This window comes from Triticum urartu, chromosome 6A (assembly GCF_056163025.1).
Source record: "Triticum urartu cultivar PI428250 chromosome 6A, HENAU_Tu73, whole genome shotgun sequence".
Taxonomy (NCBI): domain Eukaryota; kingdom Viridiplantae; phylum Streptophyta; class Magnoliopsida; order Poales; family Poaceae; genus Triticum; species Triticum urartu.
This window is the reverse complement of record NC_141878.1, coordinates 101,377,339-101,449,427: the sequence shown is the minus strand read 5'-3', so window position 1 is coordinate 101,449,427 and position 72,089 is coordinate 101,377,339. Positions and strand designations below refer to the sequence as shown.

At 45.0% G+C, this 72,089-nt stretch overlaps 1 protein-coding gene and 2 pseudogenes across 1 annotated transcript; all 3 read right to left on the bottom strand.

Moving 5' to 3' along the window:
- Positions 1-21,061: 21,061 nt before the first annotated feature.
- LOC147964237 (uncharacterized) lies at positions 21,062-23,390 on the bottom strand (annotated as a pseudogene).
- A 37-nt stretch (positions 23,391-23,427) lies between these two features.
- On the bottom strand, positions 23,428-25,147 carry LOC147964236 (uncharacterized; annotated as a pseudogene).
- Positions 25,148-27,767: 2,620 nt separating this feature from the next.
- LOC125514925 (uncharacterized) lies at positions 27,768-31,097 on the bottom strand. The gene is made up of 4 exons (XM_048680299.2): positions 30,820-31,097; positions 29,402-29,658; positions 28,874-29,325; positions 27,768-28,196 (listed from the first exon to the last, which is right to left on the bottom strand). Exons 1-4 carry the CDS (start codon positions 31,080-31,082, stop codon positions 27,939-27,941), a joined length of 1,230 nt encoding a protein of 409 aa, XP_048536256.2. The 5' UTR covers positions 31,083-31,097; the 3' UTR covers positions 27,768-27,938.
- Between the last annotated feature and the right edge of the window lie 40,992 nt (positions 31,098-72,089).

Sequence of the window (72,089 nt, the reverse complement as noted above, 5' to 3'; positions counted from 1 at the left end):
GAATATCAAACGGAGTCCAAACGGAATAAAATCTTCGGAAACGTGATTTTCTCACCGAACGTGATCCAGGAGACTTGGACCCTACTGCAAGGGATCAAAGAGGTGGTCACGAGGGTGGGGGCGCCCCCCTAGGGCGTGCCCCCTGCCTCGTGGGCCCCTCGGTGCTCCACCGACGTACTCCTTCCTCCTATATATACACACGTACCCCCAAACGATCAGAACAGGAGCCAAAACCCTAATTCCACCGCCGCAACTTTCTGTATCCACGAGATCCCATCTTGGGGCCTGTTCTGGAGCTTCGCCGGAAGAGGGCCGTCATCGCGGAGGGCTTCTACATCATCCTAGCCCCTCCGATGAAGTGTGAGTAGTTTACCTCAGACCTTCGGGTCCATAGTTAGTAGCTAGATGGCTTCTTCTCTCTCTTTGAATCTCAAAACAAAGTTCTCCCCCTCTCTCGTGGAGATCTATTCGATGTAATCTTCTTTTTGCGATGTGTTTGTTGAGACCGATGAATTGTGGGTTTATGATCAAGTCTATCTATGAATAATATTTGAATCTTCTCTGAATTCTTTTATGCATGATTGGTTATCTTTGCAAGTCTCTTCGAATTATCCGTTTGGTTTGGCCAACTAGATTGGTAGTTCTTGCCATGGGAGAAGTGCTTAGCTTTGGGTTCGATCTTGCGGTGTCCTTACCCGGTGACAGAAGGGGCAGCAAGGCACATATTGTATCGTTGCCATCGAGGATAACAAGATGGGGTTTATTTCATATTGCATAAATTTATCTCTCTACATCATGACATCTTGCTTAAGGCGTTACTCTGTTTTTAACTTAATACTCTAGATGCATGCTGGATAGCAGTCGATGAGTGGAGTAATAGTAGTAGATGCAGAATCGTTTCGATCTACTTGTCACGGACGTGATGCCTATATACATGATCATGCCTAGATATTCTCATAATTATGCACAATTCTATCAATTGCTCGACAGTAATTTGTTCACCCGCGTAGAATACTTATGCTCTTGAGAGAAGCCACTAGTGAAACCTATGGCCCCCGGGTCTATTCTCATCATATCAATCTCCATCATTTTTATATTATTTTGCTATTTACTTTGCTTTTACTTTTTAGTTTGCATCCTTATATCAAAAATACCAAAAATATTCTATCTATCAGATCTCACTCTCGTAAGTGACCGTGAAGGGCTTGACAACCCCTAATCGTGTTGGTTGCGAGTAGCTATCGCTTTGTGCAGGTACGAGGGACTTGAGCGTGGGCTCCTATTGGATTGATACCTTGGTTCTCAAAAACTGAGGGAAATACTTACGCTACTCTGCTGCATCATCCCTTCCTCTTCGGGGAAAATCAACGCAAGCTCAAGACGTAGCAAGAAGGATTTCTGGCGCCGTTGCCGGGGAGTCTACGCAAAAAGTCAATATACCAAGTACCCATCACAATCCCTATCTCTCGCATTACATTATTTTCCATTTGCCTCTCGTTTTCCTCTCCCCCAATTCACCCTTGCCATTTTATTCGTCCTCTCTCTATCCTCCCTCTCTATTTGCCCTTTTTACTTGTGTGTTAGTTTGTTTGCCTGCTTGTCGTTATGTCTGAAACTGGGGAAGTTATCGCCAATTTGGGCGATAACAATATCATGGAAAATTCTGATACTCCTGCTAAAGAACCTACCATCTTTCATACAAAAAAATTCCGTGTTGGTAGTGGTAATATTATTGGAAAAGGAGTTATTCAAGATTTCTTTACTTGTGCCGGTGCTTTACCATCTATGGGTAGTTCCATCCTTCACAGAACTAGTAGTCTTGCAGACGCTATTGCCATACTTGTAGTTGAACTTGAAAGACAATTCATGCACATGCATCCTTCTATACAAAGGATTTTTCTGGAATTTTCTAATATTGAGCATTCTTCTGTTAAGCATGCCGCTACTATCTTTTTGGCTCATGAGTTTAGATTCATAATAAGAGAAGCCAAAGAAATCTTTGCGCATTATAGGGTGGACGCTTGCCGTCCTCCCATAGAGGCTATCCTCTTTGATCAAGAAGAAATAATGCGTTTTCAATCTCTAGATTATGTTGCTTTCAATGAAAATCTTAGAAGAAAGGTTCCTACCAATGTTTTAGTTGATAGAATTTCTGATCTTAATGATGATTTGGCTATTCGAAATAATGAACTAGGATATTCTCTTGAATATACGCTCACAAAATTCTGTCAAAAGAATGCTTATAATGATGAATTGGTGGTGCATTATGAAGGACCAAAGGAGGAACCTAAACCTCCCAAGGTTGATCTTGGGGATTTTTGTCCCGTTAAATTTAATCCTTTTGATTACTTTTGCTTGCCTCAAAGAAAACTTGCTGCCGAACGTAGAGAATATGAAATGAGTTTCACCAATCTATCTTATTACTATAGCAATACTTAGATCTATTCTTACTCGTTATGCCTAGCTAGGGGCGTTAAACGATAGCGCTTGTTGGGAGGCAACCCAATTTTATTTTTATTCCTTGCTTTTTGCTCCTGTTTATTAATAAATAAATTATTTAGCCTCTGTTTTGGTTGTGTTTTTTTGTGTTTAATTAGTGTTTGTGCCAAGTAGAACCGTTGGGAAGACTTGGGGAAAGTCTTGTTGAACTTGCTGTAAAAAACAGAAACTTTAGCGCTCACGAGAACTGCTGTAATTTTTATTTGAAGAGTGCTATTTAGTTAATTATTTTTGAAGATGATTAATAGATAAATTCCTCACGTCCAGCAATTTATTTTAGAATTTTTTAGGTTCCAGATCTTGCGCTAGATACAGATTACTACAGACTGTTCTGTTTTTGACAGATTCTGTTTTTTGTGTGTTGTTTGCTTATTTTAATGAATCTATGGCTAGTAAAATAGTTTATAATACATAGAGAAGTTGGAATACAGTAGGTTTAACACCAATATAAATAAATAATAAGTTCATTACAGTACCTTGAAGTGGTCTTTTGTTTTCTTTCGCTAACGCAGCTCACGAGTTTTTTATCTTGAGTTTTGTGTTGTGAAGTTTTGAAGTTTTGGGTGAATTCTTTTGATGGATCATGGAACAAGGAGTGGAAAGAGCCTAAGCTTGGGGATGCCCATGTCACCCCCAAGATAATCCAAGGACACCAAAAAGTCAAAGCTTGGGGATGCCCCGGAAGGCATCCCCTCTTTTCGTCCACTTTCATCAGTAATTTACTTGAAGCTATATTTTTATTCACCAACATGATATGTGTTTTGCTTGGAGCGTCTTGTATTATTTGTGTCTTTTTTTGCTAGTATGCCACAATCATCCTTGCTGTACACACATTTTGAGAGAGCCATACATGAATTAAAATTTGATAGAATACTCTATGTGCTTCACTTATATTTTTTGAGCTAGATAATTTTGCTCTATGTGCTTCACTTATATCCTTTGAGCTAGATAATTTTGCTCTATGTGCTTCACTTATATCCTTTGAGCTAGATAATTTTGCTCTATGTGCTTCACTTATATCCTTTGAGCGTTATAATTTTGCTCTATGTGCTTCACTTAGATCTTTTAGAGCACAGTGGTGGATTCGTTTTAAAGAAACTATTGATCTCTCATGCTTCACTTAAATTAATTTGAGAGTCTCTTAATAGCATGGTAATTTGCCTAATAATAATATGCTTGGTATTCAAGATTTGTGAAACTTTCTTTTGAGTGTGTTGAATACTAAGAAAAGATTGAAGCATAATAATTGTTTTGAGATATGGAGGTGATAATATTAAAGTCATGCTAGTTGAGTAGTTGTGAATTTAAAGAATACTTGTGTTGAAGTTTGTGATTCCCGTAGCATGCACGTATGGTGAACCGTTATGTGATGAAGTCGGAGCATGATTTATTTATTTATTGTCTTCCTTATGAGTTGCGGTCGGGGATGAGCGATGGTCTTTTCCTACCAATCTATCCCCCTAGGAGCATGCGGGTAATACTTTGCTTTGATAAATTCTAAATTTTTGCAATAAGTATATGAGTTCTTTATGACTAATGTTGAGTCCATGGATTATACGCACTCTCACCCTTCCACCCTTGCTAGCCTCTCTAATACCGCGCAATTTTTGCCGGTATCATACACCTACCATATACCTTCCTCAAAACAGCCACCATACCTACCTATTATAGCATTTCCATAGCCATTCCGAGATATATTAATTGCCATGCAACTTTCCACCATCTAGTTCATCATGACACATCCATCATTGTCATATTGCTTAGCATGATCATGTACTTGACATAGTATTTGTGGCAAAGCCACCGTTCATAATTCTTTCATACTTGTCACTCTTGATTCATTGCATATCCCGGTACACCGCCGGAGGCATTCATATAGTCATACTTTGTTTTAGTATCGAGTTGTAATCATTGAGTTGTAAATAAATAGAAGTGTGATGATCATCATTCAATAGAGCATTGTCCCCAAAAAAGAGAAAGGCCAAAGAAAAAAAAGAAGGCCCAAATAAATAAATAAATAAAGGGGGCAATGCTACTATCCTTTTTCCACACGTGTGCTTCAAAGTAGCACCATGATATAGCAAGTCTCATATATTGTGCTTCAAAGTAGCACCATGTTCTTCATATAGAGAGTCTCATATGTTGTCACTTTCATATACTAGTGGGAATTTTACGTTATAGAACTTGGCTCGTATATTCCAATGATGGGCTTCCTCAAATTGCACTAGGTCTTCGTGAGCAAGCAAGTTGGATGCACACCCACTAGTTTCTTTTGTTGAGCTTTCATACATTTATAGCTCTAGTGCATCCGTTGCATGGCAATCCCTACTCACTCACATTGATATCTATTGATAGGCATCTCCATAGCCCGTTGATACGCCTAGTCGATGTGAGACTATCTTCTCCTTTTTGTCTTCTCCACAACCACCATTCTATTCCACCTATAGTGCTATATCCATGGCTCACGCTCATGTATTGCGTGAAGATTGAAAAGGTTTTGAAAAAGTTAGAGTATGAAACAATTGCTTGGCTTGTCATCGGGGTTGTGCATGATTTAAATACTTTGTGTGGGGAAGATGGAGCATAGCCAGACTATATGATTTTGTAGGGATAACTTTCTTTGGCCATGTTATTTTGAGAAGACATAATTGCTTTGTTAGTATGCTTGAAGTATTATTATTTTCTATGTCAATATAAACTTTTGTCTTGAATCTTTCTAATCTGAATATTCATACCACAATTAAGAAGATTTGTATTGAAATTATGCCAAGTAGCACTTCGCATCAAAAATTCTCTTTTTATCATTTACCTACTCGAGGACGAGCAGGAATTAAGCTTGGGGATGCCTAATACGTCTCCAACGTATCTATAATTTTTGATTGCTCCATGCTATATTATCTACTGTTTTGGACTATATTGGGCTTTATTTTCCACTTTTATATTATTTTTGGGACTAACCTATTAACTGGAGGCCCAGCCCAGAATTGCTGTTTTTTTGCCTATTTCAGTGTTTTGGATAAACAGAATATCAAACGGAGTCCAAACGGAATAAAATCTTCGGAAACGTGATTTTCTCACCGAACGTGATCCAGGAGACTTGGACCCTACTGCAAGGGATCAAAGAGGTGGTCACGAGGGTGGGGGGCACCCCCCTAGGGCGCGCCCCCTACCTCGTGGGCCCCTCAGTGCTCCACCGACGTACTCCTTCCTCCTATATATACACACGTACCTCCAAACGATCAGAACAGGAGCCAAAACCCTAATTCCACCGCCGCAACTTTCTGTACCCACGAGATCCCATCTTGGGGCCTGTTCCGGAGCTCCACCGGAAGAGGGCCGTCGTCACGGAGGGCTTCTACATCATCCTAGCCCCTCCAATAAAGTGTGAGTAGTTTACCTCAGACTTTCGGGTTCATAGTTAGTAGCTAGATGGCTTCTTCTCTCTCTTTGAATCTCAATACAAAGTTCTCCCCCTCTCTCGTGGAGATCTATTCGATGTAATCTTCTTTTTGCGGTGTGTTTGTTGAGACCGATGAATTGTGGGTTTTTGATCAAGTCTATCTATGAATAATATTTGAATCTTCTCTGAATTCTTTTATGCATGATTGGTTATCTTTGCAAGTCTCTTCGAATTATCCGTTTGGTTTGGCCAACTAGATTGGTAGTTCTTGCCATGGGAGAAGTGCTTAGCTTTGGGTTCGATCTTGCGGTGTCCTTACCCAGTGACAGAAGGGGCAGCAAGGCACATATTGTATCGTTGCCATCGAGGATAACAAGATGGGGTTTATTTCATATTGCATGAATTTATCTCTCTACATCATGACATCTTGCTTAAGGCGTTACTCTGTTTTTAACTTAATACTCTAGATGCATGCTGGATAGCGGCCGATGAGTGGAGTAATAGTAGTAGATGCAGAATCGTTTCGATCTACTTGTCACGGACGTGATGCCTATATACATGATCATGCCTAGATATTCTCATAATTATGCACAATTCTATCAATTGCTCAACAGTAATTTCATCACCCACCGTAGAATACTTATGCTCTTGAGAGAAGCCACTAGTGAAACCTATGGCCCCCGGGTCTATTCTCATCATATCAATCTCCATCACTTTTATATTATTTTTCTATTTACTTTACTTTTACTTTTTACTTTGCATCCTTATATTAAAAAAACCAAAAATATTCTATCTATCAGATCTCACTCTCGTAAGTGACCGTGAAGAGCTTGAAAACCCCTAATTGTTGAGGAACGTAGCAGAAATTCAAAATTTTCTATGCATCACCAAGATCAATCTATGGAGTAATCAAGCAACAAGGGGAAGGAGAGTGCATCTACATACCCTTGTAGATCGCTAAGCGGAAGCGTTCAAGTGAACGGGTTGATGGAGTCGTACTCGTCGTGATCCAAATCACCGATGATCCTAGTGCCGAACGGACGGCACCTCCGCGTTCAATACACGTGCAGCCCGGTGACGTCTCCCACGCCTTGATCCAGCAAGGGGAGAAGGAGAGGTTGGGGAAGACTCCATCCAGCAGCAGCACGATGGCGTGGTGGTGGTGGAGGAGCGCGGGACTCCAGCAGGGCTTCGCCAAGCACTACGAGAGACGAGGAGGGAGAGGGGTAGGGCTGCGTCAACAGGGAGATTGAATCGTATGTTGGGCTGCCCCTTTGCATCCACTATATATAGGGGGAGAGGGAGGGCTGCGCCCCCACCTAGGGTTCCCACCCCAAGGGGTGCGGCATCCCTAGATGCCATCTAGGGTGGCGGCCACAAGGGGGAGAGGGGGAGGCACCTGAGGTGGGCCTTAGGGCCCATCTGCCCTAGGGTTTGCCCCCCTCCCCTCTTGGAGGCGCCTTGGGCCTTGGTGGGAGGCGCCCCAGCCCACCTAGGGGCTGGTCCCTTCCCACTATTGGCCCATGTAGGCCTCCGGGGCTGGTGGCCCCACCTGGTGGACCCCCGGACCCCTCCGGTGGTCCCGGTACACTACCGGTGATGCCCGGAACACTTCCGGTGGCCAAAACCATACTTCCTATATATTAATCTTTACCTCCGGACCATTCCGGGACTCCTCGTGACGTCCGGGATCTCATCCGGGACTCCGAACAACATTCGGTAACCGTGTACATACTTTCCCTATAACCCTAGCGTCATCGAACCTTAAGTGTGTAGACCCTACGGGCTCGGGAGTCATGCAGACATGGCCGAGACAACTCTCCGGTCAATAACCAACAGCGGGATCTGGATACCCATGTTGGCTCCCACATTCTCCACGATGATCTCATCGGATGAACCACGATGTCAAGGATTCAATCAACCCCGTATACAATTCCCTTTGTCTAGCGGTACGATACTTGCCCGAGATTCGATCGTTGGTATCCCGATACCTCGTTCAATCTTGTTACCGGCAAGTCTCTTTACTCATTCCGTAACACATCATCCCGTGATCAACTCCTTGATCACATTGTGCACATTATGATGATGTCCTACCGAGTGGGCCCAGAGATACCTCTCCGTTTACACGGAGTGACAAATCCCAGTCTCGATTCATGCCAACCCAAGAGACACTTTCGGAGATACCTGTAGTGTACCTTTATAGCCACCCAGTTACGTTGTGACGTTTGGCACACCCAAAGCACTCCTACGGTATCCGGGAGTTGCACAATCTCATGGTCTAAGGAAATGATACTTGACATTAGAAAAGTTTTAGCAAACGAATTACACGATCTTGTGCTAGGCTTAGGATTGGGTCTTGTCCATCACATCATTCTCCTAATGATGTGATCCCGTTATCAACGACATCCAATGTCCATGGTCAGGAAACCGTAACCATCTATTGATCAACGAGCTAGTCAACTAGAGGCTTACTAGGGACATGGTGTTGTCTATGTATCCACACATGTATCTGAGTTTCCTATCAATACAATTCTAGCATGGGTAATAAACGATTATCATGAACAAGGAAATATAATAATAACCAATTTATTATTGCCTCTAGGGCATATTTCCAACAGTCTCCCACTTGCACTAGAGTCAATAATCTAGTTCACATCGCCATGTGATTAACACTCACAGGTCACATCGCCATGAGACCAACATCCAAGATTCTACTAGACTCAATGATCTAGTTCACATCACTATGTGATAAACACTCAAAGAGTTCTGGGTTTGATCATGTTATGCTTGTGAGAGAGGTTGTAGTCAACGGGTCTTGCCATATTCAGATCCCTATGTATTTCGCAAAACTTTATATCATAGATGCTGCTACCACGTTCCACTTGGAGCTATTCCAAATTATTGCTCCATTATACGTATCCGGTATCTCTACTCAGAGCTATCCGGATAGGTGTTAAGCTTGCATCGACGTAACTCTTTACATCGAACTCTTTATCACCTCCATAACCGAGAAACATTTCCTTATTCCTCTAAGGATAATTTTGACCGCTATCTGGTGATCTACTCCTAGATCACCTTTGTACCCTCTTGCCAGACATGTGGCAAGGCACACATCAGGTGCGGTACTCAGCATGGCATACCGTATAGATCCTATGACAAAAGCATAGGGGACAACCTTCATCCTTCCTCTTTCTTCTGCCGTGGTCAATCTTTGAGTCTTACTCAACTTCACACCTTACAACTCAGGTAAGAACCCCTTCTTTGACTGATCTATTTTGAACTCCTTCAAAAACATGTCAAGGTGTGCGTTCTTTGAAAGTATCATCAGGCGTCTTGAGCTATCTCTATAGATCTTGATGCCCAATATGTAAGCAGCTTTATCCAGGTCTTCCTTTGAAAATCACTCTTCAAAGAACCGTTTATGCTTTCCAGAAATTCTACATCATTTCGGATCAACAATATGTCATCCACATATACTTATCAGAAATGTTGTAGTGCTCCCACTCACTTTCTTGTAAATACAAGTTTCTAGCAAACATTGTATAAACCTAAAAGCTTTGATCACTCCATCAAAGCATATATTCCGATTCCGAGATGCTTGCTCTTGTCCATAGAAGGATTGCTGGAGCCAGCATACCTTTTAGCATCCTTAGGATCGTCAAAACCTTTTATTGTATCACATACAACTTTTCTTACGAAAACTGGTAAGAAAACTTGTTTTGACATCCATCTGTAAGATTTCATAATCGAAAAATACAGCTAATGCTAACATGATTCCGACGGACTTAAGCATCGCTACGGGTGAGAAATTCTCATCGTAGTCAACTCCATGAACTTGTGAAAAGACTCTTTCCCACAAGTCGAGCTTCATAGACGGTAACATTACCGCCCACGTCCGTCTTCTTCTTAAAGACCCATTTATCTCAATGGCTTGCCGATCATCGGGCAAGTCCACCAAAGTCCATACTTTGTTCTGATATATGGATCCTATCTCGGATTTCATGGCTTCTAACCATTTCTCGGAATACGGGCCCACCATCGCTTCTCCATAGATCGTAGGTTCATTGTTGTCTAACAACATGATATCTAAGATAGGATTACCGTACCACTTAGGAGTAGTACATATCCTTGTCGACCTACGAGGTTCGATAGCAACTTGATCCGAAGCTTCATGATCACTATGATTAACTTTCTATTCAACAGACGTAGGCGCCACAGAAAACATCTTTCTATGTTGCGTCACTCTCTGGTTGAAGTAAAGGTTCGACAACCTCATCAAGTTCTATCTTCCTCCCACTCAATTCTTTCGAGAGAAACTCCTTCTCGAGAAAGGACCCGTTCTTAGCGACAAACAATTTGCCCTCAGATCTGAGATAGAAGGTATACCCAACTGTCACCCTTGGGTATCCTATGAAGATGTGTTTGTCCTCTTTGGGTTCGAGCTTCTCCGGCTGAAGCCTTAAGCATCGCAGCCCCAAACATTAAGAAACGACAACTTTGGTTTCTTGCCAAACCATATTCTTACGACGTCGTCTCAACGGACTTAGATGGTGTCCTATCTAAAGTGAATGCAGCTGTCTCTAATGCATAACCTCAAAATGAAAACGGTAGATCGGTAAGAGACATCATAGATCGCACCATATCTCATAAGGTTCGTTTATGACGTCCGGACACACCATTACCCTGTGGTGTTTCAGGTGGCTTCAACTGTGAAACAATTCCACAATGTCTTAAGTGTTTGCCAAACTCATAACTCAGAAATTCTCATTGGTCAGATCGTAGGAATTTGATCTTCTTGTTATGATGATTCTTAACTTCACTCTGAAATCGCTTGAACTTTTCAAACGTTTCAGACTTGTGCTTCATTAAGTAAATATACCTATATCTACTCAAATCGTCAGTGAAGATGAGAAAATAGCGATATCCACCGCACGCTTCAATTCTCATTGGATCACACGCATCAGCATGTATGATTTCCAACAAGTCACTTGACCGTTTCATTGTACCTGAAAGCGGGGTCTCAGTCATCCTGCCCATGAGGCATGGCTCGCATGTGTCAAGCGATTCAAAATCAAGTGACTCCAAACATCCATCGACATGGAGTTTCTTCATGCATCTTACGCCAATATGACCTAAGCGACAGCGCCACGAGAAAGTGGTACTATCATTATTAACTCTACATCTTTTGCCGTGAACATGTGTATTACCACGACCGAGATTCAATGAACCATTCACATAGGGTGCATGACCATGAAAGGTGTCATTCATGTAAACAGAATAACCATTATTCTCTAATTTAAATGAATGACCGTATTGCAATGAACATGATCTAATCATATTCATGCTCAACGTAGACACCTGATAACATTTATCTAGGTTCAATACTAATCCCGAAGGCAGATAGAGCGTGCGATGGTGATATCATCAACTTTGGAAACACTTCCAACACACATCGTCACCTCGCCCTTAGCCAGTCTCCGTTTAGTCCGTAGCTTTTGCTTCAAGTCACCAGTAATAGCAACTGAACCGGTATCCAATACCCAGGTGCTACCAGGAGTACTAGCGAGGTACACATTAATAACACGTATATACTTTGTTGAAGTTGCCAGCCTTCTTATCTACCATGCATTTGGGGTAATTCCGCTACCAGTGACCGTTCCCCTTACAATAGAAGCATTTAGTCTCGGGTTTGGGTTCAACCTTGGGTCCCTTCACTGGAGCGGCAACTGGTTTGCCATCCATGAAGTTTCCCTTCTAGCCCTTGCCCTTCTTGAAACCGGTGGTCTTGTTAAACCATCAACACTTGATGCTCCTTCTTGATTTCTACCTTTTGCGGTCTTAAGCACCGCGAACAGCTCCGGGATCAACTCCATCCCTTGCATGTCATAGTTCATCACGAAGATCTAGTAGCTTAGTGATAGTGGCTAGAGAACTCTATCAATCACTATCTTATCTGGAAGTTTAACTCCCACTTGATTTAAGTGATTATAGTACCCAGACATTCTGAGCACATGCTCACTAGCTGAGCTATTCTCCTCCATCTTGTTGGCAAAAGAACTTGTCAGAGGTCTCACACCTCTCAACACGGGCATGAGCCTGAAATCCCAATTTCAGCTCTTGGAACATCTCATATGTTCTCTGGCGTTCAAAACGTCATTGGAATCCCGATTCTAAGCCGTAAAGTATGGTGTACTAAACTATCAAGTAGTCATCAGGATGTGTCTGTCAGGTGTTCACAACATCCACAGACGATGTTGTAGGGGTTTGCACATCGAGCGGTGCATCAAAGACGTAAGCCTTCTGTGTAGCAGTGAGGACACTCCTCGGACTACGGACCTAGTCTGCATCATTTCTTACAATATCTTTCAACTTAATCTTTCTCTAGGAACGTATTGAAACAGGGAGCTACAACATGAGCTATTCATCTACAACATATTTTCAAAGACAATTTAGACTATGTTCATGATAATTGAGTTCATTTAATGAACTCCCACTCAGATAGACATCCCTCTAGTCATCTAAGTGAAACATGATCCGAGTCAACTAGGCCATGTCCCATCATCACGTGAGACGGACTAGTCAACATCGGTGAACATCTCATGTTGATCGTATCTTCTATACGACTCATGTTCGACCTTTCGGTCTTCTGTGTTCCGAGGCCATGTCTGTACATGCTAGGCTCGTCAAGTCAACCTAAGTGTTTCGCATGTGTCCCGAGGCCATGTCTGTACATGCTAGGCTCATCAACACCCGTTGTATTCGAACGTTAGAATCTATCACACCCGATCATCACGTGGTGCTTCGAAACAACGAACCTTCGCAACGGTGCACAGTTAGGGGGAACACTTTTCTTGAAATTTTAGTGAGGGATCATCTTATTTAAGCTACCGTCATTCTAAGCAAATAAGATGTAAAACATGATAAACATCACATGCAATCAAATAGTGACATGATATGGCCAATATCATTTTGCTCCTTTTGATCTCCATCTTCGGGGCTCCATGATCATCGTTGTCACCGGCATGACACCATGATCTCCATCATCGTGTCTTCTTGAAGTTTTCTCGTCATCTATTACTTCTACTACTATGGCTAACGCTTTAGCAATAAAGTAAAGTAATTACATGACGTTTATGTTGACACGCAGGTCATAAATAAATAAAGACAGCTCCTATGGCTCCTGCCGGTTGTCATACTCATCGACATGCAAGTCGTGATTCCTATTACAAGAACATGATCAATCTCATACATCACATATATCATTCATCACATCCTTTTGGCCATATCACATCACAAGGCATATGCTGCAAAAATAAGTTAGACGTCCTCTAATTGTTGTTGCAAGTTTTTACGTGGCTGCAATAGGTTTCTAGCAAGAACGTTTCTTACCTACGTGAAAACCACAACGTGATATGCCAATTTCTATTTACCCTTCATAAGGACCCTTTTCATCGAATCTGATCCGACTAAAGTGGGAGAGACAGACACCCGCTAGCCACCTTATGCAACTAGTGCATGTCAGTCGGTGGAACCAGTCTCACGTAAGAGTACGTGTAAGGTCGGTCCGGGCCGCTTCATCCCACGATGCCGCCGAATCAAGATAAGACTAGTAACGGCAAGTAAATTGACAATATCGACGCCCACAACTGCTTTGTGTTCTACTCGTGCATAGAAACTACGCATAGACCTAGCTCATGATGCCACTGTTGAGGAACGTAGCAGAAATTCAAAATTTTCTACGCATCACCAAGATCAATCTATGGAGTAATCAAGCAACGAGGGGAAGGAGAGTGCATCTACATACCCTTGTAGATCGCTAAGCGGAAGCGTTCAAGTGAACGGGTTGATGGAGTCGTACTCGCCGTGATCCAAATCACCGATGATCCTACTGCCGAACGGACGACACCTCCGTGTTCAATACACATGCAGCCCGGTGACGTCTCCCACGCCTTGATCCAGCAAGGGGAGAAGGAGAGGTTGGGGAAGACTCCGTCCAACAGCAGCACGACGGCGTGGTGGTGGTGGAGGAGCGCGGGACTCCAGCAGGGCTTCGCCAAGCACTACGAGAGACGAGGAGGGAGAGGGGTAGGGCTGCGCCAACAGGGAGATTGAATCGTATGTTGGGCTGCCCCTTTGCCTCCACTATATATAGGGGGAGAGGGAGGGCTGCGCCCCCACCTAGGGTTCCCACCCCAAGGGGTGCGGCAGCCCTAGATGCCATCTAGGGTGGCGGCCACAAGGGGGAGAGGGGGAGGCGCACCTGAGGTGGGCCTTAGGGCCCATCTGCCCTAGGGTTTGCCCCGTCCCCTCTTGGAGGCGCCTTGGGCCTTGGTGGGAGGCGCCCCAGCCCACCTAGGGGCTGGTCCCTTCCCACTATTGTGAAGGAAATATGCCCTAGAGGCAATAATAAAGTTATTATTTATTTCCTTATATCATGATAAATGTTTATTATTCATGCTAGAATTGTATTAACCGGAAACATAATACATGTGTGAATACATAGACAAACAAAGTGTCACTAGTATGCCTCTACTTGACTAGCTCGTTAATCAAAGATGGTTATGTTTCCTAACCATAAACAAGTAGTTGTTATTTGATTAACGGGATCACATCATTAAGTGAATGATCTGATTGACATGACCCATTCCACTAGCTTAGCACCCGATCGTTTAGTATGTTGCTATTGCTTTCTTCATGACTTATACATGTTCCTATGACTATGAGATTATGCAACTCCCGTTTACCAGAGGAACACTTTGTGTGCTACCAAACGTCACAACGTAACTGGGTGATTATAAAGGAGCTCTACAGGTGTCTCCAAAGGTACATGTTGGGTTGGCGTATTTCGAGATTAGGATTTGTCACTCCGATTGTCGGAGAGGTATGCCTGGGCCCTCTCGGTAATGCACATCACTTAAGCCTTGCAAGCACTGCAACCAATGAGTTAGTTGCGGGATGATGTATTACAGAACGAGTAAAGAGACTTGCCGGTAACGAGATTGAACTAGGTATTTGGAATACCGACGATCGAATCTCGGGCAAGTAACATACCGATGACAAAGGGAACAACGTATGTTGTTATGCGGTCTGACCGATAAAGATCTTCGTAGAATATGTAGGAGCCAATATGAGCATCCAGGTTCCGCTATTGGTTATTGACCGGAGACATGTCTCGGTCATGTCTACATTGTTCTCGAACCCGTAGGGTCCGCACGCTTAAGGTTACGATGACAGTTATATTATGAGTTTATACATTTTGATGTACCGAAGTTTGTTCGGAGTCCCGGATGTGATCATGGACATGCCGAGGAGTCTTGAAATGGTCGAGACATAAAGATTGATATATTGGAAGCCTATGTTTGGATACCAGAAGTGTTCCGAGTGAAATCGGGATTTTACCGGAGTACCGGGAGGTTACCGGAACCCCCCGGGAGCTAAATGTGCCATGATGGGCCTTAGTGGAAAAGAGAAGAGGCAGCCTTTCATGGGCCGCGCGCCCCTCCCCTCCCTTGGTCCGAATAGGACAAGGAGAGGGGGCCGGCCCCTCTCTCTCTTTTCCCCCCTCCGCGAATCCTATTCCAACTAGGATTGGGGGGGGGGGAATCCTACTCCCAGAGGGAGTAGGACTCTCCTGGCGCGCCCTCCTTGGCCGGCCGCCTCCCCCCTTTAGTCCTTTATATACAGAGGCAGGGGCACCCCAGAGACACACAAGTTGATCCACGTGATCTATTCCTTAGCCGTGTGCGGCGCCCCAGCCACCATAGTCCTCGATAATATTGTAGCGGCGCTTAGGTGAAGCCCTGCAGCAGTAGTACGTCAAGATCGTCACCACGCCATCGTGCTGACGAAACTCTTCCCCGACACTTTGCTGGATCGGAGTCCGGGGATCGTCATCGAGTTGAACGTGTGCTAGAACTCGGAGGTGCCGTAGTTTCGGTGCTTGATCGGTCGGATCGTGGAGACGTACGACTACATCAACCAAACGCTTCCGTTGTCGGTCTACTAGGTATGTAGATCATACTCCCCCTCTCGTTGCTATGCATCACCATGATCTTGCGTGTGCGTAGGAAATTTTTTGAAATTACTACGAAACCCTTCATATTGGCCCATGTAGGCCTCCGGGGCTGGTGGCCCCACCTGGTGGACCCCCGGACCCCTCCGGTGGTCCCGGTACACTACCGTGATGCCCGGAACACTTCCGGTGGCCAAAACCATAATTCCTATATATTAATCTTTACCTCCGGACCATTCCGGAACTCCTCGTGACGTCCGGGATCTCATCCGGGACTCCGAACAACATTCGGTAACCGCGTACATACTTTCCCTATAACCCTAGCGTCATCGAACCTTAAGTGTGTAGACCCTACGGGCTCGGGAGTCATGCAGACATGGCCGAGACAACTCTCCGGTCAATAACCAACAGCGGGATCTGGATACCCATGTTGGCTCCCACATGCTCCACGATGATCTCATCGGATGAACCACGATGTCAAGGATTCAATCAATCCCGTATACAATTCCCTTTGTCTAGCGGTACGATACTTGCCCGAGATTCGATCGTCGGTATCCCGATACCTCGTTCAATCTCGTTACCGGCAAGTCTCTTTACTCGTTCCGTAACACATCATCCCGTGATCAACTCCTTGATCACATTGTGCACATTATGATGATGTCCTACTGAGTGGGCCCAGAGATACCTCTCCGTTTACACGGAGTGACAAATCCCAGTCTCGATTCATGCCAACCCAACAGACACTTTCGGAGATACCTGTAGTGTACCTTTATAGCCACCCAGTTACGTTGTGACTTTTGGCACACCCAAAGCACTCCTACGGTATCCGGGAGTTGCACAATCTCATGGTCTAAGGAAATGATACTTGACATTAGAAAAGCTTTAGCAAACGAACTACATGATCTTGTGCTAGGCTTAGGATTGGGTCTTGTCCATCACATCATTCTCCTAATGATGTGATCCCGTTATCAACGACATCCAATGTCCATGGTCAGGAAACCGTAACCATCTATTGATCAACGAGCTAGTCAACTAGAGGCTTACTAGGGACATGGTGTTGTCTATGTATCCACACATGTATCTGAGTTTCCTATCAATACAATTCTAGCATGGGTAATAAACGATTATCATGAACAAGGAAATATAATAATAACCAATTTATTATTGCCTCTAGGGCATATTTCCAACACTAATCGCGTTGGTTGCGAGTAGCTATCGCTTTGTGCGGGTACGAGGGACTTGAGCGTGGGCTCCTACTGGATTGATACCTTGGTTCTCAAAAACTGAGGGAAATACTTACGCTACTCTGCTGCATCATCCCTTCCTCTTCGGGGAAAACCAACGCAAGCTCAAGACGTAGCATTCAACAATGTCATGGAGTCTTGAAACAAAATAAAGGCGAGCTCACATAGAGCCTCGATGCCAAAACAAGAAAAGGCCATAAAGCCACAACCGGCTGGCAAAATAAAGATAGGAAAACTAATTGCCTATCCTATTACATGACCGCCATCCAAACCGGTTGAAGATATCCCGCGCTACCATCTCCCACCGGACAGATCTAGTAACCAAATGCTCCCTGGCCTCCGTCAGAGTGAGTGAGGACCACATACGGATCAGCGCCGTAGCACGGAATACAACCTGCAAAAAATGAATAGTAGTTTTTCTGTTATAAGCCAAATCATTTCTGCAGTTCCAAATTGCCCATAACAATGCACAAACTCCTACACGAATATGTCTAGCTGTGTCGGACTCTATCCCATCCAACCACGTTCCAAATAACGACCCGACCGAACTCGGAGGAGTAATGTTAAAGACAATTTGCACGGTGCGCCACAGAATTCTCGCCAACGGACACTCAAAGAAGAGATGCTTAATGGTCTCGTCCCGATCACAGAAACTACACCTAGTAGATCCTGTCCAATTGCGCTTAACCAAGTTGTCCTTTGTTAAAATAACCTGTTTATGGACAAACCACATAAACACTTTAATTTTCAAAGGAACTTTTACTTTCCAAACATGTTTGGAGCTAGGAATGTCAGTCGAGTTAATAACATCGATGTACATCGACTTAATAGTAAATTGTCCAGACCTAGTAAGTTTCCAACACAACTGATTAGGCTGATTAGCTAGCTGGACTTCCATCAGTCTACGCACCAGATGAAGCCAAGCTTCCCATCTATCACCAACAAGCACCCTACGAAACTGAATATTAAGGGGAATGGACTGCATAATTGTTGCAACTAGCGCATCACGTCGCTGGACAATACGATACATGGTTGGGTACTGTAGTGCCAATGGTGTATCACCCAGCCAAGTATCCTCCCAGAAACGTGTATGATTGCCATCACCGACAATAAACTTTGTTCTATTAAAGAAGGCTGTCTTAACTCTCATAAGCCCCTTCCAAAACAGCGAATCAGTTGGTCTCACTGTCACCTGTGACAAAGTTTTGGAATGCAGATACTTGTTACGGAGAATCTACGGCCAAGTTGCGTCAGTCTGAACTGATAGCTTATACAGCCACTTACTAAGCAGGCATCTGTTCTTGACCTCAAGATTCTCGATACCCAAACCCCCTTGGTCCTTTGGTCGACAAATAACATCCCACTTGGCAAGTCTATACTTTCTCTTAAGTTCATCACTCTGCCAAAAAAATCTTAATCGATAGAAGTCCAGCCTTTTCCTAACCCCAACTGGAACCTCAAAGAAAGAAAGTAGGAACATCGGCATACTCATGAGCACCGAATTAATAAGAATTAACCGGCCTCCATATCACATAAGTTTGCCCTTCCAGCAACTAAGTTTCTTTTCAAACTGATCTTCGATGCATTTTCCACTCTCTGTTCGTTAGCTTACGATGGTGAATGGGTATACCTAAGTAAGTAAAAGGTAAAGCCCCTAATTCACATCCAAACAATTGCCTATAAGCCTCTTGTTCCTCCTTGGCTCTACCAAAGCAGAACAACTCGCTTTTATGAAAGTTAATCTTTAACCCGGTCAATTGTTCAAATAAGCATAACACCAGCTTCATATTTCTTGCTTTTGCCAGGTCATGCTTGATAAAGATTATTGTATCATCAGCGTACTGCAGAATGGACACACCCCCATCAACTAGGTTGGGCACCAAGCCACCCACCTGACCGGCCTCCTTTGCCCTACCTATGAGAATTGCCAACATGCCAACCACAATGTTGAACAAAATAGGGGACATTGGATCTCCTTGCCTCATGCCTTTGTGTGTCTGGAAATAATGCCCTATATCATCATTTACTTTAATTCCAACACTCCCTTTTTGCGTAAAGGATTCTACCTGGCGTCGCCAAGCCTCATCAAAACCCTTCATATGCAAGGCTTGTTGAAGGAATGGCCATTTGACTTTGTTGTACGCTTTTTCGAAATCCACTTTGAAAACAACCCCATCCAGCTTTTTCGTGTGGATTTCATGGAGCATTTCATGAAGGACCACTACCCCCTCAAGGATATTCATGTCCGGCATGAAAGCAGTTTGGGTAGGCTGCACAACAGCATGCGCGATCTGTGTGAGCCTATTGGTCCCGACCTTGGTGAAAATTTTGAAACTAACATTAAGAAGACAGAATGGCCTGAATTGCTCAATTCTCACAGCCTCTGTTTTCTTAGAAAGAAGGGTGATCGTTCCAAAATTGAGCTGAAAAAGATGAAGCTGTCCAGCAAACAGATCATTGAACAAAGGCAACAAATCCCCTTTAATGATATGCCAGCATTTCTTATAAAACTCCGCTGAAAATCCATCGGGGCCCGACGCCTTGTTATTTTTCATTTGCGAAATGGCCTCCAGCACCTCTTTCTCGGAGAAAGGAGCCACAAGAATATCATTCTCCACCGCTGTGAGTTGAGGAACATCCTCAACCCTGGACTCATCCAGAGACACACAGTTCTCTTCTGGAGGGCCAAACAACTGCTTATAGTACTCTGTAATGTACATTTTAGGTTTTCCTGTCCTACAATTGTACCCTCATCTTGCTCAAGCTAAAAGATCATCTTCTTTCAATGCTTACCATTAGCAATCATGTGAAAGAATTGAGTGTTCGCGTCCCCCTGGACTACTCGCCGGACCTTGGCCCGCAACGCCCACTTCAACTCTTCTTCCCTAAGAAGTTCTTTCAGCCTCAATTTCGCATCAAGCTTGGCATGAAGCTCCGCGGCCGGCAGCATCGTGGTTTCTGCTTTTACATCCAGGGACTGAATAAGGGAAAGGAGCCTTTCCTTTTCGACCTTATAAATCCCGCTAATATGTCTAGCCCACCCACGCAGGAAACTCCTCAAATGCCTAATCTTATTCTGCCAGCGCTGAAGCACAGTCTTCCCTCCTGAATCCTTAGTCCACTCTCTGGCCACGAGATCAAGGAAGCCTTCTCGTTCAAACCAAGCCATCTCAAAAGAGAACACATTTTTGTTCCCCAGGTGGGTGGCCTCACCAGAGTCCACAAATAACGGCGTGTGGTCAGAAATACCACGGGACAAGGCCTGGACTGTTACTAAAGGGAACTTCTGTTCCCAATCGACACTGGCCAACACTCGATCCAACTTCTCATACGTCGGATTTGGCAGCGCGTTAGCACAGGTGAATTTTCTACCCGAGAGCTCAATTTCTCTTAGGCCCAAGCTTTCAATGATAGTATTGAACATGAACGACCATCTGCCGTCAAAGTTGTCATTGTTCTTATCCTCACGCCTTCTAATTATATTGAAATCACCCCCACCAGGATAGGCAACTGCTCAGAACCGCAAATTCGAGCGAGATCAGCCAAGAACTCGGGCTTGAGTTCGGGCTGCGTAGCACCATATACCGCAACCAGAGTCCAATTAAACCCATCTTCCTTCGACCGCACCCGAAACTTGACTGCAAAGTCACCCATAACCACACTGCGAACCTCAAGCGCTTCGCACCTAACGCCGAGTAAGATTCCACCCGATCTCCCTCTCGGCGGCAAGCAATGCCAATCAAAATCTATACCCCCCCGACAAAGTATTTAGAAATTGAGGTGCAAAGTTATCTCTACCCATCTCCGATAGAGCGATAAAATCTAAACGATGCTCGACAGACGCCTCAGCAAGAAACCTTCTTTTAGCCAAGTCCTTTAGACCTCTGCTATTCCAAAAGATTCCTTTCATAGTTCATCATGGAATTTTTTTTGCCATACGAATCCTAGCACTCCTACGCACTGCGGACGTCGGGTACACCTTCCGTTTCCACTTGCGCTTGGGGACAGTTTGACTCTGCAACTGGTCCTCACAACCAGTCTCAGAGGGGCTAACCAAAACTATCTCGGTAGAATCATCCTCTACATCCGCCTCAGTAATAGGTGGCATAAGATCCGCACAAAAATTGTCGAGCACCCTGACCCCGAGCGCATCAACCTCAGAATCACTCATTGGTTTAACAGCCGCAATATTACGAATCATCTCTAAGGCCCGCTCAGCCTCTAGATCCAGAAGATCATTAACAGAATTAGAGATTTTAGTGTCATTACTACCGAGCGAAACTCCTAATTGATTTGCATTTTCAACAATCTCATCATTTGAAAAATGCAGAATGGAATTAGAAGTATTAACCAACATACCAGTAGTGACCTCCACGTCACGAAGCTTGGCCGCCCTCATGGCGCACCACAGCTGAATGTCGTCCACATCCGGATGTGCCTGGAGACGGCCACTCACCCGGCGCCCCTCAGACATTGGATCCTGAATCCTTCCAAACGCAATGACCTCCTCCCGTGAGATCGCGGTTGGGGTCCGGCCTCCTGCCTCACCCCAACCAGCTGGCCGATCCATCTGCATGGGCTCACCCACAGCCTCGCCAGAGAGTGGACAGGCACTCACCAAGATCTCAGACTCCTGGTGCGCCCCGCAGGATGGGGCCGGCAGGGAGGGTGGTGGAAGCAGTACAAGGGCTGCCTGCCCTCGCTCCCCACCCAGCATCGGAGAAGCCACCCCCACAGGCGCCGTAGGAGGAGAAAGCTCCGAGGCCACCTGCCCCGAGCCCTCTCCCGAAGGCAGAGCCGCCACCAACCGAAAGGTAGACGCAACGGGAGAGGAGGTATCCGAGGCCCCCTGCCCCAGACCCCCTCCCAACGAAGAAAAGGACACGGGAGCCACCTGCCCTGAATCCCCTTCCTCAGCAGTAGGAGAGCAACCCGAGGCCGCCTGCCCCAGGGCTCCACCCGACAAGCCAGGCACGACAAGCTGCGTCACCTCCCGAGGAGGTACTGTGTGCTGAGCACAAGAGGGAGTGGCCACCTGCCGACTCACCTTCTCCTCCCCCCAGAACGAGATCGATGAAACCCCAAGATCCCCAGAAATGGTATCCACAGCACCCTCAAACCCCAAAGCAGGCAACTCGAGCTCAAAAGCCTCCTCGGACTCGACCTGATCACTCCACAGCCTCGGGGGTGCAGAAGAGGGCTCGAAAGACCCAAATCGCAGAGTCATCGAAGGCACCGAGGAGGGTGGGGCTGCTCCATCCCCGGTCGTCGCGGTCTCAGACCCCGGCCCCTTGGACAGCTGTCTTCCAGAGTCCTCGATCGGCGGCTCCTGTGCTCCCGCGCTGCCATCACCCTCGTGCATATCCACGTCAGACTCATGAGCCGGCGCAACCAGAAGGCTCTCATCCTCAAACTCAATAATCAGATCATAAATCCTGCCTCGATAAGCCCACTTAACCACTTCCGGCACATACTCAATGTTCAAAATACTAACCAGAACCCGAGCAATCCCGTGAGCTCTGGTGAACTCCATGTCCACACACTTAGGCTTCCCCACTAAAATGCCCATGCTGGCCACAACCCGAGCATCCTATAGCGGCTTGGAGGGAGCCCCGAAAAATCGCAACCATGCCTGAGTAAGCGGCTTGCCTTGAGGCTCAACATGCTTCCACTCCTGAAACTCAAGGATGCCATCCGTTCCCGGCACCTTACACATCCTGAAACTCAACAACCTATGCAGATCCTCCATGGAAGGAAACTCAACTCTGAACATCTTATCAGCGAGACTGACAAGGTCCCACTGGAAATCCCCAGGGGCCAACTCTCGGAGCCTCTACACGATCTGTGTCTCAGACACCTCCCCTCTGGTGACCTTGACAATCCCCGTGGTCATACTTGTGGACTCATCAGAAACCTCTCGCTCATTCGGAGATTCGAAAAAAGTTAGCTCAGCACAGTAAACTCCATACATCATGAGTGACGGTGCCTGATCTCACAGTAACGGACACTTCCCAGAGTCGTGTGCCAGTTTACCGCAGGTATCACATAACAGAGCCACACACTTCGCAATGAAGTGGCCCTTGTCTCCGCAATGATAACAAAGCATGTTTTCCTTCCTGCGCGCCCACTTGGACGCCCTATCAGCCTCAGCCCTATCTGTCAACTCCGCAGACACATCGGTCATAACCTCGTTCTCAGGAACCTAAACAGTAGCAAGAGCCGTCACCACCTCCATAGCGTGACCAGCCAGTACAGGCTCCTCGGCAATCCCGTCAACTATCATCTGGTCGACAACGACAGGTGGTGGTGGAGGACGTGGACGGTACCGGCCCCTCGGCCGCCCCGACCACCACGATGGCCTCAGTAACCTCCTCGCTGCCGATGACCCGGATCAGAAGGCCCCTCAACGAAGCCGCCTGAAGGACCCAAGAATGGCCTCTCAACTGACCCATCACTTTGCCAAGCATAACCACGACCGCCAACCGTGGACGAAGAGCCACGGTGCTGGCCAGTCCCATAGGCATTGTAGTCGTCACCCCCCCATAGACCTCGGGGCTCAACCACGGTACCACTGGACTGCGACGGCGCGGGCGGGCGAGCAACGACATGGGGAGGAGGGGGTGGTGGCTTGGTGGCGCAGCTCCCCGGCCTGCAGCTCCTACCGCATCATTGCCCTGGACGACTGGCCGAGGGCCGGAGCCCGGTCCCCCTCGCCCGCCCGACGGCACAGTCGGAGCCGGCGGCCTCCCCACGGCTGCCCCGCCAGCCAAGTGCGCCGCAGCCGGGCCCCCTGATCCGCACCCCGCAGCGGCCTACAGATAAACCCTAGTTCGCGGCGGTGGAGTAGGCGATGACGAATACGACGTGCATGCGCCCCTCCTCTCGGTAGCGTTTGGAGCCACGTCCGGCTGGGCCTCATACCCACCAGACACCGGCCCAAACGTACCCACCGGCCCAACAGGCATCGGCACAGCTCGGCCCAGGAGCTGATTCAAACGCTCCTGGCGAGCGGCACAGATCGGGATTGCCGTGGCCGCCGGCAACGAAGCCGCGGCCACCTCCAGCGCCGATCGGAGCCCTAACCGGCGAGCTTTCTTTCTCCTTGTCACCTTAGTCCATGATTCCGGTGGAATCAGATCAAATAACGTTAAGTTCGGTAGACGTACCTTAGACATGGGACCCTTCCACGGCCGGATCACCGACGCCGCTGTTCTCTGGTGAACCACCCGGCGCAACATCTCCTTGGTCTCCCCCGCATGAAGCCCGACCCTAGCCGGATCATCAACGGGCAGGATCTTGTTGACCGTGAAAGCGACCTCATCTTCATCGTAATCTGCACACAAGAACTCACACAGCACATCGGAAGGGGTCGGCGAAGGTGGAGAAGGTTGCGCCGCATCAGCCTCCTCATCCCCGTCGTCTTCGTCGGCGTCAGCGAGTGCCCAAAACCGCCCCTACCCGGCTTCGATCGCCGGAGGTCACGGTGGTCGCGCACCCAGTCGCCCCCCGCCGACCGTGCTCCCCTCCGTCAGACTCCGAGGACGAATCAAGAAGCTCGATCGGGTTTGCCACATCCGCAACCATCTGCATACGATGATCCACAACCACGTCATAGACATCAATCCGCAAATTAAAACCTACCATCACCTGGTCGCCGATCTCTACATAATCGCCGGCGCGGACGTCGTTGTCCAAATCCAGCAGCGCCGTCCAGCGAGATGCCGGAGAATGATGCAGATGTCCGCTGATCCAATCCCCATGGCCATCTCGGAAACACACAGCCCAACGCACCCCCACCTCCGCACGCACGTCCGCCTCACGCACAGCCTCGATCTGATCCAGCTGGATGGGATCGGGCTGTGCCGAGAAGGGTGCCGAGGCCGACGTGATCCGCATCGGCGGCGGCAGATCAGCGGGATCCGCCGCGCCTAGCCTCCATTCTCCTCTGTTGGACTTGGAACTGTTCCTGGAGATACGAATCTGCTGCCGCATTCGTCTCCCTCCTCGAGGAGAGGAGAGTAAAAGTCTCCCTCACTCAGGTCACTCTCAAAACTCTGGCAATGTTTTTTCGCGAATGTCCACTTCATTTTCCTTTTGTGAAGGCACGCATGCATTGTCGTCGTGACGCACTCACGCCCACTTGCGTCAGCTTTCGTCACTACAAACTAGAGCTGCATCCGTAGTTAGGCTAGTCATGGTGGGAGTAACTTAACTGATAACATAGCGCACTTCGAGAAAATTCTGCTTATGTGACAAGTAATTAATGAGAGATGGTAACATAACGCTTTTCAAGACAAAATGAGTCTACGAGCTAATAATAAAGTCATCTATGATACTACTAGTATGTTATTTTGCATTATAAAGGTAGTAACTTAGACTAGTGTCATATATATGACACTAGTTTAAATTATTCCCCACTATGACCAGCCTTACCCGACGGAATCACATGTCATGGGCACAGACATGATGCGCGTGTCGTGCTGTCCTCCAGATCTTGGCCGCTTAATTAGTTTTAGTTAGTGGCATCTGCCCTTTGCACTCATTAATCACTCCACTTAAGCCGGGACTAGCACGGCACTACCAAAGCAAAGCAGCCGATCGACACAGCCACGCAGAGCCGAGCGCAGGCGATTGATCATCGACCCGAAATGTTTCTTTTATGCGGTGGATCAACCTGAAATGATTCAGGGGATGGGCACACTCCTTTTGTTTAAGAAACCCAACAGCAAAGAATCAAACACGCCTTTTTGTTGTGCGAATGTGTAAAGACAATTGCGCAAGTACGTACGTATGATGAAGGTGAGAGTATGTGACCCAACGAAGGTCCACCTGTATTAATTCCGTGCGAGAAACACGCCCTTGCCGGGGTGGTTGGGTTGGCATGATGACATCGATCAATCTGACGCGACAGGCTTGGCGATTGGGAGATTAGGGACCAGGGGGCGATGATGATACTAAGGCTAGTCATAGTGAAAATAACTTAGCTAGTAACATAGCATATTTCAAGAAATTTTTGTTTATATGGCAAATATTTAATATGAGGTAGTAACATAATATGTTACTGTAACATAGCGCTTTTCAAAACAAGATGAGTCTACAAGCTAATAAATGAAGTCATCTATGACACTACTATTATGTTACTTTGCATTATGAAAGTAATAACTTAGACTAGTGTCATGCATATAATACTAGTCTAAGTTACTCCCCACTATGACCAGCCTAACAAATTTCTTTTTGGTCGATCGACATGCACAAATTAAGCTGCTGCCACCTGGAGTATAAAGAGAGAGAGAGCAGGTTACGTGTTTGCAGATGGCTAGATAGATGTATTCGAATCGGAAGAAAAAAAGACGACTAGATAGATCAGACAGCAATGCGTCATGCCCGGGCCGTGGCCTCCCGAGGACAGGTGGTGGTTGTACCTAGCCACCTCCCGAGGCCAGGTTCATTAATTACTCAGACAAGAACTCGGATGAAATTTAAGGCCTCTTTGGTTTGTAGAAATTTCATAGGAAGATATGATTTGTAAAGGAAAATTTTCTTTGAAACTCTTTGGTTTGTAGGAATGAATTCCTATTTCTATGTAAGATAGGAATCAATCCTTCACGTTTTGGAAGGAAAAAACATTAGCTGAGACTTAATGGAAAAATTCATATCCTATGCATCAAATGACATCTCTTTCTCTATAGGAATTGAAATGCATGTCATCTTACTTCATATGATTTTTCTATTTTTATAACATTTCTATCCTATGAATCAAAGGAGGCCTAAAGAGTACTGCTGAGTTTGCGGTCCTTGTGCATCAATCCGGGAATAGTAGTTTTCTTCGTTGCAGATGCAGTATCCTAGAGCAAGTTTCAGGTCAAATCCTGATTCCTCGTGCATGATCCATCAACAGGAACTGGTACGAGTACAGTAGCTTTTTGGAGGTAAACAACTGAGGACCTACATAATGATACAGCGCTCGGTGCTACTCCGAGCAGTTGATAACAACGTCGTGCTGTCCTCAGTAGTACTCCTTTTTGGTGTAGTACTCCTAGTCACTTTGGTTTGTTCCCCATCAAGTCACCATACCTACCACGAGTACACCAGTGAAGTCCACACGTACGAGCAGTATTCCTGCAAATTACAGTTGATTCCTTCTCTAACCTGTGCGAGTGTATTCACACCCACGCAACGTTGAAGAGACGGGAAGTGCAATGGCTGGACAGTGCCCCGGTACCCCCATGGAACCGGTGCTGTCCATCAGGAAAAGAAAAGAAAAAAGATGACCGGACTGGGTCGTCTGGGTCATCGATCACGGACTCCCAGAAACCAAAATTTCAGAACGACATGACATGTCTCCTCCTGTTGGTGCCTCATGAAAGACGGGACATGGCGAGGCGAGACGGCGGAAAGGGAGGAAGAAACCACCAAATTGTTCCCATCCTCAAGGCAACTACTGTGTGCCTGGCAAAGGTCCTTCAGTCTCAGGATCAGGCTGCTTTCTCTTTTACTTTCCGAGAAAACACCGTCATGTTACATCCTGCCCGCCTGGGGCTTGGGACCATGCAAAACGTCCTCCAACGAAATTACTACCTGTGTACATCACCAGAAACAAAAACACACTCCAGAACACAGGCCAAACAGGCCTTTCCGTACATGTACATTTACACTTTTGTTAAAATGTTCATCACCATTCGCAGCACATCACCAACATTTACTCGCACATACAAAACACAAGACAAGACAATACAACACATATGTGCAGCCACATGTTTATTTGTTCTGTCTGGAGATCGGCTCAAGCATTTAGGCCCATCTGCTTCCTCGTCTTGCCGACAAACAGGTCCTTGGATTTGAGCATCCCTGGTATGCACCCGGTGAGCGTCAGGTACGGTAGCTGAGCCAGCCCTTCCTTCCTTCCGAGGGAGACGATCGCCAGCGGGAAGCCGGTGCTGTAGGTGGCGAGCTTGCTCGGAGGCGCCCCCTTGATCAGCAGCTTCAGGTTCTTGGCTACCAGCAGCGCGTGCTTCTGGGCGAGGTACCCTTGTTTGATTTCCTGGACATCAATGGTAGGTATTTCAGTAATCTCGTAGTGTTTTCAAGATACTGAGTTGCATTAAAAGTTGGCGATGTTGGATGAATTATGCAGAAACTGGAGAAACATGATCACTATATATACACACTGATGAACAAGTTATTTCACATGGAAACAAACACCTTTCAATCAAATAAGATGATAGTATATCTTAAGACCAAGCATTAGAGTGCGTTCACGGTTCAGACTGCTAGATAAAGTGTATTGGATACTATTTTATTGAGTGCATCTATACATAAGACGATTAAGATTTACTTATGCATAATTTTGTTCTACGGATTTGAATTGAACATCCCAACGCACAGAGGATTCTGGGGTATGCTAGAAATGCGTCAGATAAAAACACAGGCTTTTGGACATGGAAGGAAGTCACGATACATACTCATCAGACATCAGAAATGAATTGCTGAGCTAAATCTAACAGACTAAACAGTCTACAAACAAATGCAGCCATGCAGAAATCACTCTGCAAATTTCGGTCGCATCTTGATTCAGGTCAAATGATTGCAAATATGTGCAAGTTAATTAACACTGGTGGGGAAAATGAAAATTGCCAACCTGAAGAAAACAGAACAACATTCTCAAATGAAGGAGAATCTAGAAGCATAACGAGCATGAAGTTTGAAGTGCAGACTTACAGGAATATCAGTGATGTCACCAATTGCAAAAATGTTATTGTAACCCTTCACTCTCAGGTCCTTTTCCACCATTATTCTTCCTTTGGTGTCCAAAGATTCCTTCAGGATGGTATCATGTAGCCACGATGAACTCAGTGGCTTACCGATACACACAAAGTGGCAATCAGCTGTAATTGTTTCTCCAGCTGATGTTTTGTAGAACTTCTCTGTGTCTGATAATGATTTTAGGTCAACTGATTGCTGGAAAAGCACATCCACTTTCTTGGAAGTCAGCCAATCAAGGCACTTCTTCGAAGCCTTTTGATCAATGAAATCAAGTAATCGTGATCCTCTGTGAACAAGTGTCACCTTCTTCTCTGGATAGTCTACTGCGATCTCCGCAGCAAGTTCAACACCAGTTGGACCACCTCCAATTATCAACACAGACTCAGAAGATTTTATCTTCTCGTTATCTGTTACAAGATAAAGGCATAAGTACGAAATATAAGGTCGCAGAGCATGCCATCGTTCAAGTATGAACTTAGTTACCTCTCTGGAATTCCGTAAGCCTCTCTGTTCTGCTTCCAGCAGAAGCAAAAACATGGCCAGTAGCTACAACGAGATAATCATATGCAAGTGATTGACCATCAGCAGTCAGAACAGCATGCTCAGTGATACTGACTGCAGAAGATGTTACAATAGTAGCAGTGGTGAGGTAATCTCTGTGATATATTAATGATCTCTCAGCAAAAGATGGTTCAACCGTTGATCTCAATTCAGCCCAGGTGATCTCCAAGTAGTCCTTCCTGTCATCAGAAATTCAGAAGAAATCATTTTCATGAATGAACCTACCAATTCTGAAGAGGTAGCTAATAATAGTTAAAGGTATGAAGCCTTGTCCATATAAAGGAAATCATATTATTGTGGTTTTAGTTTAACTGAATTTGTACTTAGATGGTTCACACGTTAAGAAAACAGAACACTGAGGGCTTGTCGTATTCAAAAACCTTTAAGAAACGAGGGCATGAGAGACTTTCTTTATGTTACATCTATCTATTTTAAGAAAGGAGATCCTTTGCGATGTTAACTCATTGAGCTATGAAACTGATGAACGACTAATCAACCGAAAACAACAGCTATTGTTGTCAATTCAGAGTTCAGGAAAAAATAGCCCGAGGAATCCTTAGACAGTGGTACAAACAGGCGCATTTTGTTTTCAACTGTCATTTTGTCATCAACAGTGGTACTCCCATTGGCATAATTCACTTTGATCCTCTAAGGCTCCACATCATAAATAAACTCCACTGCATATCACAAAACATAAAACAAGGAAACGACCAAACTTGACATGACTGAATTATATCCTGACGTTGCTGCATTTCTCTCATACCAGAGAAAGGGGAGCAGAGATATCTGCAATCCTGAACCAACAATCATAAGTAAGAACGTCCCTAGGCCCCCCACGAACAGCCCATCCAGTTCCAGCGCTAACCGGAGGATCACTAGTATTCTGACATAATTCATCTTGATCCTCTAAGGCTCTGCATCCTAGATAAGTCCTATTGCATAATATACCAAACATAAAACAAGGAAACGATGGAACATGATATGACTCGATTATATCCTAACGACGCTGCAATCCTGAACAAACAAGCAGAAGTAAGAACATCCCCAAGGCCCCCACGAATAGCACATCCAGCTCCAAGCTTGACCGGGCGATCACTAGGATTCACCAGGGGCAGGCTACTAAACCAAGCCCAAATCTCATCCCTCCCCTCTCGATCCAACAATCGCCGGCTGCAGGCCGGCCACTCCATCACGCCGATTGACAGACTCAAAGATACAGCTAAACCAAGATCCGGTCCCACCCGCACCGCACCGCACCGATACTGGCATGTAGGCATTTCATCAAACAAGCGGCGGGCGTGAAAAGGAACGGGGGCCGCGAGACAGAGAGAGAGGCTTACGGGTCGAGGAGGACGACGTCGGCGTCGGGCTCCATGGTCTTGGCGAGGAGGGCGCCGCCGATGCCGCCGCCGACCACCACCACCCTCGGCTTTCCCGCCTCCGCCATCGCCGCGACTCGCTGTCTCGCTCGCGCACCAACTGCGAACCTCCAGCTCCCCCCACTGACTCCACCGCTGCTCTGTCGACTGTCACAGCTCACGCCCCGTTTTAAGCCGGGGGACGGGATGCGCGTTCCGTCGCGCGGCTTTCCCCCTCGTCGCATCTCGGCCGTCCGTGGACGCTTGGACGGGCGTGATGAGGCGGGGCCGCAGCCGCCGCGATGGGTCCCTCTTCGCCCGCGCGTGGCGGGGAAGAAAGGAATTGCGCGTTGCTTTTGCGAACGAACCCGTATCATGCGTTCCATCCTTCGGTTACGCGCTTGCGTTTTTTCATGAGAAAGATAGTCGACTGATTTCTTAGGAAGTCCTATGGGGTGTTTGGTTGAGAAGTTTTAGAACTTTTTCTAGTTTTAGGGACTAATCAAAAAAAACTCTTTCGTAGAGTTTTTTTCTAGTCCCGGTAGAAAAAGTTCCTCCCGCCCTCTTAGTCGACCTCTTCATTAGTTTTTTCGGAAAACATTTCACGCCAGCGCGCCGGCCGAAACGTTCGGTCGGTCGCGTCACTCACGTTCGATCCACATGGATCCAGCGGCCTCCGACCCAAAAGTTTCGTCCGACCATCCATTGCCCACGGGTAAGGAAAACGGACACTCTGAGTCTTCAATAGAATTCATCCATTTTCCTGCATTGAGGTTGTTGGGATGCATCCCGTGTTTTCTAAAACGCCATCGTCACCTATTGCATATGCTTTAGCAGTATTTTATTACCCGATTCACCATGAATGAGTTATTTTCTAGATTCGTTATAGGTTATACTATACAATGTCCATAATAAAGGAGTTTTTGGGTCAAATTCTCACTGGATAATTTCCCTTGTTTTGCTCATTTTACTATGCTATGTTCAAGAACCTTTTTCGTGCTTGTATACACTACCAAATTACCGGTTATTATGGACATTGTTTGGTATAAACTAGAGTAAGCCATCCACGGATTAATAGAATATCGCTCCAAAAACCATTTACTACATGTGATGATTACGCTGTAGAAAACACGTGATGCATTCGAGAAACCTCAACGCAGGGATGAATTCTTCTGAAGACTCAGGTGAGTGCTTTGCTTTCTCACATGAATTGGATGGCCACCCAATGTTTTTGGATCGAAGGTGCCATCGAAGGTATGATCAAAGAGGGCAATGGGGGCATGGTACACGTGGGGGAGGAATGCGTTGGCTTGGATGGAAACCCCGTCTCGGGTCGGGGCCGACCTTGGCGACGCCTGCCAATGAGCACCGGCTCGAAGCTAGAGCATGTTGAGGGAGAAGATCTAGCAGGCGCCTTTGGGGAAGATCTAGATCTCACCTTGGGGATCTGTGGAGCATGGACGGAGTGCCATATATAGGAGGGTTTAAGGGTAGGGGGATGTGAGGGGTCGGAGGGAAACAACGGTGGGCTTTCAAGGGAAAAAACAAAGATCGAATAATCAAGGAAACTTCCAAACAACCGAAGCGGGCAATTTGGTTGGACGACTCACATTTTTTTGAGACAACCTCACGAAGCTTTTATTAAGTCGTCACGGCGTTTACAGGGACGAAAGAAAGATCCCCAGGGTGGCCTAACCACACACGGCGGCCACCTTCAAGGGATAAAGCATGCTTCGCTAAGTTGTGAGCTTCAACATTTGAGCTCCTAACATGACTAAACTTGCAGAAATCAAAGTCTGAAGATTGATGAATTATTTCATGCACAATCGCTCCATGAGCCGATGCATTTTCCTCGTTGAGGTCCTCCACCACCTGTTTGCAGTCCGATACCACATGAATTCGCATCTGGTATAGGTCCTCCATCAATGCCATCGCTTCTCTGATTGCAAGAGCTTCTAGGATTTGTGGAGAGGAAATGTACTTCAAAACCAGCACCGAAGCACCCATGAAGGTTCCATCTTCACTCCTGCAAATTGCCCCAACTGCACCATACCTAGCATGCCTTGGGACGGCCGCATCAACATTTATTTTCACCGAGTCCGACTGGGGGGGGGGCTGCCACTGGGTCGGTCTGGGAGCTCTGAATACCCCCTGCTTTGGGAGCTTTGTGTTGATGCAGTTAATTTCCGCTAGATAGCTAGTGATAAAACCATTTACAGAATGCGGTGACTGGAAGATATCCTCGTAGATCGCTTTCCATCGTGCTCCCCATATAGCCCACATGGTGACAATCATTTGTACGAACCCATTTGCATCTAGTATTTCATGCAGTGCAAACAGCCAATTCTTGGGACTGTCTTCTTGCCTTTCCACCATATGGTGTACAACTTCCTCCGGTGCTAGAGTCCATACGCTAGCTGACATAGCGCATGAGAGAAGTGCATGTCTCCACGTATCAGTAGCTCCACACAGTCTGCATGTATCCTCAGTAGCCATATGTCGGTGCTTGAGTAATTCCGTAGTTGGCATGGAATGTCTTGCCAAACGCCATACAAACAATGGAGTTTAGATGGTACATGTATGTGCCAAATATTCCTCCATTTGTTATGCTCATTCTGCGCCGTGGAAGGTCCCTCCTCTTCATGCAGCCAAACCTCCCGCTCGTGCTTGGTACGGAGGATCATGCGATAAGCAGACCTTACACTAAATACACCTCTATTCTCCTCATGCCAGGCCCAAAAGTCCTCTACCTTTCGTGTGCACAAAGGTATTTTCAGAATCTCATCAGCATCAAAGGCAGTAAAAGTAGTTCGGATCCGATCCTCCTTCCACGATGCGGTAGTAGCATCAATTAGTTCAGCGACCTTAGTCGGACGGTTTTGCACCAGTGATGTTATAGGCCTCTTGTAACCGTCTCTCGGAATCTAGTTCTGTCTCCAGATGTCCGTGTTCTAGCCATCCCCAATCCTTTTAACAATGCCCTGTGCCAGTATGTCACGACCATCCACTATGGACTTCCAAATCTGTGATGGGCGTGGCCCGAGTTCTGCCTCTAATAATGTACACTCCGGGTAATAAACAGCCTTCAGAATGCGGGCACTCAACGATGATTCCCCTGTTAGCAGCCTCCATGCTTGGCGTGCGAGAAGTGCCATAGATCTCGAAAGCCTAAACCTCCCAGATGTTTAGGTCTAGTCATGATATCCCAAGCAACCCAGTTGGGTTTCCTCTTACCTTGTTTGTGAAGGAAATATGCCCTAGAGGCAATAATAAAGTTGTTATTTATATTTCCTTATATCATGATAATGTTTATTATTCATGCTAGAATTGTATTAACCGGAAACTTAGTACATGTGTGAATACATAGACAAACAAAGTGTCACTAGTATGCCTCTACTTAACTAGCTCATTGAATCAAAGATGGTTAAGTTTCCTAGCCATAGACATGAGTTGTCATTTGATTAACGGGATCACATCATTAGAGAATGATGTGATTGACTTGACCCATCCGTTAGCTTAGCATGATGATTGTTTAGTTTGTTGCTATTGCTTTATTCATGACTTATACATGTTCCTATGACTATGAGATTATGCAACTCCCGAGTACTGGAGGAACACTTTGTGTGCTACCAAACGTCACAACGTAACTGGGTGATTATAAAGGTGCTCTACAGGTGTCTCTGATGGTACTTGTTGAGTTGGCATAGATCGAGATTAGGATTTTTCACTCCGATTGTCGGAGAGGTATCTCTGGACCCTCTCGGTAATGCACATCACTATAAGCCTTGCAAGCATTGTGACTAATGAGTTAGTTGCGGGATGATGCATTACAGAACGAGTAAAGAGACTTGCCGGTAATGAGATTGAACTAGGTATGAGGATACCGACGATCGAATCTCGGGCAAGTAACATACCGATGATAAAGGGAACAACGTATGTTGTTATGCGGTTTGACCGATAAAGATGTTCGTAGAATATGTAGGAACCAATATGAGCATCCAGGTTCCGCTATTGGTTATTGACCGGAGATGAGTCTCGGTCATGTCTACATAGTTTTCGAACCTGTAGGTGTTGGGTTTCGTAGTAATTTCAAAAATTTTCCTACGCACACGCAAGATCATGTGATGCATAGCAACGAGGGGGAGAGTGTTGTCTACGTACCCAACGCAGACCGACTGCGGAAGCGATGACACGACGTAGAGGAAGTAGTCGTACGTCTTCACGATCCAACCGATCAAGCACCGAAACTACGGCACCTCCGAGTTCGAGCACACGTTCAGCTCGATGACGATCCCCGGACTCCGATCCAGCAAAGTGTCGGGGAAGAGTTCCGTCAGCACGACGGCGTGGTGACGATCTTGATGTACTACAGCAGCAGGGCTTCGCCTAAACTCCGCTACAGTATTATCGAGGTATATGGTGGCAGGGGGCACCGCACACGGCTAAGGAATAGATCACGTGGATCAACTTGTGTGTGTAGAGGTGCCCCCTGCCTCCGTATATAAAGGAGCCAAGGGGGAGGGCTGGCCGGCCAAGGAGGGGAGACGGAGGAGAGTCCTACTCCCTCTGGGAGTAGGATTCCTCCCCCCAATCCTAGTCCAACTAGGATTCCTCGGAGGGGAAGGGAGAGAGGGGGGCCGACCACCTTCTCCTAGTCCTAATAGGACTAGGGGAGGGGGAAGTGGCGCAGCCACCTTGGGCTGCCCCTTTCTCCTTTCCACTAAGGCCCATGAAGGCCCATATGGCTCCCGGGGGGTTCCGGTAACCCTCCCGGTACTCCGGTAAAATCCCGATTTCACCCGGAACACTTCCGATGTCCAAACATAGGCTTCCAATATATCAATCTTTACGTCTCGACCATTTCGAGACTCCTCGTCATGTCCGTGATCACATCCGGGACTCCGAACAACCTTCGGTACATCAAAATGCATAAACTCATAATATAACTGTCATCGCAACCTTAAGCGTGCGGACCCTACGGGTTCGAGAACAATGTAGACATGACCGAGACATGTCTCCGGTCAATAACCAATAGCGGGACCTGGATGCCCATATTGGCTCCTACATATTCTATGAAGATCTTTATCGGTCAGACCGCATAACAACATACGTTGTTCCCTTTGTCATCGGTATGTTACTTGCCCAAGATTCGATCGTCGGTATCCAATACCTAGTTCAATCTCGTTACCGGCAAGTCTCTTTACTCGTTCCGTAATACATCATCTCACAACTAACTTATTAGTTGCAATGCTTGCAAGGCTTATGTGATGTGCATTACCGAGAGGGCCCAGAGATACCTCTCCGACAATCGGAGTGACAAATCCTAATCTCGAAATACGCCAACCCAACATCTACCTTTGGAGACACCTGTAATGCTCCTTTATAATCACCCAGTTACGTTGTGACGTTTGGTAGCACCCAAAGTGTTCCTCCGGCAAACGGGAGTTGCATAATCTCATAGTCATAGGAACATGTATAAGTCATGAAGAAAAGCAATAGCAACATACTAAACGATCGGGTGCTAAGCTAATGGAATGGGTCATGTCAATCAGATCATTCAACTAATGATGTGACCTTGTTAATCAAATAACAACACATTGTTCATGGTTAGGAAACATAACCATCTTTGATTAATGAGCTAGTCAAGTAGAGGCATACTAGTGACACTTTGTTTGTCTATGTATTCACACATGTATTATGTTTCCGGTTAATACAATTCTAGCATGAATAATAAACATTTATCATGATTATAAGGAAATAAATAATAACTTTATTATTGCCTCTAGGGCATATTTCCTTCAGTCTCCCACTTGCACTAGAGTCAATAATCTAGATTACAATGTAATGATTCTAACACCCATGGAGCCTTGGTGCTGGTCATGTTTTGCTCGTGGAAGAGGCTTAGTCGACGGGTCTGCAACATTCAGATCCGTATGTATCTTGCAAATCTCTATGTCTCCCACCTGGACTAGATCCCGGATGGAATTGAAGCGTCTCTTGATGTGTTTGGTCCTTTTGTGAAATCTGGATTCCTTTGCCAAGGCAATTGCACCAGTATTGTCACAAAAGATTTTCATTGGACCCGATGCATTAGGTATGACACCTAGATCGGATATGAACTCCTTCATCCAGACTCCTTCGTTCGCTGCTTCCGAAGCAGCTATGTACTCCGCTTCACATGTAGATCCCGCTACAACGCTTTGTTTAGAACTGCACCAACTGACAGCTCCACCGTTTAATGTAAACACGTATCCGGTTTGCGATTTAGAATCGTCCGGATCAGTGTCAAAGCTTGCATCAACGTAACCTTTTACGGTGAGCTCTTTGTCACCTCCATATACGAGAAACATATCCTTAGTCCTTTTCAGGTATTTCAGGATGTTCTTGACCGCTGTCCAGTGATCCACTACTGGATTACTTTGGTACCTCCCTGCTAAACTTATAGCAAGGCACACATCAGGTCTGGTACACAGCATTGCATACATGATAGATCCTATGGCTGATGCATAGGGAACATCTTTCATATTCTCTCTACCTTCTGCAGTGGTCGGGCATTGAGTCTTACTCAACTTCACACCTTGTAACACAGGCAAGAACCCTTTCTTTGCTTGATCCATTTTGAACTTCTTCAAAATTTTGTCAAGGTATGTGCTTTGTGAAAGTCCTATTAAGCGTCTTGATCTATCTCTATAGATCTTAATGCCTAATATGTAAGCAGCTTCACTGAGGTCTTTCATTGAAAAACTTTTATTCAAGTATCCCTTTATGCTATCCAGAAATTCTATATCATTTCCAATCAGCAATATGTCATCCACATATAATATTAGAAATGCTACAGAGCTCCGCTTCACATGTAGATCCCGCTACGACGCTTTGTTTAGAACTGCACCAACTGACAGCTCCACCGTTTAATGTAAATACGTATCCGGTTTGCGATTTAGAATCATCCGGATCAGTGTCAAAGCTTGCATCAACGTAACCTTTTACGGTGAGCTCTTTGTCACCTCCATATACGAGAAACATATCCTTAGTCCTTTTTAGGTATTTCAGGATGTTCTTGACCGCTGTCCAGTGATCCACTCCTGGATTACTTTGGTACCTCCCTGCTAAGCTTATAGCAAGGCACACATCAGGTCTGGTACACAACATTGCATACATGATAGATCCTATGACTGATGCATAGGGAACATCTTTCATATTCTCTCTATCTTCTGCAGTGGTCGGGCATTGAGTCTTACTCAACTTCACACTTTGTAACACAGGCAAGAATCCTTTCTTTGCTTGATCCATTTTGAATTTCTTCAAAATCTTGTCAAGGTATGTGCTTTGTGAAAGTCCAATCAAGCGTCTTGATCTATCTCTATAGATCTTAATGCCTAATATGTAAGCAGCTTCACCGAGGTCTTTCATTGAAAAACTTTTATTCAAGTATCCCTTTATGCTATCCAGAAATTCTATATCATTTCCAATCAGCAATATGTCATCCACATATAATATTAGAAATGCTACAGAGCTCCCACTCACTTTCTTGTAAATACAGGCTTCTCCAAAAGTCTGTATAAAACCAAATGCTTTGATCACACTATCAAAGCGTTTATTCCAACTCCGAGAGGCTTGCACCAGTCCATAAATGGATCGCTGGAGCTTGCACACTTTGTTAGCTCCCTTTGGATCGACAAAACCTTCCGGTTGCATCATATACAACTCTTCTTCCAGAAATCCATTCAGGAATGCAGTTTTGACATCCATCTGCCAAATTTCATAATCATAAAATGCGGCAATCTCTAACATGATTCGGACGGACTTAAGCATCGCTACGGGTGAGAAGGTCTCATCGTAGTCAATCCCTTGAACTTGTCGAAAACCTTTTGCGACAAGTCGAGCTTTGTAGATAGTAACATTACCATCAGCGTCAGTCTTCTTCTTAAAGATCCATTTATTCTCAATTGCTTGCCGATCATCGGGCAAGTCAACCAAAGTCCATACTTTGTTCTCATACATGGATCCCATCTCAGATTTCATGGCTTCAAGCCACTTTGCGGAATCTGGGCTCACCATCGCTTCTTCATAGTTCATAGGTTCATCATGATCTAGTAGCATGACTTCCAGAACAGGATTACCATACCACTCTGGTGCGGATCTTACTCTGGTTGATCTACGAGGTTCAGTAGCATCTTGTTCTGAAGCTTCATGATCATTATCATTAACTTCCTCACTTATTAGTGTAGGTGTCGCAGAAACAGTTTTCTGTGATGTACTACTTTCCAACAAGGGAGCAGGTACAGTTACCTCGTCAAGTTCTACTTTCCTCCCACTCACTTCTTTCGAGAGAAATTCCTTCTCAAGAAAGTTTCCGAATTTAGCAACAAAAGTCTTGCCTTCGGATCTGTGATAGAAGGTGTATCCAATAGTTTCCTTTGGATATCCTATGAAGACACATTTCTCCGATTTGGGTTCGAGCTTATCAGGTTGAAGCTTTTTCACATAAGCATCGCAGCCCCAAACTTTCAGAAACGACAACTTTGGTTTCTTGCCAAACCATAGTTCATAAGGCGCCGTCTCAACGGATTTTGATGGTGCCCTGTTTAACGTGAATGCGGCCGTCTCTAGAGCATATCCCCAAAATGATAGCGGTAAATCAGTAAGAGACATCATAGATCGCACCATATCTAGTAAAGTACGATTACGACGTTCGGACACACCATTACGCTGTGGTGTTCCGGGTGGCGTGAGTTGCGAAACTATTCCACAGTTTTTCAAATGTACACCAAACTCGTAACTCAAATATTCTCCTCCATGATCAGATCGTAGAAACTTTATTTTCTTGTTACGATGATTTTCAACTTCACTCTGAAATTCTTTGAAATTTTCAAATGTTTCAGATTTATGTTTCATTAAGTAGATATACCCATATCTGCTTAAATCATCTGTGAAGGTGAGAAAATAACGATATCCGCCACGAGCCTCAATATTCATCGGACCACATACATCGGTATGTATGATTTCCAACAAATCTGTTGCTCTCTCCATATTACCGGAGAACGGTGTTTTAGTCATCTTGCCCATGAGGCACGGTTCGCAAGTACCAAGTGATTCATAATCAAGTGGTTCCAAAAGTCCATCAGTATGGAGTTTCTTCATGCGCTTTATACCGATATGACCTAAACGACAGTGCCACAAATAAGTTGCACTTTCATTATCAACTCTGCATCTTTTGGCTTCAACATTATGAATATGTGTATTACTACTATCGAGATTCAATAAGAATAGACCACTCTTCAAGGGTGCATGACCATAAAAGATATTACTCATATAAATAGAACAACCATTATTCTCTGATTTAAATGAATAACCATCTCGCATTAAAGAAGATCCAGATATAATGTTCATGCTCAACGCTGGCACCAAATAACAATTATTTAGGTCTAATATTAATCCCGAAGGTAGATGTAGAGGTAGCGTGCCGACCGCGATCACATCGACTTTGGAACCATTTCCCACGCGCATCGTCACCTCGTCCTTTGCCAATCTTCGCTTAATCCGTAGCCCCTGTTTCGAGTTGCAAATATTAGCAACAGAACCAGTATCAAATACCCAGGTGCTACTGCGAGCATTAGTAAGGTACACATCAATAACATGTATATCACATATACCTTTGTTCACCTTGCCATCCTTCTTATTCGCCAAATACTTTGGGCAGTTCCGCTTCCAGTGACCAGTCTGCTTACAGTAGAAGCACTCAGTTTCAGGCTTAGGTCCAGACTTGGGTTTCTTCTCTTGAGCAGCAACTTGTTTGCCGTTCTTCTTGAAGTTCCCCTTCTTCTTCCCTTTGCCCTTTTTCTTGAAACTAGTGGTTTTGTTAACCATCAACACTTGATGCTCCTTTTTGATTTCTACCTCCGCAGCTTTCAGCATCGCGAAGAGCTCGGGAATAGTCTTGTTCATCCCTTGCATATTATAGTTCATCACGAAGCTCTTGTAGCTTGGTGGCAGTGATTGGAGAATTCTGTCAATGACGCAATCATCTGGAAGATTAACTCCCAATTGAATCAAGTGATTATTATACCCAGACATTTTGAGTATATGCTCACTGACAGAACTGTTCTCCTCCATCTTGCAGCTATAGAACTTATTGGAGACTTCATATCTCTCAATTCGGGCATTTGCTTGAAATATTAACTTCAACTCCTGGAACATCTCATATGCTCCATGACGTTCAAAACGTCGTTGAAGTCCCGATTCTAAGCCGTAAAGCATGGCACACTGAACTATCGAGTAGTCATCAGCTTTGCTCTGCCAGACGTTCATAACATCAGGTGTTGCTCCAGCAGCAGGCCTGGCACCCAGCGGTGCTTCCAGGACGTAATTCTTCTGTGCAGCAATGAGGATAATCCTCAAGTTACGGACCCAGTCCATGTAATTGCTACCATCATCTTTCAACTTTGCTTTCTCAAGGAACGCATTAAAATTCAACGGAACAACAGCACGAGCCATCTATCTACAATCAACATAAACAAGCAAGATACTATCAGGTACTAAGTTCATGATAAATTTAAGTTCAATTAATCATATTACTTAAGAACTCCCACTTAGATAGACATCCCTCTAATCCTCTAAGTGATCACGTGATCCAAATCAACTAAACCATGTCCGATCATCACGTGAGATGGAGTAGTTTCATCGGTGAACATCATTATGTTGATCATATCTACTATATGATTCACGCTCGACCTTTCGGTCTCCGTGTTCCGAGGCCATATCTGTATATGCTTGGCTCGTCAAGTATAACCTGAGTATTCCGCGTGTGCAACTGTTTTGCACCCGTTGTATTTGAACGTAGAGCCTATCACACCCGATCATCACGTGGTGTCTCAGCACGAAGAACTTTCGCAACGGTGCATACTCAGGGAGAACACTTCTTGATAATTTAGTGAGAGATCATCTTATAATGCTACCGTCAATCAAAGCAAGATAAGATGCATAAAAAGATAAACATCACATGCAATCAATATAAGTGATATGATATGGCCATCATCATCTTGTGCTTGTGATCTCCATCTCCGAAGCACCGTCATGATCACCATCGTCACCGGCGCGACACCTTGATCTCCATCGTAGCATCGTTGTCGTCTCGCCAATATTATGCTTCCACGACTATCACTACCGTTTAGTAATAAAGTAAAGCATTACATCGCGATTGCATTGCATACAATAAAGCGACAACCATATGGCTCCTGCCAGTTGCCGATAACTTGGTTTCAAAACATGATCATCTCATACAATAAAATTCAGCATCATGCCTTGACCATATCACATCACAACATGCCCTGCAAAAAGAAGTTAGACGTCCTCTACTTTGTTGTTGCATGTTTTACGTGGCTGCTACGGGCTTAAGTAAGAACCAATCTCACCTACGCATCAAAAACACAACGATAGTTTGTCAAATAGACTCCGTTTTAACCTTCGCAAGGACCGGGCGTAGCCATACTTGGTTCAAGTAAAGTTGGAGAGACAGTCGCCCGCAAGCCACCTGTGTGCAAAGCACGTCGGGAGAACCGGTCTCGCGTAAGCGTACGCGTAATGTTGGTCCGGGTCGTCTCATCCAACAATACCGCCGAACCAAAGTATGACATGCTGGTAGGCAGTATGACTTGTATCATCCACAACTCACTTGTGTTCTACTCGTGCATATAACATCAACATAAATAACCTAGGCTCGGATGCCACTGTTGGGTTTCGTAGTAATTTCAAAAAATTTCCTACGCACACGCAAGATCATGTGATGCATAGCAACGAGGGGGAGAGTGTTGTCTACGTACCCAACACAGACCGACTGCGGAAGCGATGACACGACGTAGAGGAAGTAGTCGTACGTCTTCACGATCCAACCGATCAAGCACCGAAACTACGGCACCTCCGAGTTCGAGCACACGTTCAGCTCGATGACGATCCCCGGACTCCGATCCAGCAAAGTGTCGGGGAAGAGTTCCGTCAGCACAACGGCGTGGTGATGATCTTGATGTACTACAGCAGCAGGGCTTCGCCTAAACTCCGCTACAGTATTATCGAGGTATATGGTGGCAGGGGGCACCGCACACGGCTAAGGAATAGATCATGTGGATCAACTTGTGTGTTTAGAGGTGCCCCTGCCTCCGTATATAAAGGAGCCAAGGGGGAGGGCTGGCTGGCCAAGGAGGGGAGGCGCAGGAGAGTCCTACTCCCTCTGGGAGTAGGATTCCTCCCCCCAATCCTAGTCCAACTAGGATTCCTCGGAGGGGAAGGGAGAGAGGGGGGCCGGCCACCTTCTCCTAGTCCTAATAGGACTAGGGGAGGGGGAAGTGGCGCAGCCACCTTGGGCTGCCCCTTTCTCCTTTCCACTAAGGCCCATGAAGGCCCATATGGCTCCCGGGGGGTTCCGGTAACCCTCCCGGTACTCCGGTAAAATCCCGATTTCACCAGGAACACTTCCGATGTCCAAACATAGGCTTCCAATATATCAATCTTTACGTCTCGACCATTTCGAGACTCCTTGTCATGTCCGTGATCACATCCGGGACTCCGAACAACCTTCGGTACATCAAAATGCATAAACTCATAATATAACTGTCATCGTAACCTTAAGCGTGCGGACCCTACGGGTTCGAGAACAATGTAGACATGACCGAAACATGTCTCCGGTCAATAACCAATAGCGGGACCTGGATGCCCATATTGGCTCCTACATATTCTACGAAGATCTTTATCGGTCAAACCGCATAACAACATACGTTGTTCCCTTTGTCATCGGTATGTTACTTGCCCGAGATTCGATCGTCGGTATCCAATACCTAGTTCAATCTCGTTACCGGAAAGTCTCTTTACTCGTTCCGTAATACATCATCTCACAACTAACTTATTAGTTGCAATGCTTGCAAGGCTTATGTGATGTGCATTACCGAGAGGGCCCAGAGATACCTCTCCGACAATCGGAGTGACAAATCCTAATCTCGAAATACGCCAACCCAACATCTACCTTTGGAGACACCTGTAATGCTCCTTTATAATCACCCAGTTATGTTGTGACGTTTGGTAGCACCCAAAGTGTTCCTCCGGCAAACGGGAGTTGCATAATCTCATAGTCATAGGAACATGTATAAGTCATGAAGAAAAGCAATAGCAACATACTAAACGATCGGGTGCTAAGCTAATGGAATGGGTCATGTCAATCAGATCATTCAACTAATGATGTGACCTTGTTAATCAAATAACAACTCATTGTTCATGGTTAGGAGACATAACCATCTTTGATTAATGAGCTAGTCAAGTAGAGGCATACTAGTGACACTTTGTTTGTCTATGTATTCACACATGTATTATGTTTCCGGTTAATACAATTCTAGCATGAATAATAAACATTTATCATGATTATAAGGAAATAAATAATAACTTTATTATTGCCTCTAGGGCATATTTCCTTCAGTAGGGTCCGCACGCTTAACATTCGGTGACGATCGGTATTATGAGTTTATGTGTTTTGATGTACCGAAGGTAGTTCAGAGTCCCGGATGAGATCAAGGACATAACGAGGAGTCTCGAAATGGTCGAGACGTAAAGATCAATATATTGGACGACTATATCCGGACATCGGAAAGGTTCCGAGTGATTCGGGTATTTTTCGGAGTACCGGAGAGTTACGGGAATTCGCCGGGAGGGTCAATGGGCCTTAGTGGAAATTGAGGGCAGCAAGGAAGTGTGAGGTGCGCCCCCCTAGGCCCAAACCGAATTGGTTTAGGGCTTTGTGGGGCGGCCCCCTCTTTCGTTCTCCTCTCCTCCTCGTTCCTTCCCCTCCTAGTTGGACTAGGAAAAGGGGAACCTACTCCTAGTAGGAGTAGGATTCCCCCCTTGGGGCGCACCCTATGAGGCCGCCGGTCCCCTCCCCTTGCTCCTTTATATACGGGGGCAGGGGGCACCCTAGGACACACAAGTTGATTGTTCCAAGCCGTGTGCGGTGCCCCCCTCCACCATAATCCACCTCAATCATATCGTAGCGGTGCTTAGGCGAAGCCCTGCGTCGGTAGCAACATCATCACCGTCATCACATCGTCGTGCTGACAGAACTCTCCTGTGAAGCTCTGCTAGATTAGAGTTCGTGGGACGTCATCGCACTGAACGTGTGCTGAACTCAGAGGTGTCGTACGTTCGATACTTGGATCGGTCAGATCATGAAGACGTATGACTACATCAACCGCGTTCTCATAAAGCCTCCGCTTACGGTCTAGGAGGGTACGTAGACGATACTCTCCCCTCTCGTTGCTATGCATCACCATGTTCTTGCATGTTCATAGGATTTTTTTTGAAATTACTATGTTCCCCAACAGTGGCATCCGAGCCAGGTTTATGCGTAGATGTTATATGCACGAGTAGAACACAAAGGAGTTGTGGGCGTGGGTATATACATATTGCTTGCCGTCACTACTTGATTCTTGATTCATCGGCATTGTTGGATGAAGCGACCTAGACCGACATTACGCGTACACTTACGCGAGACTGGTTCTACCGACATGCTTCGCACATAGGTGGCTAGTGGGTGTCTATTTTTCCAGCTTTAGTTGAATAGGGTTCAATGAACATGGTTCTTTCTGAAGATAAAAAAGCAATCACTATACCGCGTTGTGGTTTTTGATGCATAGGTAAGAACGGTTCTTGCTCAGCCCGTAGCAACCACGTAAAACTTGCGACAACAAAGTAGAGGACGTCTAACTTGTTTTTGCAGGGCATGTTGTGATGTGATATGGTCAAAACGTGATGAGATATAAATTGTTGTATGATATGATCATGTTTTGTTAAAGTTATCAGCAACTGGCAGAAGCCTAATGGTTGTCTCTTTATTGCATAAGATGCAAGTGCCATGTAAATTGCTTTACTTTATCGCTATGCGATAACAATAGTTGCAAAAGCAATAGTTGGCAATACGATCATGTGACGACACATTGAAAGAAATCAAGATGATGGAGATCATGGTGTCATGCCGGTGACGATAGAGATCATGACGGTACTTTGGAGATGGAGATCAAAGGCGCAAGATGATCATGGCCATATCATGTCACATATTTTGATTGCATATGATGTTTATCCTTTATGCATCTTATTTTGCTTAGTTCGGTGGTAGCATTATAAGATGATCTCCCACTAAATTTCAAGGTACAAGTGTTCTCCCTGAGTATGCACCGTTGCCAAAGTTCGTCGTGCCGAGACACCACGTGATGATCGGGTGTGATAAGCTCTACGTTCACATACAACGGGTGCAAGCCATTTTTGCACACGTAGAAATACTCGGGTTAAACTTGACAAGCCTAGCATATGCAGATATGGCCTCGGAACACTGGAGACCGAAAGGTCGAACGTGAATCATATAGTAGATATGATCAACATAGTGATGTTCACCATTGAAAACTACTCCATCTCACGTGATGATCGGACATGGTTTAGTTGATTTGGATCACGTGATCACTTAGATGATTAGAGGGATGTCTATTTAAGTGTGAGTTCTTAAGTAATATGATTAATTGAACTTTAATTATCATGAACTTAGTCCTGATAGTATTTGCATAACTATGTTGTAGATCAATAGCTCGTGATGTAGCTCCCCGTTTATTTTGATATGTTCCTAGAGAAAAACTAAGTTGAGATGTAAGTAGCAATGATGTGGATTGGATATGTGATATGAGGATTATCCTCATTGCTGCACAGAAGAATTATGTCCTTGATGCACCACTAGGTGACAGACCGATTGCAGGAGCAAATGCAGACGTTATGAACGTTTGGCGAGCTCGATATGATGACTACTTGATAGTTTAGTGCACCATGCTTTACAGCTTAGAATCGGGGCTTCAAAGACGTTTTGAACGCCACGGAGCATATGAGATGTTCCAAGAGTTTAAATTAGTATTTCAGACTCATGCCCATGTCGAAAGGTATGAGACCTTTGTCAAGCACTTGGCCTACAAGATGGAGGAGAATAGCTCAGCTAGTGAGCATGTGCTCAGAATGTCTGAGTACTACCATCACTTGAATCAAGTGGGAGTTAATCTTCTAGATAAGATAGTGATTGACAGAATTCTCTAGTCAATATCACCAAGTTACTGGAACTTCGTGATGAACTATAATATGCAAGGCATAACGGAAACGATTCCCAAGCTCTTCGTGATGCTGAAATCGATGAAGGTAGAAATCAAGAAAAGCATCAAGTGTTGATGGTTGACAAGACCACTAGTTTCAAGAGAAAGGGTAAAGGGAAGAAGAGGAACTTCAACAAGAACGACAAGCAAGTTGCTGCTCAAGTGAAGAAGCCCAAGTCTAGACCTAAGCCTGAGACTAAGTGCTTCTACTGCAAAGGGACTGATCACTGGAAGCAGAACTGCCCCAAGTATTTGGCGGATAAGAAGGATGGCAAAGTGAACAAAGGTATATTTGATATACATGTTATTGATGTGTACTTTACTAGTGTTTATAGCAACCCCTCAGTATTTGATACTAGTTCAGTTCCTGTGATTAGTAACTCGAAACGGGAGTTGCAGAATGAACAGAGACTATTTAAGGGTGAAGTGACGATGTGCGTTGGAAGTGGTTCCAAGATTGATATGATCATCATCACACACTCCCTATACTTTTGGGATTAGTGTTGAACCTAAATAAATGTTATTTGGTGTTTGCGTTAAGCATGAATATGATTTGATCATGTTTATTGCAATACGATTATTCATTTAAAGTCAGAGAATAATTGTTGTTCTGTTTACATGAATAAAACCTTCAATGGACATACACCCAAGGTGAATGGTTTATTGAATCTCGATCGTAGTGATACACATATTCATAATATTGAAGCCAAAAGATGCAAAGTTAATAATGATAGTGCAACTTATTTGCGACACTGCCATTTAGGTCATATTGGTGTAAAGCGCACGAAGAAAATCCATGCCGATGGGCTTTTGGAATCACTTGATTATGAATCAGTTGATGCTTGCGAACCATGCCTCATGGGCAAGATGACTAAGACTCTGTTCTCCGGAATAATGGAGCGAGCAACAGACTTGTTGGAAATAATCATCGTAACAAGAAAATAAAGTTTCTGCGATCTGATCGTGGGGGAGAATATTTGAGTTACGAGTTTGGTCTTCATTTGAAACAATGCAGAATAGTTTCGCAACTCACGCCACCTGGAACACCACATCGTAATGGTGTGTCCGAACATCGTAACCGTACTTTATTAGATATGGTGCAATCTATGATGTATCTTACCGACTTACCACTATCGTTTTGGGGTTATGCATTAGAGACAACTGCATTCACGTTAAATAGGGCACCATCTAAATCCGTTGAGACGATGCCATATGAACTGTGGTTTGGCAAGAACCGAAGTTGTCGTTTCTTAAAGTTTGGGGTTGCGATGCTTATGTGAAAAAGTTTCATCCTGATAAGCTCAAACCCAAATCGGAGAAATGTGTCTTCATAGGATACCCAAAGGAGACAGTTGGGTACACCTTCTATCATAGATCCGAAGGCAAGACATTCATTGCTAAGAATGGATCCTTTCTAGAGAAGGAGTTTCTCTCGAAAGAAGTGGGTGGGAGGAATGTAGAACTTGATGAGGTAATTGCACCTTCTCCCAAATTGAAAAGTAGTTCATCATAGAAATCAATTCTAGTGATCTCTACACCAGTTAGTGAGGAAGCTAGTGATGATGATCATGAAACTTCAGATCAAGTTGCTACCGAACCTCGTAGGACAACCAGAGTATGGTCTGCACCAGAGTGGTACAGTAATCCTTTCTGGAAGTCATGTTACTAGACCATGACAAACCTACGAACTATGAGGAAGCAATGATGAGCCCAGATTCCGCAAAATGCCTCGAGGCCATGAAATCTGAGATGGGATCCATGTATGAGAACAAAGTATGGACTTTGATTGAGTTGCCCGATGATTGATGAGTCATTAAGAATAAATGGATCTTCAAGAGGAAGATGGATGTTGATAGTAGTGTTACTATCTACAAAAGCTCGAATTGTCGCGAAATGTTTTCGACAAGTTCAAGGTGTTGACTACGATGAGATTTTCTCACTCATTTCGATGCTTAAAAGTCTGTCCGAATCATGTTAACAGTTGCCACATTTTATGAAATCTGGCAAATGGATGTCAAAACTGTATTCCTTAATGAATTTCTTAAAGAAGAGTTGTATATGATGCAACCAAAAGGTTTTGTTGATCCTAAAGGTGCTAACAAAGTGAGCAAGCTCCAGCGATCAATCTATGGACTGGTGCAAGCATCTCGGAGTTGGAATATATGCTTTGATAAAGTGATCAAAGTATATGGTTTTATACAGACTTGCGGTGAAGCCTGTATTTACTAGAAAGTGAGTGGTGTTGGAAATATGCCCTAGAGGCAATAATAAATTGATTATTATTATATTTCCTTGTTCATGATAATCGTGTATTATCCATGCTAGAATTGTATTGATAGGAAACTCAGATACATGTGTGGATACATAGACAACACCATGTCCCTAGTAAGCCTCTAGTTGACTAGCTCGTTGATCAATAGATGGTTACGGTTTCCTGACCATGGACATTGGGTGTCATTGATAACGGGATCACATCATTAGGAGAATGATGTGATGGACAAGACCCAATCCTAAGCCTAGCACAAGATCATGTAGTTCGTATGCTAAAGCTTTTCTAATGTCAAGTATCATTTCCTTAGACCATGAGATTGTGCAACTCCCGGATACCGTAGGAGTGCTTTGGGTGTGCCAAACATCACAACGTAACTGGGTGGCTATAAAGGTACACTACAAGTATCTCCTAAAGTGTCTGTTGGGTTGGCACGAATCAAGACTGGGATTTCTCACTTCGTGTAAACGGAGAGGTATCTCTGGGCCCACTCGGTAGGACATCATCATAATGTGCACAATGTGACCAAGGAGTTGATCACAGGATGATGTGTTACGGAACGAGTAAAGAGACTTTCCGGTAACGAGATTGAACAAGGTATCGGGATACCGACGATCGAATCTCGGGCAAGTATCGTACTGGTAGACAAAGGGAATTGTATACGGGATTGATTAAGTCCTTGACATCGTGGTTCATCCGATGAGATCATCGTGGAGCATGTGGGAGCCAACATGGGTATCCAGATCCCGCTGTTGGTTATTGACCGGAGAACGTCTCGGTCATGTCTGCATGGTTCCCGAACCCGTAGGGTCTACACACTTAAGGTTCGGCGACGCTAGGGTTATAGAGATATTAGTATGCGGTAACCCGAAAGTTTTTCGGAGTCCCGGATGAGATCCCGGACGTCACAAGGAGTTCTGGAATGGTCCGGAGGTAAAGATTTATATATGGGAAGTCTTGTTTATGGTCCGGAGGTAAAGATTTATATATGGGAAGTCTTGTTTTGGTCGCCGGAAAAGTTTCGCGCATTATCGGTATTGTACCGGGAGTGCCAAAAGGGGTCCGGGGGTCCACCAAGGGGGTCCACCTGCCCCGGGGGGGGCCACATGGGCTGTAGGGGTGTGCGCCTTGGCCTATATGGGCCAAGGGCACCAGCCCCAAGAGGCCCATGCGCCAAGAGATAAGGGAAAGAAAGAGTCCTAAAGGGGGAAGGCACCTCCTAGGTGCCTTGGGGAGGATGGACTCCTCCCTGGCCGCACCCTTCCTTGGAGGAAGGGCCAAGGCTGCGCCCCCCCTCTCCCTTGGCCCTATATATAGTGGGGGGAAGGGAGGGCAGCCGCACCTAAGCCCTGGCGCCTCCCTCTCCCTCCCATGACACATCTCCCTCTTCCCGCAGCGCTTGGCGAAGCCCTGTTGGAATCCCGCTACTTCCACCACCACGCTGTCGTGCTGCTGGATCTCCATCAACCTCTCCTCCCCCTTGCTGGATCAAGAAGGAGGAGACGTCGCTGCTCCGTACGTGTGTTGAACGCGGAGGTGCCGTCCGTTCGGCGCTAGGATCATCGGTGATTTGGATCACGACGAGTACGACTCCATCAACCCCGTTCTCTTGAACGCTTCCGCGCGCGATCTACAAGGGTATGTAGATCCACTCCTCCCTCGTTGCTAGATGACTCCATAGATAGATCTTGGTGACACGTAGGAAAATTTTGAATTTATGCTACGTTCCCCAACAGTGGCATCATGAGCTAGGTCTATGCGTAGTTTCTATGCACGAGTAGAACACAAAGTAGTTGTGGGCGTTGATTTTGTTCAATATGCCTATCGTTACTAGTCCAATCTTGATTCGGTGGCATTGTGGGATGAAGCGGCCCGGACCGACCTTACACGTACTCTTACGTGAGACTGGTTCCACCGACTGACATGCACTACTTGCATAAGGTGGCTAGCGGGTGTCTGTCTCTCCCACTTTAGTCGGATCGGATTCGGTGAAAAGGGTCCTTATGAAGGGTAAATAGCAATTGGCATATCACGTTGTGGTTTTTGTGTAGGTAAGAAACGTTCTTGCTAGAAACTCATAGCAGCCACGTAAAACATGCAAACAACAATTAGAGGACGTCTAACTTGTTTTTGCAGGGTATGCTATGTGATGTGATATGGCCAAAAGGATGTGATGAATGATATATGTGATGTATGAGATTGATCATGTTCTTGTAATAGGAATCACGACTTGCATGTCGATGAGTATGACAACCGGCAGGAGCCATAGGAGTTGTCTTAATTTATTTATGACCTGCGTGTCAACATAAACGTCATGTAATTACTTTACTTTATTGCTAACCGTTAGCTGTAGTAGTGGAAGTAATAGTTGACGAGACAACTTCATGAAGACACGATGATAGAGATCATGATGATGGAGATCATGGTGTCATGCCGGTGACGATGATGATCATGGAGCCCCAAAGATGGAGATCAAGAGGAGCAAAGTGATGATGGCCATATCATGTCACTATTTGATTGCATGTGATGTTTATCATGTTTATGCATCTTGTTTACTTAGAACGACGGTAGTAAATAAGATGATCCCTCATAATAATTTCAAGAAAGTGTTCCCCCTAACTGTGCACCGTTGCGACAGTTCGTTATTTCGAAGCACCACGTGATGATCGGGTGTTAGATTCTAACGTTCACATACAACGGGTGTAAGACAGATTTACACACACGAAACACTTAGGTTGACTTGACGAGCCTAGCATGTACAGACATGGCCTCGGAACACAAGAGACCGAAAGGTCGAGCATGAGTCGTATGGCAGATACGATCAACATGAAGATGTTCACCGATGATGACTAGTCCGTCTCACGTGATGATCGGACACGGCCTAGTTGACTCGGTTCATGTAATCACTTAGATGACTAGAGGGATGTCTATCTGAGTGGGAGTTCACAAGATGAACTTAATTATCCTGAACATAGTCAAAAGGTCTTCGCAAATTATGTCGTAGCTCGCACTTCAGTTCTACTGTTTAGATATGTTCCTAGAGAAAATTTAGTTGAAAGTTGGTAGTAGTAATTATGCGGACTAGGTCCGTAAACTGAGGTTTGTCCTCATTGCTTCATAGAAGGCTTATGTCCTTAATGCACCGCTCAGTGTGCTGAACCTCGAACATCGTCTGTGGATGTTGCGAACATCTGACATACACGTTTTGATGACTACATGATAGTTCAGTGCGTAATGCTAAATGGTTTAGAATTGAGGCACCAAAGACGTTTTTGAAACATCACAGAACATATGAGATGTTCCAAGGACTGAAATTGGGATTTCAGGCTCGTGCCCACGTCAAGAGGTATAAGACCTCCGACGATTTTCTTAGCCTGCAAACTAAGGGAGAAAAGCTCCATTGTTGAGCTTGTGCTCAGATTGTCTGAGTACAACAATCGCTTGAATCAAGTGGGAGTTGATCTTCCAAATGAAATAGTGATAGTTCTCCGAAGTCATTACCACCAAGCTGCTAGAGCTTCGTGATGAACTATAATATATCAGGGACATATATGATGATCCTTGAGATATTCGCGATGTTTGACACCACAAAAGTAGAAATCAAGAAGGAGCATCAATTGTTGATGGTTGGTGAAACCACTAGTTTCAAGAAGGGCAAGGGCAAAAAGGGATGCTTCATGAAACGGCAAATCAGCTGCTGCTCTAGTGAAGAAACCCAAGGTTGAACCCAAACCCGAGACTAAGTGCTTCTATAATAAAGGGAACAACCACTGGAGCAGAATTACCCTAGATACTTGGTAGATGAGAAGGCTGGCAAGGTCGATAGAAGTATATTGGATATACATTGTGTTGATGTGTACTTTACTAGTACTCCTAGTAGCACCAGGGTATTAGATACCGGTTCGGTTGCTAAGTGTTAGTAACTCGAAATAAAAGCTACGGAATAAACGGAGACTAGCTAAAGGTGAGCTGACGATATGTGTTGGAAGTGTTTCCAATGTTGATATGATCAAGCATCGCACGCTCCCTCTACCATTGAGATTGGTGTTTGCGTTGAGCATAGACATGATTGGATTATGTCTATCGCAATACGGTTATTCATTTAAGGAGAATAACGGTTACTCTGTTTATTTTAATAATACCTTCAATGGTCTTGCACCTAAAATGAATGGTTCATTGAATCTCGATCATAGTGATACACATGTTCATGCCAAAAGATATAAGATAGTAATGATAGTACCACCTACTTGTGGCACTGCCACTTAAGTCATATCGGTATAAAACGCATGAAGAGGCTCCATGTTGATGGATCTTTGGACTCACTCATTTTTGAAAAGTTTGAGACATGTGAACCATGTCTATTGGTGTATATGCATGAAGAAACTCCATGCAAATGGACCGTTTGGACTCACTTGTTTTTGAATCACTTGAGACATGCAAATCATACCACATGGGCAAGATGACTGAAAGCCTCGTTTTCAGTAAAATGGAACTAGAAAGCAACTTGTTGGAAGAAATACATTTTGATGTGTGCAGTCCAATGAGTGTTGAGGCGTGTAGTGGATATCGTTATGTTCTTACTTCACAGATGATTTGAGTAGATGTTGAGTACATTTACTTGATAAATCACGAGTCTGAATTATTGAAAGGTTCAAGTAATTCCAGGGTGAAGTTGAAAGATCGTCGTGACAAGAGGATAAAATATCTATGATATGATCATAGAGATGAATATCTGAATTACGAGTTTGGCACATAATTAAGACATTGTGGAAATTGTTTCACAACTAATACAGCCTGGAACACCATAGTGTGATGGTGTGTCCGAACATCATAACTGCACCCTATTGGATATGATGCAAACCATGATGTCTCTTATCGAATTACCACGATAGTTTATGGGTTAGGCATTAAAGACAACCACATTCACTTTAAATAGGGCACCACGTAATTCCGATAAGATGACACCGTATGAACTATGGTTTAGAGAAACCTAAGCTGTCATTTCTTAAAAGTTTGGGGCTGCGACGCTTATGTGAAAAAGTTTCAGGCTGATAAGCTCGAACCCAAAGTGGATAAATGCATCTTCATAGGACACCCAAAACAGTTGGGTATACCTCCTGTCTCAGATCCGAAAGCAATAAGGGATTGTTTCTAGAATCGGGTCCTTTCTCGAGGAAAAGTTTCTCTCGAAAGAATTGAGTGGGAGGATGGTGGATACTTGATGAGGTTGTTGAACCGTCTCTTCAACTAGTGTGTGGCAGGGCACAGGAAGTTGTTCCTGTGGCACCTACACCAATTGAAGTGGAAGCTTATGATAGTGATCATGAAACTTCAGATCAAGTCACTACCAAACCTCGTGGGATGACAAGGATGCGTACTACTTCAGAGTGGTACGTAATCCTGTCTTGGAAGTCATGTTGCTAGACAACAATGAACCTACGAGCTATGGAGAAGCGATGGTGGGCCCGGATTCCGATAAATGGCTCGAGGCCATATAATCCGAGAGAGGATCCATATATGAAAACAAAGTGTAGACTTTGGAAGAACTACTTGATGGTCGTAAGGCTGTTAGGTACATATGGATTTTAAAAGGAAGACGGACAATGATGGTAAGTATCACCATTAAGAAAGCTCGACTTGTCGTTAAGATGTTTTCCGACAAGTTCAAGGAGTTGACTACGATGAGACTTTCTCACTCGTAGCGATGCTAAGAGTCTGTTGGAATTATATTAGCGATTACTGCATTATTTATGAAATCTTGCAGATAGGATGTCAAAACATTGTTTCCTCGACGTTTTTCTTGAGGAAAGGTTGTATGTGATACAACCGGAAGGTTTTGTCAATCCTGAAAGATGCTAATAAGTATGCAAAGCTCCAGCAATCCTTCTAGGGACTGGAGTAAGCATCTCGGAGTTGGAATGTATGCTTTGATAAGATGATCAAAGTTTTGGGTGTATACAAAGTTTATGAGAAACTTGTATTTCCAAAGAAGTGAGTGGGAGCACTATAGAATTTCTGATGAATATATGTTGTTAACATATTGTTGATCGGAAATGATGTAGAATTTCTGGAAAGCATGCAGAGTTATTTGAAAAGTGTTTTTCAATGGAAAACCTGGATTAGGCTACTTGAGTATTGAGCATTAAGATCTATAAGGATAGATCAAAACGCTTAATAGTACTTTCAAATGAATACAAACCGTGACAAAATTTTGAAGGAGTTCAAAATGGATCGGCAAAGAAGGAGTTCTTGGCTGTGTTATAAGGTGTGAACATTGAGTAAGACTCGAAACCTGACTGCGGCAGAATAGAGAGAAAGGACGAAGGTCGTCCCCTATTCTTAAGATGTAGGCTCTACAGTATGCCATGCTGAGTACCGCACCTGAAGCGTGCCTTGCCATGAGTCAGTCAAGGGGTACAAGAGTGATCCAAGAATGGATCACAGGACAGCAGTCAAAGTTATCCTTAGTAACTAGTGGACTAAGGAATTTTCTCGATTATGAAGTGGTAAAAGAGTTCGTCGTAAAGGGTTACGCCGATGCAAACTTTGACACTAATCCAGATTATTCTGAGTAGTAAACTAGATTCGTATAGTAGAACAGTTATTTGGAATAGCTCCAAATAGAACGTGGTAGCTGCATCTAGGAGATGACAAAGAGATTTGTAAAGCACACACGGATCTGAAAGATTCAGACCCGTTGACTATAACATCTCTCACAAGCATAACATGATCAAACCCAGAACTCACCGAGTGTTAATCACATGGTAGTGTGAACTAGATTATTGACTCTAGTAAACTCTTTGGGTGTTAGTCACATGGGGATGTGACCTTGAGTGTTAATCACATATCGATGTGAACTGGATTATTGACTCTAGTGCAAGTGGGAGACTGTTGGAAATATGCCCTAGAGGCAATAATAAATTGATTATTATTATATTTCCTTGTTCATGATAATCGTGTATTATCCATGCTAGAATTGTATTGATAGGAAACTCAGATACATGTGTGGATACATAGACAACACCATGTCCCTAGTAAGCCTCTAGTTGACTAGCTCGTTGATCAATAGATGGTTACGGTTTCCTGACCATGGACATTGGGTGTCATTGATAACGGGATCACATCATTAGGAGAATGATGTGATGGACAAGACCCAATCCTAAGCCTAGCACAAGATCATGTAGTTCGTATGCTAAAGCTTTTCTAATGTCAAGTATCATTTCCTTAGACCATGAGATTGTGCAACTCCCGGATACCGTAGGAGTGCTTTGGGTGTGCCAAACGTCACAACGTAACTGGGTGGCTATAAAGGTACACTACAGGTATCTCCGAAAGTGTCTGTTGGGTTGGCACGAATCAAGACTGGGATTTGTCACTCCGTGTAAACGGAGAGGTATCTCTGGGCCCACTCGGTAGGACATCATCATAATGTGCACAATGTGACCAAGGAGTTGATCACGGGATGATGTGTTACGGAACGAGTAAAGAGACTTGCCGGTAACGAGATTGAATAAGGTATCGGGATACTGACGATCGAATCGCGGGCAAGTATCGTACCGATAGACAAAGGGAATTGTATACGGGATTGATTAAGTCCTTGACATCATGGTTCATCTGATGAGATCATCGTGGAGCATGTGGGAGCCAACATGGGTATCCAGATCCCGCTGTTGGTTATTGACCGAAGAACGTCTCGGTCATGTCTGCATGGTTCCCGAACCCGTAGGGTCTACACACTTAAGGTTCGGTGACGCTAGGGTTATAGAGATATTAGTATGCGGTAACCCGAAAGTTGTTCGGAGTCCCGGATGAGATTCCGGACGTCACGAGGAGTTCTAGAATGGTCCAGAGGTAAAGATTTATATATGGGAAGTCTTGTTTTGGTCGTCGGAAAAGTTTCGCGCATTATCGGTATTGTACCGGGAGTGCCGAAAGGGGTCCGGGGGTCCACCAAGGGGGTCCACCTGCCCCGGGGGGGCCACATGGGCTGTAGGGGTGTGTGCCTTGGCCTATATGGGCCAAAGGCACCAGCCCCAAGAGGCCCATGCGCCAAGAGATAAGGGAAAGAAAGAGTCCTAAAGGGGGAAGGCACCTCCTAGGTGCCTTGGGGAGGATGGACTCCTCCCTGGCCGCACCCTTCCTTGGAGGAAGGGCCAAGGCTGCGCCCCCGTCTCCCTTGGCCCTATATATAGTGGGGGGAAGGGAGGGCAGCCGCACCTAAGCCCTGGCGCCTCCCTCTCCCTCCCATGACACATCTCCCTCCCCCCACAGCGCTTGGCGAAGCCCTGTTGGAATCCCGCTACTTCCACCACCACGCCGTCGTGCTGCTGGATCTCCATCAACCTCTCCTCCCCCTTGCTGGATCAATAAGGAGGAGACGTCGCTGCTCCGTACGTGTGTTGAACGCGGAGGTGCCGTCCGTTCGGCGCTAGGATCATCGGTGATTTGGATCACGACGAGTACGACTCCATCAACCCCGTTCTCTTGAACGCTTCCGCGTGCGATCTACAAGGTTATGTAGATCCACTCCTCCCTCGTTGCTAGATGACTCCATAGATAGATCTTGGTGACACGTAGGAAAATTTTGAATTTATGCTGCGTTCCCCAACAAGTGGGAGCACTACAACATTTCTGATAAGTATATGTGAATATTGTTGATAGAAAATAATGTAGAATTTTCTGGAAAGCATAAAGGAGTGTTTGAAAAGAGTTTTCCAAAGAAAGACCTCGATGAAGCTGCTTACACATTGAGCATCAAGATCTATAGAAATAGATCAAGACGCTTGATAAGTTTTTTCAATGAGTACGTACCTTGACAAGATTTTGAAGTAGTTCAAAATGGAACAGTCAAAGAAGGAGTTCTTGCCTGTGTTGCAAGGAGTAAAGTTGAGTAAAGACTCAAAACCCGACCACAGCAGAAAATAGAAAGAGAATGAAAAGTAGTTCCCTATGCCTCAGTCATAGGTTCTATAAAGTATGCTATGCTGTTTACGGGTCCTATTATATACCTTAGCATGATTCTGGCAAGGGAGTACAATAGTGATCTAGGAGTAGATCTCTGGACAATGGTCAAAATTATCCTTAGAGGACTAAGGAAATATTTCTCAGTTATGGTGGTGATAAAAGAGTTCGTTGTAAAGAGTTTCGTCGATGCAAGCTTTTTACATCGATCTAGATGACTCTAAGTCTCGATCTGGATACATATTGAAAGTGGGAGCAATTAGCTAGAGTAGCTCCATGCAGAGGATTGTAGACATAGAAATTTGCAAAATACATACGTATCTGAATGTTGCAGACCCGTAGACTAAACTTCTCTCACAAGCAAAACATGATCACTCTTTGGGTGTTAATCACATAGCGATGTTGTCGTGGAATTGTCACGGCAGATGTCCTTTTGCAAGGACTTAGTCGTGGAGCCATCGCAACTAGGAAGCTTAAAGGGGTTAATCGGGACAAGGACACGCGAGGTTTATACTAGTTCAGCCCCTTACGGTGAAGGAAGGCCTACGTCTAGTTGGGCTGGAATTGCTTGAGGTTTTGATGACCAGGGAGCGAGATACGCTATGCCTGGCTCTCGATCAGTTGTTTTTCGCCCTAAGCCGCTGGCGGGTCGTCCCCTTATATACACGGGTTGACGCCCTGCGACCTACAGAGTCCCGGCCGGCTCATAAACAGTGTCCGGCTCGGCGACTAGTTACTTCTACCTTACAGTACAAGTTATACCATCACGGCGGTTTATCTTTACGGGCCTCAGAGTCGCCTGTGGGCCTTTAAGCCTTTTAGTGAACCGCCATCTTCATGCCTTGGTCTTGGGCTTCTGATGAACCTCTATTTGCGTAACCCGGCCCCTCCTGGATGGCTTACACAAATAGTCATATCGCCAACATTAGGCCCCAGATTGATTTGAACCGGTTCATGTCAATCTTTGAAAACCTTATGAACTGGCCTTTAGTCTTCTGTCTTGCGTGAAAATTGTAACCCGCCGTGACGTCATCCTCTGGCTCCGGGTTAAATCATCGTGACGTCATCTTCAATAAAAACTTATATTTTAATTCATCATATCTTCAACGGATCTTTGCCTTTACTGACCCTCCCGAAAATCAAGGCGTCGGGGCCGCTGGATAATGATGTCTTGGTCTCCTCGTTTCTCGCACCGTCTCAGTTGGTCCTCCTTATAAATAGGCGCAACCTAGGTCTTTTTCATTTCCTCCGGTCATCTTCTTCCTCGCACTCCCTCTTCTGCCGCTCGAGCTCCGCCGCCGCCACCGTCGGAAACCTCGTCTTCACCGACTCAGGCCGCTGCATCACCCTGTTTTTGACCAGAGAACAACGGCAACCCTCCGTAGTTCTTCCACATAGGTGAGTTTTCTTTCCCCCCTTTCTCAGATCTGCATTAGTACTGTCTTGAGTTCGTGGACGTTCATCGTCGCCCGACGCAACCTCCATTAGTTCTTACCTCTAATACCTTGTTCAGATCGTAAAAACCACATAGAACTGCCGCGGAGGATGTTGTGTGCTTATTCTATATGAAAACAGATCTCATTTCCTTGTTTTGGAAGCCCTCCTTGAGTATATGAACTTCCCTGTACCGTTTTAGGTCTAGAATTTTTTTCTTTCCAGAGCATCGTTTGATCCAAAATAATAATTGCAATTTGTGAAACATGTTTGCTCCACACTTAGCCAAAAACTGTGTCTGTTGATTCTGTTTCAGCCATAGTAGTCCATGTAACCGGTTTAAGATAATACCGGCTGTCAGCACCGCTTGCCTGTGGCGACTTAAGAAAACCTTAATCATCTTTAATACCTGCAGCTGTTAAACATTATCACATAGTTACCTGTATGTCATTAGGCCCCTTCTTAAGCCGCTATCTTAAATAACCCAATAATGTTTATTCTCCGGGTTATAATAAACCAGAAAATTTCCTTTATCTTGTTGTAGGCTTCAATTTACCCAATGGCACCCAAAGTTGTTAAACCTCCGGTTACCTGCAACTGGGTCCCATCCATTGTTACAGAGAGCAAACTGTCCGAGTTTGTAAAGTCTGGCCATCTGCCCAAGAAGGATGTCATGTCTTATCGTGCTCCTGACCCGTCTGAAGAGAAACCTCAACCCAAGGAAGGGGAGGTGATAATTTTTACCGATCACATGATCCGGGGATTTGCTCCTCCCGGTTGAAAATTCTTTAGAGACGTTTTGCACTTCTTTGACTTAAGACCTCAAGACATCGGGCCCAATTCCGTGTCAAATATCTGCAACTTCCAAGTTTTCTGTGAGGTCTACCTTGGAGAAGAACCCAGCCTATTTTTGTTCAGGGAATTGTTCTATTTGAACCGGCAGAATGAGCGGGCCAATGGGCCTAGTCTGGAGCTTGGTGGCATATCGATTCAAAGGCGGAGAGACTGCCTGTTCCCTTATGCTGAATTGCCGAGTCATCCAAAGGACTGGAACCAGACATGGTTCTACTGCCAAGATACTTCTCCGGCTGGTGAAAACCCGCTGCCCGGCTTCCGTGCATTGCGCCTTGAACCTACTCACCCGCTGCCGGATAAGTTGACTGCTATTGAACGTCTGCCACTCACCCCCAAGATCAAGAAGATTAAAGCTCTTTTAGGGAATGACTTAGATGTCATTGACCTGGTCCGAGTCTGGGTTGCTTGGAGAATAATTCTGTTAAGCTGCCGCCCCGGCTTAATGTGTAATTATTCAGGCGAGAAAGATGACCCCCAGCGTCATAGTCCTGACGACTTACCAGATGACGTAGTGGAAGCTACAACTCAGTCTTTGTTGAAAGAGAGCATAGTGAATAGTAACGCTTTTGGCTTACTTCCTTTTTGCAAAAAGAACCCGGCCCCTACAGTAAGTTTCCAGCCATCGGGTTATTTTTTATCATGTTATACTATATTCTTATGCATAACCCTTTATAACCTTTTACAGGCAAATGATAACTTCTGGAAAATCCAATATGATCATGAGGCGGCCAAGCAAGCCAGGGCGGCCAAGAGAGCCGAAAGGAAAACTGCCAAGCCCACCACTTCAAGGAAAAGGAAGCCAAGCGCTTCTGAGCTGTTTCAGCTTAATGACTCTGATGATAATGAGGAAGAGGTAACTTTTTAATTTCCCTTTCTCCTTTAACACTACCTTACTGATATTAACCTTCTTTTAGGAAGACACAGGCAACAGCCAACCCATCAAGGAAGAGGTAACTATAATCTCCTCCGACTCCGAGCTTCGGCCGTGTCAGAAAATTCGAAGAGTAACCCGGAAAGTATGATTTTCACACCCTTTGGCTTACCAAGATCCTGACTTTCTTTTGAAGCAACATCAATTTGAAAACCGGAGGCAGACCCGGACCAGCAAGGATGCAGAGCTATCTTCCGGCCTTCCTGACATAACCCGGAAGCGTCGGACTGAGGTTATCTCCAACTTATACCCCTTTTTACCTTTGGCGGGTCTAATCCGTCAACCTCTCAATTCATCTGACTCCAATTACCAGGATACCTCTCCTTCATCCGGCGAGTCCATGCAATCAAACATGCCGGCTTTTAAGACTGCCCCTGGGTAATATCAATTTATTCACCTTATGTTTTTCTTTCTTCATGTTTCTTTACTCATTTCTCTGCTTTGCCCACAGTGTGCAGGTTAAGTCCAGGAAGAAAACCAAGAAGGATAAACCGGCCCAAACCCCTGTGGTGACTGAACCGGAACAGGGTATAGCTGCTCCCGACTCTTCCACACATCAACCGCCGCCTGAGCCGGCTCAAGATATTCTTGATGGTTCTGTTAACCTGGAGGCACCTAGCCCAGTCAAAACGGATGACCCAGAAGTGGAATTTCTCAAGGCTCAATTCGTTGAGCCGGCCAGTGAAGGAAATATGCCCTAGAGGCAATAATAAAGTTATTATTTATTTCCTTATATCATGATAAATGTTTATTATTCATACTAGAATTGTATTAACCGGAAACATAATACATGTGTGAATACATAGACAAACAGAGTGTTACTAGTATGCCTCTACTTGACTAGCTCGTTAATCAAAGATGGTTATGTTTCCTAACCATGAACAAGGAGTTGTTATTTGATTAACGGGATCACATCATTAGGTGAATGATCTGATTGACATGACCCATTCCATTAGCTTAGCACCCGATCGTTTAGTATGTTGCTATTGCTTTCTTCATGACTTATACATGTTCCTATGACTATGAGATTATGCAACTCCCGTTTGCCGGAGGAACACTTTGTGTGCTACCAAACATCACAACATAAATGGGTGATTATAAAGGTGCTCTACAGGTGTCTCCAAAGGTACATGTTGGGTTGGCGTATTTCGAGATTAGGATTTGTCACTCCGATTGTCGGAGAGGTATCTCTGGGCCCTCTCGGTAATGCACATCACATAAGCCTTGCAAGCATTGCAACTAAAGAGTTAGTTGCGAGATGATGTATTACGAAACGAGTAAAGAGACTTGCCGGTAACGAGATTGAACTAGGTATTGAGATACCGACGATCGAATCTCGGGCAAGTAACATACCGATGACAAAGGGAACAACATATGTTGTTATGCGGTCTGACCGATAAAGATCTTCGTGGAATATGTAGGAGCCAATATGAGCATCCAGGTTCCGCTATTGGTTATTGACCGGAGACATGTCTCGGTCATGTCTACATTGTTCTCGAACCCGTAGGGTCCGCACGCTTAAGGTTTCGATGACAGTTATATTATGAGTTTATGAGTTTTGATGTACCGAAGATAGTTCGGAGTCCCGGATGTGATCACGGACATGACGAGGAGTCTGGAAATGGTCGAGACATAAAGATTGATATATTGGACGGCTATATTCGGACACCGGAAGTGTTCCGGGTGATTTCGGAGAAAATCGAAGAGCCGGAGGGTTACCGGAACCCCCCGGGAGAAGTAATGGGCCATATGGGCCTTAGTGGAGAGAGAGAGGGGCGGCCAAAGGTGGGCCGCGCGCCTCCTCCCCCTGGTCCGAATTGGACTAGGAGAGGGTGGGGCGGCGCCCCCCTTTCCCTCTCCCTCCCCACTTCCTTCCCCCTCCTAGTAGGAGTCCTACTCCTACTAGGAAGAGGACTCCTCCTTGGCGCGCCTATAGGGCCGACCGGCCTCCTCCCCTTGCTCCTTTATATACGGGGGCAGGGGGCACCCCTAGACACACAAGTTGATCCACATGATCATATTCTTAGCCGTGTGCAGTGCCCCCTTCCACCATAGTCCTCGATAATATTGTAGCGGTGCTTAGGCGAAGCCCTGCGATGGTAGTACATCAAGATCGTCACCACGCCGTCGTGCTGACGGAACTCTTCCCCGACACTTTGCTGGATCGGAGTCCGGGGATCGTCATCGAGCTGAACGTGTGCTAGAACTCGGAGGTGCCGTAGTTTCGGTGCTTGATCGGTCGGGCCATGGAGACGTACGACTACATCAACCAAACGCTTCCGTTGTCGATCTACAAGGGTACGTAGATCACACTCTCCCCTCTCGTTGCTATGCATCACCATGATCTTGCGTGTGCATAGGATTTTTTTTGAAATTACTACGTTCCCCAATAGTGGTATCAGAGCCTAGGTTTTATATGTTGATGTTATATGCACGAGTAGAACACAAGTGAGTTGTGGGCGATATAAGTCATACTGCTTACCAGCATGTCATACTTTGGTTTGGCGGTATTGTTGGACGAAGCGGCCCGGACCGACATTACGCGTACGCTTACGCGAGACCGGTTCTCCCGACGTGCTTTGCACATAGGTGGCTTGCGGGTGACAGTTTCTCCAACTTTAGTTGAACCGAGTGTGGCTACGCCCGGTCCTTGCGAAGGTTAAAACAACACCAACTTGACAAACTATCATTGTGGTTTTGAAGCGTAGGTAAGATTGGTTCTTGCTTAAGCCCGTAGCAGCCACGTAAAACTTGCAACAACAAAGTAGAGGACGTCTAACTTGTTTTTGCAGGGCATGTTGTGATGTGATATGGTCAAGACATGATGCTAAATTTTATTGTATGAGATGATCATGTTTTGTAACCGAGTTATCGGCAACTGGCAGGAGCCATATGGTTGTCGCTTTATTGTATGCAATGCAATCGCGCTGTAATGCTTTACTTTATCACTAAGCGGTAGCGATAGTCGTGGAAGCATAAGATTGGCGTGACGACAACGATGCTACGATGGAGATCAAGGTGTCGCGCCGGTGACGATGGTGATCACGACGGTGCTTCGAAGATGGAGATCACAAGCACAAGATGATGATGGCCATATCATATCACTTATATTGATTGCATGTGATGTTTATCTTTTATGCATCTTATCTTGCTTTGATTGACGGTAGCATTATAAGATGATCTCTCACTAATTATCAAGAAGTGTTCTCCCTGAGTATGCACCGTTGCGAAAGTTCTTCGTGCTGAGACACCACGTGATGATCGGGTGTGATAGGCTCTATGTTCAAATACAACGGGTGCAAAACAGTTGCACACGCGGAATACTCAGGTTATACTTGACGAGCCAAGCATATACAGATATGGCCTCGGAACACGGAGACCGAAAAGTCGAGCGTGAATCATATAGTAGATATGATCAACATAGTGATGTTCACCAATGAAACTACTCCATCTCACGTGATGATCGGACATGGTTTAGTTGATTTGGATCACGTAATCACTTAGAGGATTAGAGGGATGTCTATCTAAGTGGGAGTTCTTTAAGTAAATTAATTGAACCTAAATTTATCATGAAACTTAGTACCTGATAGTATCTTGCTTGTTTATGCTTGATTGTAGATAGATGGCTCGTGCTGTTGTTCCGTTGAATTTTAATGCGTTCCTTGAGAAAGCAAAGTTGAAATATGATGGTAGCAATTACACGGACTGGGTCCGTAACTTGAGGATTATCCTCATTGCTGCACAGAAGAATTACGTCTTGGAAGCACCGCTGGGTGCCAGGCCTGCTGCTGGAGCAACACTAGATGTTATGAACGTCTGGCAGAGCAAAGCTGATGACTACTCAATAGTTCAGTGTGCCATGCTTTACGGCTTAGAATCGGGACTTCAACGACGTTTTGAACGTCATGGAGCATATGAGATGTTCCAGGAGTTGAAGTTGATATTTCAAGCAAATGCCCGGATTGAGAGATATGAAGTCTCCAATAAGTTCTATAGCTGCAAGATGGAAGAGAACAGTTCTGTCAGTGAGCATATACTCAAAATGTCTGGGTATAATAATCACTTGATTCAATTGGGAGTTAATCTTCCAGAGGATTGCGTCATTGACAGAATTCTCCAATCACTGCCACCAAGCTACAAGAGCTTCGTGATGAACTATAATATGCAAGGGATGAATAAGACTAAAAAAAAAATAAAAAAACAATAAAAAAAAAGAAAAATAAATGGGAAGGAAAAAGAGAGAGATTTGATGGTCAACAAGACCACTAGTTTCAAGAAAAATGGCAAAGGGAAGAAGAAGGGGAACTTCAAAAAGAACGGCAAGCAAGTTGCTACTCAAGAGAAGAAACCCAAACCTGGACCTAAGCCTGAAACTGAGTGCTTCTACTGCAAGCAGACTGGTCACTGGAAGCGGAACTGCCCCAAGTATTTGGCGGATAAGAAGGATGGCAAGGTGAACAAAGGTATATGTGATATACATGTTATTGACATGTACCTTACTAATGCTCGCAGTAGCACCTGGGTATTTGATACTGGTTCTATTGATAATATTTGCAACTTGAAACAGGGACTACGGATTAAGCGAAGATTGGCTAAGGACGAGGTGACGATGCGCGTGGGAAACGGTTCCAAAGTTGATGTGATCGCAGTCGGCACGCTACCTCTACATCTACCTTCAGGATTAATATTAGACCTAAATAATTGTTATTTGGTGCCAGCGTTAAGCATGAACATTATATCTGGATCTTGTTTGATGCGAGACGGTTATTCATTTAAATCTGAGAATAATGGTTGTTCTATTTATATGAGTAATATCTTTTATGGTCATGCACCCTTAAAGAATGGTCTATTTTTGTTGAATCTCGATAGTAGTGACACACATATTCATAGTGTTGAAACCAAAAGATGCAGAGTTGATAATGATAGTGCAACTTATTTGTGGCACTGCCGTTTAGGTCATATCGGTGTAAAGCGCATGGAGAAACTCCATACTGATGGACTTTTGTAACCACTTGATTATGAATCACTTGGTACTTGCGAACCGTGCCTCATGGGCAAGATGACTCACCGTTCTCCGGTACTATGGAGAGAGCAACAGATTTGTTGGAAATCATACATACAGATGTATGTGGTCCGATGAATATTGAGGCTCGTGGCGGATATCGTTATTTTCTCACCTTCACAGATGACTTAAGCAGATATGGGTATATCTATTTAATGAAACACAAGTCTGAAACATTTGAAAAGTTCAAAGAATTTCAGAGTGAAGTAGAAAATCATCGTAACAAGAAAATAAAATTCCTACGATCTGATCGTGGAGGAGAATATTTGAGTTACGAGTTTGGTGTACATTTGAAAAATTGTGGAATAGTTTCGCAACTCACGCCACCCGGAACACCACAGCGTAATGGTGTGTCCGAACGTCGTAATCGTACTTTACTAGATATGGTGCGATCTATGATGTCTCTTACTGATTTACCGCTATCGTTTTGGGGATACGCTCTAGAGACGTCCGCATTCATGTTAAATAGGGCACCATCAAAATCCGTTGAGACGATGCCTTATGAACTGTGGTTTGGCAAGAAACCAAAGTTGTCGTTTCTGAAAGTTTGAGGCTGCGATGCTTATGTGAAAAAGATTCAACCTGATAAGCTCGAACCCAAATCGGAGAAATGTGTCTTCATAGGATATCCAAAGGAGACTATTGGATACACCTTCTATCACAGATCCGAAGGCAAGACTTTTGTTGCTAAATTCGGAAACTTTCTGGAGAAGGAGTTTCTCTCGAAAGAAGTGAGTGGGAGGAAAGTAGAACTTGACGAGGTAACTGTACCTACTCCCTTATTGGAAAGTAGTACATCACAAAAACCTGTTTCTGTGACACCTACACCAGTTAGTGAGGAAGCTAATGATGATGATCATGAAACTTCAGAACAAGATACTACTGAACCTCATAGATCAACCAGAGTGAGATCCGCGCCAGAGTGGTACGGTAATCCTATTCTGGAAGTCATGCTACTAGATCATGATGAACCTATGAACTATGAAGAAGCGATGGTGAGCCCAGATTCCGCAAAATGGCTTGAAGCCATGAAATCTGAGATGGGATCCATGTATGAGAACAAAGTATGGACTTTGGTTGACTTGCCCGATGATCGGCAAGCAATTGAGAATAAATGGATCTTCAAGAAGAAGACTGACGCTGACGGTAATGTTACTGTCTACAAAGCTCGACTTGTCGCAAAAGGTTTTCGACAAGTTCAAGGGGTTGACTACGATGAGACCTTCTCACCCATAGCGATGCTTAAGTCTGTCCGAATCATGTTAGCAATTGCCGCATTTTATGATTATGAAATTTGGCAGATGGATGTCAAAACTGCATTCCTGAATGGATTTCTGGAAGAAGAGTTGTATATGATGCAACCAGAAGGTTTTGTCGATCCAAAGGGACCTAACAAAGTGTGCAAGCTCCAGTGATCCATTTATGGACTGGTGCAAGCCTCTCGGAGTTGGAATAAACGCTTTGATAGTGTGATCAAAGCATTTGGTTTTACACAGACTTTTGGAGAAGCCTGTATTTACAAGAAAGTGAGTGGGAGCTCTGTAGCATTTCTGATATTATATGTGGATGACATATTACTAATTGGAAATGATATAGAATTTCTGGATAGCATAAAGGGATACTTGAATAAGAGTTTTTCAATGAAAGACCTCGGTGAAGCTGCTTACATATTAGGCATTAAGATCTATAGAGATAGATCAAGATGCTTAATTGGACTTTCACAAACAACATACCTTGACAAAGTTTTGAAGAAGTTCAAAATGGATCAAGCAAAGAAAGGGTTCTTTCCTGTGTTACAAGGTGTGAAGTTGAGTAAGACTCAATGCCCGACCACTGCAGAAGATAGAGAGAAAATGAAAGATGTTCCCTATGCTTCAGCCATAGGCTCTATCATGTATGGAATGTTGTGTACCAGACCTGATGTGTGCCTTGCTATAAGTCTAGCAGGGAGGTACCAAAGTAATCCAGGAATGGATCACTGGACAGTGGTCAAGAACATCCTGAAATACCTGAAAAGGACTAAGGATATGTTTCTCATATATGGAGGTGACAAAGAGCTCATCGAAAAAGGTTACGTTGATGCAAGCTTTGACACTAATCCGGACGATTCTAAATCGCAAACCGGATACGTGCTTACATTAAACGGTGGAGCTGTCAGTTGGTGCAGTTCTAAACAAAGCATTGTAGCGGGATCTACATGTGAAGCGGAGTACATAGCTGCTTCAGAAGCAGCAAATGAAGGAGTCTGGATGAAGGAGTTCATATCCGATCTAGGTGTCATACCTAGTGCATCGGGTCCAATGAAAATCTTTTGTGACAATACTGGTGCAATTGCCTTGGCAAAGGACTCCAGATTTCACAAGAGAACCAAGAACATCAAGAGACGCTTCAATTCCATCCGGGATCTAGTCCAGGTGGGAGACATAGAGATCTGCAAGATACATACGGATCTGAATGTTGCAGACCCGTTGACTAAGCCTCTTCCACGAGCAAAACATGATCAGCAACAAGGCTCCATGGGTGTGAGAATCATTACTGTGTAATCTAGATTATTGACTCTAGTCCAAGTGGGAGACTGAAGGAAATATGCCCTAGAGGCAATAATAAAGTTATTATTATTTCCTTATATCATGATAAATGTTTATTATTCATGCTAGAATTGTATTAACCGGAAACATAATACATGTGTGAATACATAGACAAACAGAGTGTCACTAGTATGCCTCTACTTGACTAGCTCGTTAATCAAAGATGGTTATGTTTCCTAACCATGAACAAGGAGTTGTTATTTGATTAACGGGATCACATCATTAGGTGAATGATCTGATTGACATGACCCATTCCATTAGCTTAGCACCCGATCGTTTAGTATGTTGCTATTGCTTTCTTCATGACTTATACATGTTCCTATGACTATGAGATTATGCAACTCCCGTTTGCCGGAGGAACACTTTGTGTGCTACCAAACATCACAACGTAAATGGGTGATTATAAAGGTGCTCTACAGGTGTCTCCAAAGGTACATGTTGGGTTGGCGTATTTCGAGATTAGGATTTGTCACTCCGATTGTCGGAGAGGTATCTCTGGGCCCTCTCGGTAATGCACATCACATAAGCCTTGCAAGCATTGCAACTAAAGAGTTAGTTGCGAGATGATGTATTACGAAACGAGTAAAGAGACTTGCCGGTAACGAGATTGAACTAGGTATTGAGATACCGACGATCGAATCTCGGGCAAGTAACATACCGATGACAAAGGGAACAACATATGTTGTTATGCGGTCTGACCGATAAAGATCTTCGTAGAATATGTAGGACCCAATATGAGCATCCAGGTTCCGCTATTGGTTATTGACCGGAGACATGTCTCGGTCATGTCTACATTGTTCTCGAACCCGTAGGGTCCGCACGCTTAAGGTTTCGATGACAGTTATATTATGAGTTTATGAGTTTTGATGTACCGAAGATAGTTCGGAGTCCCGGATGTGATCACGGACATGACGAGGAGTCTGGAAATGGTCGAGACATAAAGATTGATATATTGGACGGCTATATTCGGACACCGGAAGTGTTCCGGGTGATTTCGGAGAAAACCGGAGAGCCGGAGGGTTACCGGAACCCCCCGGGAGAAGTAATGGGCCATATGGGCCTTAGTGGAGAGAGAGAGGGGCAGCCAAAGGTGGGCCGCGCGCCTCCTCCCCCTGGTCCGAATTGGACTAGGAGAGGGGGGGCGGCGCCCCCCTTTCCCTCTCCCTCCCCACTTCCTTCCCCCTCCTAGTAGGAGTCCTACTCCTACTAGGAGGACTCCTCCTTGGCGCACCTATAGGGCCGGCCGGCCTCCTCCCCTTGCTCCTTTATATACGGGGGCAGGGGGCACCCCTAGACACACAAGTTGATCCACGTGATCATATTCTTAGCCGTGTGCGGTGCCCCCTTCCACCATAGTCCTCGATAATATTGTAGCGGTGCTTAGGCGAAGCCCTGCGACGGTAGTACATCAAGATCGTCACCACGCCGTCGTGCTGACGGAACTCTTCCCCGACACTTTGCTGGATCGGAGTCCGGGGGTCGTCATCGAGCTGAACGTGTGCTAGAACTCGGAGGTGCCGTAGTTTCAGTGCTTGATCGGTCGGGCCGTGGAGACGTAAGACTACATCAACCAAATGCTTCCGTTGTCGATCTACAAGGGTACGTAGATCACACTCTCCCCTCTCATTGCTATGCATCACCATGATCTTGCGTGTGCGTAGGAATTTTTTTGAAATTACTACGTTCCCCAACAGCGAGGCCTACCGTCCTTGCCAAATGCTCGGCTAAAGAGGAGTTGCTAGAACGCCGTAAGGCCAAGATGGATATCACCGACTATACTCATTTAAGTATTGGAGAGATCATCTCGGGCTATATCAACCAGGTGCAAAACAGCCGTGACCTGGAAATTGACATGGTGAAGCAAATACAGCAAAAATCTGAGGTATGACTTATGCTTCCTTACTTTCAATCATACTTACTGTACCAGCCCCTAAGTCTATTGCTTATGAATAAATATGCTGTAGACTTAGAAAAATTGTTAGAGCTGCTTGCCTGGCTTAAAGAAAAAAAAGATATTTAAACCAGATGTAACACAATACCTTTAACTTGCGATACACATTATCCCCCAAGTGCCAAGTATCTTTGCTTGCAAAGTATTTGGGACTTTTATTTACCGTAATCTTGACTACTATCCGGTGCAATGCAGGCTACCGTAAGTCAATTTGAATCGGCGATTGCTGACCTGAAGAACCGCCTGGCAGCCCAGGAGATTGAAATTCAAAAGGCCAACTCCAAATTTGAATTCAGCATCTCTGAACAAGAGAAGCTGAAGAAAAATTTTGAGTCAGAGAAGAAAATTTGGGCTGACGAGAAGGCCGGACTGGTGACCCGTGCCGAGACAGCAGAGGCGTCGCTGGCAAACGCAACAGCCGAACTGACCGGCTTACAACGCCAGATATCTCGGATGGTCTCAGCAATCTTTGGTAAGTTATCTTAAGCAAGCATTAAATATTGTAAATATTCCTTCAATTGTTACCTGAGGTTTACCTTATACTTACCAATACAGGCCCCAGGAGCACAAACCTCAAGCAGAATATGCTAATCAAATTGAATGCGGTGTATACTCTAGTAGAACAACTGTACATCGGGTCACAACGTGCCTTGGCCGTTGTAGCCTTATCAAATGATGTGCCCCACCTCTTGTAAGATGTGTTACAACGGCTTGCTGTACTTCCTCAGCGGATTCAAGAGTGAAGACGGGCCCAAGCAAGAGCCGAAGCAATAGCCGCTTTGAGTCGGGCCAAAGCCTGGTTACCAGAGCTAGACCCGGCCGACATCGCTCTTGGGTATCCAAATTTAAAGGAGGATGGCACTCCATTTGATGAAAAGGATTTCACCACCTGCATGAGGGATATATGCCCTGTGGCCACTCAAATTGGAAACGACACTGACCTCACCAAGTGTCAGCCGGGTTATGACAAGGAGAATCGGAGAATCCCCACGCCGCATTATGACGATGTCAGCTTGATCCCTCCAATCCGTAAGCACACCTTTG

Bases quoted from the DNA above. Each gene is read 5' to 3' on its own strand.
- LOC125514925 (XM_048680299.2), bottom strand. From the start codon at position 31,082: ATGCGACGAGGGGGAAAGCCGCGCGACGGAACGCGCATCCCGTCCCCC. The intron at 29,326-29,401 runs GTAACTAAGTTC...ATCTTGTAACAG, and splicing joins GCTTACGGAATTCCAGAGAG to ATAACGAGAAGATAAAATCT. The intron at 28,197-28,873 runs GTAAGTCTGCAC...ATTGATGTCCAG, and splicing joins GTGACATCACTGATATTCCT to GAAATCAAACAAGGGTACCT.